This window comes from Phodopus roborovskii, unplaced genomic scaffold (genome assembly GCF_943737965.1).
Source record: "Phodopus roborovskii unplaced genomic scaffold, PHOROB, whole genome shotgun sequence".
Taxonomy (NCBI): Eukaryota; Metazoa; Chordata; class Mammalia; order Rodentia; family Cricetidae; genus Phodopus; species Phodopus roborovskii.
Window position 1 is genome coordinate 28293 of NW_026125480.1, and position 72089 is coordinate 100381.

Below are 72089 nucleotides of genomic sequence, written 5' to 3' on the forward strand. Positions count from 1 at the left end.
TTTGTCAGCAATTGAGGCAAAGGTAGTTTTTTGCCCTAATGGGTAGCTTTTGGCACAAAGAAAACAAGCTCCCTGCGGAGTTTCTTTGACACCCATTACCTTCTGTGAAGTAGATTGGTGCTGCCAGGAGGAGACATGTCTCGATATCAAGAAAAGCCTTAGGTTATTAAACATATTAAATGCTATATTCTCTATGCCGTCGAAGTATTTGAAGACCATCTATCTAAACATATGTTTATCACCTTGAAGACATACCTAATGTGACAGTAAGTTTGACTGTTACAGATGACTATTAATCTGCATTTCTTTTTCCTTTTTTTTTTTTTTTGGTTTTTCAAGACAGGCCTTCTCTGTCTTGCTTTGGAGCCTGGCCTGGAACTAGTTCTGTAGACCAGGCTGGCCTCGAACTCACAGAGATCTGCCTGCCTCTGCCTCCCCAGTACTGGGATTAAAGGTATGTGCCACCAACACCTGGCTAATCTGCATAATTATACATTATATTTTTAAATGAGTTGTATAAACATAATACCCCAAACAAGCATAGAAATATACATACAGTATAACAAAAATAACATTTAATTTGTCACTCGGAGAAAAGCAATCCTGGAGCGGGGAGAAACCCGGAGGACTAGAGAGGCCACATGACCAGGAAAGTTTCCCTAAGGAGAAGGCACAGGCCCAGGTGAAGGCTGTTGTGAAGGCAGTTGCTGAGGAGAAACCACCCGGACAGGAGGAGAGGAGTAGGGAGAAGGAACAGGGCCAGGTTGCCCAGGACCCCGGGAGAAGGAAAAGCTAGGATATCAACAAACCAAATCTAATCAGTATCCTTTTCATTTATCTTACAGTTGCCGAGATATTTATGGCAGAATAATCTGGAAGAAGATTTGCATATCTCTTGTTCGCAAACATGGTTCTCTTGCTATTATAGCAATTACAAATATCTTGGAATTTGAACTAGTTCTTTTTGGTAGCTTGTGAATCAAGCTCAAAAACTACCTCCCAGGGTTCATGTCAGAGGCTACAGCTTAGCAAAAGGAATTTAGAAAGCATCTAATCTAAGAGGTAATAGAGGAACGCATGGTTGCTACTGGAATCATGCATGCTCTTTATTCTTCTACCCTGAGTTACAGAAATCCACAATTTTTATACAGCAATACTTTGGCAATAGAAAGGGTATAAGGATATATTCTTGGGGTCACAAAGCATTTCTTGCAAACAAGTCACAAAAAGTAATAAGTTGTCCACTATCTTTAAGGCTGATGCATTTGTAGTCATAAAAAGTTCCAATTATTTCAAAATGAGAGAGGGGGTCACAGAAATGAGGAGAAACTAAATCAAAGAGGAGTTTAAGGTGGAGGTTTAATCATAGTAGCACAGAAGAGATTTCTAAGAACAACACTGATCACACCCATTGGGCAGTAGGGACAGGTGCAGGCATGACCTGGGGGGCTAGGGTCTGGAGTCCCAGACTGCAGCTCACTCTCTAGCTTCCTGGTTGGAGACAGCATCCAGAGGCATCCTTGGGTTGGGAATCTGTGGCAGTCATCTGTTTCTGGTGTAAGTGATTTCTCCCCCTCAAACATCCATCAGCCTATCATTTTCCAGATTCTTATTTACCATGCTATACCTCACAAATACAGTGAATGTGGTAAATACTATATCCAGGTCTCAGGTGTTGGAAAACATCTGCTAATTCATAGTGGAGGAAAACTTTCCATAGTAATAATGTAGCATATATTGTATCCAGAGCCTCTCTCTTCAGAGGCCACTTAAGGCTCCACACGAGAATGATTATGGTCATGAGAAACTTGTGAAAGCTCTTGAGAGATGATTGAATGTCAGAAAACATCAAGTGTTTATATTCTGGAGAAATGAAACAGTGTTGGAAAATGTTTTATTAGGTTATTTTACTTGTTCAAATTTTTAAAAATCCTAATGAAGACAAAATGGAGAACTCTAAAAATTGTTCTATTTTCCAGCAGTGCATCCCACCAAACAGTGGTGGAGAAATATGGGGTTTAGTGGGGGCTGTCAGGTCACCAGGACATTCTTGAAGGGACTTGGGGGAATCCTTATATCTTCATTTTGGTCCACCGCTATGGGGTGAAGGTCTTCACTAAAACATGTTATTGGTCCATGTTGTGCTAGACCACCAGAAGCCCAAAGCAATGATACCAACTAGGCACAGACTGAAACCATCCCAGACTGACATAAACAAACCTTCCTTCTTCATAACTTGGTTACCTCAGATATTTTGTTACAGTAATGGAAACCTTACTGACACATGTTTTATCTTTTTCACAGATGGTGTGAGAAAGAGCATATGGGACCGTGTAGCTCAGCAGTAGAGAGACTGCTTGCTAACTGTGGTTTGAAAGTGAAACACCTCCCACAAACTCACTTGTTTGGACACTTTATCACCAGCTGGTGGCGCTGTTTGGGAGGCTGTGGAACCTTGGAGCCTCTGTGGAGGTGTGGGTTCCTGGGGCACGCCATTAAGATGTGAAGCAGGGTCCCACTTCCTGCTCACTTCCGCTTCCCAGGTGCAGATCATCCTCTTTCTCCTGCAGCTCGATTAAAAATGGAGAGGCAACAATTTGGGGATGATAGAAATCAGCAAGCTAGTTGAAATGATATATTTAAGAGATTTCTCAACAGAACTTTCGAAATCTACTGCAGCTGGTTCAGGTCAGTGACCGCCCAGCAGCGAAGACAATTCGAGAGACAAACAAGTCGACCGAAAAGAAGATAGAGGCCCAAAGAATCAGCACCCATGCACTGTACTTTTCAACAAACTGCTATCCCACCTGTGTGGTCGGGATAGGGATAAGGGGAGTCCAGCCGCTTTCCCACACACTTGCTGTGTCGAATTAGAGAAGGCATGTGTATAAAAAGTTACAAAATGAAGAAAACAACGCAGTGTAAGGGGTACAAGGTGAAATGCTTTTCATTGTGCACAAGTTTACAGATTTAAAATGACACTGGAAATCAGTGAAGTAGGATAACGACCTAAAGGTGACTAAGCAGAGGGGTTTCAAAACATTGAACACTTGCAATTGAAAACCCCAGAGTCTTTCCAACTTGTTGTCATCTCCAGATTGTTAACAACCAGTATAGAAACCTAACTTCCCAATGCTTGCTAAGGTTGAACATCCCGGACACAGGACAAGTGACAGAAATTATCTTCACTCATTTGAAAACAGGAGTCTGAATTTATTAAAGATTGCACTAATCAGGGGCTTTTTTTTTTTTAAACAAAATCCATTGCTGAGAACACCAAAATATTCTTAAAAAAATGTTTTCCCGTGAATATGACTTTCTTCTTCAATTGAAATCTAAAGAAATTGTGTAGTGATATGGATTTGCTCAGTGTTACACACTACCTTTTCTAAAATCTAAAATTTCTGAGTCTTTCTGGTTTTAGTATCAAAATTCTAATATAATGCTTTGAGCTTAGACACTTTTTCATATTTCCTCAGTAGTTCAAATTGGTTTTCCAGCACACTTTTGGGGATCTCTAAGTGTCTATGAACTTGTATATTTTGTCTTTTTATAGATTATCTCTTTAAATCTTCATAGTTTCACACATGACATAATGCTGAAGACATGTGACTAGCTAAGTCATTTATTGAGTTTTGCTTCATGATGTATATTCTGGGATATCTTCAATATTAGCATTGTTTGAAGGATTTAGCAAAGTAAGTTGAAATTCACTTCTTGGGGCTTGCAGAGCAGGGTGATTATGTACCACAGGACATGAGGACATCACTATGGTCTGTAGTATTTGCCCATGGGTAGCATTTTCGGAGGGTGGTTGGAGTTTGGTTAAAACATGGGGTATTAGTATGAGTTCAGAGCCATGGATGAAACAGCCCAGTTTGCATGACATTTTTCAGTAACAGTTTTGTAGCTGAATTTTCATGTCATTTTTGCACACCTCTATATCACCCCTCCTAAAATGCAAAGAGAGTAGCATTCTCAGGTTCCCAAAGCCTCTACATTTTATTTATATAGAGTTCATTTTGCTTACCTAACTACTATGGCAGTATGCCTGGAGCAGTGAGCACAATCTTCACTACTTTACTTGACTGAAATGCCTTCATTCCAGGTCCTTAATGATGCAATCCCTTTAATATAGTTCCAGGTGTTTATATGTGGGCATATCTGCATGTAGACTAACCCATCTGGAGATGGAAAGAGGAACAGTATCTCAGTTGCTAAGACCACCAGGAATCAGTTTTTCTATGGTCATAGCCAGCCATGTGAAAGGATAGTTTAACACCCATAGGTGTTTCAACTCTCATGATGAGAACAGCTGCTGTAATATCAATTTTCTGTTTACAAATATGGAGGAACAATTAATGGGTTCAACACTCATCTCATGAAACATTTTTCCTGGCAACATACATACATACACACGTGCACACATGCACACACGCATCTGGGAACTGAAAACAGAACCAAGTGTAGCTTGTTAAGCCAGTCAGCTTTATTTGCCTTACAGGACTATAGAGCAAAAGGTACATAAAGATGGTTTCCATCATTAAAATCCATGGCATACACCTAGTGAATGTTATGTACCCAGAGCACCCATAGGCATATCTACAGGTTAAAGAGCATCCAGTCCTGATGAGTTAAGTTGACGAATCCTCTTCTAAGTGGCATGATTTGTCTGAATCTCTTCACTTGAGTGAAACATAATGAATCTTGCTAGTTTCTGGGATGTCTTGAAGCTCTTTAGACCTTCAAGCTCTATGTCCTGCCTTATTTAGCTTCCCTTCAGAGTGGATCAACTGAGTCTCTAGGAAACTGTTACACAATAGCATGTTCCTCAGGTTTCTTCATTATGAAGTATTTGAGGATGAACAAGTAAAAAGTTAATGAAAATTCTCCTACATTGTCACATTTTCAGAATTTGCATTAACATAACCTCGTTTTGCAAGAGTAAACACTATTAAAGGTTTTTACAAGTTTCTCATGTTCAAAATGATTCTCTAGTATGATGCATCAAGTGTAGCTAAGAACAGAGCTTGGATAAAGACTATCCTTATAATTTCCTATGGAAAATTTTAATTCCAGTTATGAATTTTCGGGTGATTTCTTAGACTTGGAAAGCAGGTAAAGACTACTCTGCATACATTATATTTGTAAAGAGTCTCTCATATGAATTCTTTGATGTGTTCTTCAGTTGGCTTTCTGGATGAAAGATTTCTTACATTTACTACATTGGTAAGGCTTTTCTCCTGAATGGATTCTCTGATGAGCTCCAAGATTGCATTTCTCGGTAAACACTATGTCACGTTCACTACATTTATAAAATTTCTCACGGAGCTGTTGGTAAAGGATTTGCTTCATTCACTACATTTGTAAGGTTTCTCTACTGTATGTATTCTCTGATGAGTTCTGAGATAAAATTTTCTCGTAAAGAATTTGTCACATTCACTACATTTGTAAGGTTTCTCTCCTGTATGTATTCTCTGATGAGTTCTGAGATAGAATTTACTCACAAAGGATTTGTCACATTCACTACACTTATAAGGTCTCTCTCCTGTATGAATTCTCTGGTGAGTTGTAAGACTGCTTTTCTGGGTAAAGGATTTGTCACATTCACTACACTTGTAGGGTTTATCTCCTGTATGAATTTTCTGATGTCTTCTAAGATCTGAGGCATGGGTAAAGTATTTGTCACATTCACTACATTTATAAGGTTTCTCTCCAGTATGGATTCTCTGATGAGTTCTAAGATAGAATTTCCTTGTAAAGGATTTGTCACATTCACTACATTTGTAAGGTTTCTCTCCTGTATGACTTTTCTGGTGTCTTCTAAGGTCTGAACTATGACTAAAGGATTTCTCACATTGAATACATTTGTAAGGTTTCTCTCCTGTATGTATTCTCTGATGACTTCTAAGATGAGAGACACAGATAAAGAGATTCTCACATTCACTACATTTGTAAAGTTTCTCTCCTGTATGAATTTTCTGATGTCTTCTAAGATCTGAGGCATGAGTAAAGTATTTGTCACATTCACTACATTTGTAAGGTTTCTCTCCAGTATGCATTCTCTGATGAGTTCTAAGATAGAATTTCCTTGTAAAGGATTTGTCACATTCACTACATTTGTAAGGTTTCAGTCCTGTGTGAATCTTCTGATGTCTTGTAAGAGCTGAACCACGGGTAAAGTATTTGTCACATTCACTACATTTATAAGGTTTGTCTCCTGTATGTATTCTCCTATGACTTCTAAGATGAGAGACACAGATAAAGAGCTTCTCACATTCACTACATTTGTAAAGTTTCTCTCCTGTATGTATTCTCTGATGAATTCTAAGACTGCCTTTCTGGGTAAAGGATTTGTCACATTCACTGCATTTGTAAGGTTTCTCTCCTGTATGTATTCTCCGATGAGTTCTAAGACTTCCTTTCTCAGTAAATGGTTTCTCAAATTCATTACACAGTGTAAAGTTTCTCACCTGTATAGGTTCTACAAGGGTATTCAAGGTGTGTCCTAGTATATTGTTTAAGTTCAAAACGTTTCTCTCCTCCATTTTTCCAATGTTTTGTACGACTTGAGCAGCAGACAAAAGATTTGCCACAATCACTGTATGTGTAAGTATTCTCTACACTGTGGAAGCTGTAATGTCTTTCTAAGTCTGATGCATGAAAAAAGCACTTACCACATTCTGTACATTTGTAGGGTTTCTCCCCACAGTGGATTTTGCAATGTACTTTGAGTTGAGACAAATGCAGAAAGGATTTACCACATTTTGTACATTTACAGGATTTCTCTGTAGTATGAGCTCTCTGATGTCTACTGAGGCTTGAGTAAAACTTGAAGCATTTTCCACATTTCCTGCATTGGTATGGATTCCTTCTACTATTGGTTTGATTCAGCATTAATTTATGTTTAGAGTCAAAAGATTCATCATACTCTATATTATTGTGTCCATTCTTTGTTGTATGGATTCCTTGGTGTTGACTAATGATGGAACAGAAATCAAAAGAGTTTACACATTCTTTGTACATGTAAGGTTCTTCTCCAGTGTTCCAACTTGGATGTCTGTTTATATGTAATAATTCTACACTGCCTTCTCTGTGGTAAGCAAATCTGTCCTTCTTGCAGTTTTCTGCAATGCCATTTCTGTCATATGGTATACTTTGAGCAGATTCATGAATAACTTTGCCAAGGTCATTACACTGAAAAGCTTCTCTTGGACAGTCACATGATTATGGGCAACATGCTTTGTGCCTTGATCCAATATCTTCTCATATTTACCACATGTGCAATGGTTCTCTGGAAAAATAATACAATTATGGAAAACATGGATTAATACACGAGTAAGAGATTCAATAACTAATGTTTTCTGAGGCATGCAAACAAGAGATTTTCAGGAATTAAGCTTTCAGCAAAGGCATTTTCTAATTCACAATCATTAAATGGAAACTCATCAGAACCTCCAATCTGATATATACCAAACCACAGGAACCAAAATAGGCCACTCATTCTTATCTAAACATTGTACCTGGCAGGAGACAGGACAAGTGGGTGATTAAACAATAAACCTTGACAAAGGACCTCTCTAAAAGATCATATGAAGAATGACCCTCTATTTTCTTATGGTTTTCAGAGTCACATTGTGAAGTATTGAAGAGCTAGAAGCTTAATATAACCCAGGGTAAGATAGAACTCAAAATACCCTCTTTAGTATCCAACAATGCTAGGATTAAAATCATGCTGTGGCAGTTGGTACCCTTTGAATTCTCCATGGTGTTTTAAGGCATGAGGAGGTGGAAAGAAATTTTTCACATTGAGACCATATCTCAAAACTTAAATTAATAAAAGAATAACATTCTCACAATCAACAGCTCTTTCTGTACTTATAACATTCTGAATTTTTTTAAAAATAAGAAAATGAGTCTTTAAAATAATAGCAAAATCAAAATATTCCAATTATTATGTGTACTGTTATATAGTCCCATGCCCTGAATGTACAATTTTTAAAATTTTTCCTTCAATACTATTTAAGAGAGGTGGAGATACAACACTGGTCACTCTTCTAGAGAAAACAGAAAAATGTAAAGGAAATATCATCAAGAAGTTATGCTAATAACTAGAATTTCCCTTAGTGCTAGGAGTCTCTAGAAAGTTCAAAGAGTTTATATATACACAAAATAGGAAAAACAAAGGATAAATCAGGGACTATAGAAGAACATTCTTACCCACAAAGACTAGATTGTTGTAATTCTCCAGCATCACATCCATGTACAAAGCTCTCTGAGCACAGTCTAGACATTCCCATTCCTCCTGTGAGAGATCCACAGCCACATCCCTGAATGATAACAGACTCTGTAATGGAAAATTACCTAATTACCATGTGCTACTGCACAAAATGCTTTCCTAGATAAAAGAGATCTAAAGAATTAGCGATAGCTCTGTAATGTAGTTGAGGCAAAGCAATTAATCAAAGACAAAAGTGTTTGAGATGTGGTCCAGAGATGTGTCAGAAGTTAAGCATTGTTGCTCTTACATAAATACATAGAATGAGTTATTACATTACTTATATTTCTAAGGTGTTTCTCCTTCGTGAGTTTTCTGATTTTTTTCTAATACCTGAGCAGCAGATAAAGGATTTGCAATCATCAATACATTTGAAATTTTTATGTCAGGTTTGGATTCCATTAAGTCTTGGAAAGTACTTTAAAATATGGTGTGGTTCCCACCACCCTTAAGGCACTATAAAATAGATATTAACTCCAGTTCTATAAGAGCCAATTCACTCATCCAATCTCTTCAGGCAGGAGACATAAATAGCACACACACATATATAATGACATAAAATTTAATTATAATTTTAAAGATACTTTCTAAAATACCCATAGTCTTATTCTAAAATACTCATAGTCTTAACTTTTTTTAATCTGTATGAAAACAGGGTAATGATATAATTCTCAAAGTCAATAAACTTTTAGGCTATATTAGATACACATTTGGGCATTAGAGACTGAAATGTACTTTTATGTATTGGTATCAAACAGAATCCCAGCATCACATCTCAGATGGTAAAGCTATTGAGCAAAATTATTTTTCCAAATTCTACAATTGTTGACCTTGCTCAAATATTGGACACTAGATAAATCTTGTTTGCCTGTTTGCAGCTGGGTCTCTTCTTATTCTGTTCTAAAATGCTCCCTTCAAATTTTGAGGTCCCAAAACAGTGCTGCAGCCTGTCTAAAACAAATAGGTAGAATCCAGAATTCATGAATGAGTTAAAATCAGTATTTCTTCTTTGAAGAGTAAGCACAGCAACATCAATGCATACATCCAAGATCCCAAATAAGACATAGAATCAAATCTCTTGCTGAAGTTATTTTATAGTATCTTCAAAACCAAGAAGTAAACTGAAAATTCAGATTTAGACAGAATTATTATTGTTTAAATTTTTCTAAGAGTGGACACAAACAATAGAGATTATAATAATTACATAAATCCCAGAGTGTTTCACTACAAAAAGAGACTATGCATAAATAAATGTCATATGTGACAATGCATTAAAATGAAGTAGAAACATTTTTTGTGAATGAAATAATGTATTAAGTTGAGTAATGATTACACTAATCTTTCATTCATTTTGAATATATTATTGCTCATGAGAATGGGTCAGTTAAAAATCTGAATCTTCTAATTTCACCTTAATTCATTTCTTCAGTATTAGAGTTCATTAATCTAACAGTATTTTAGGCTGCACAGATAAATATCACCTATAATTCTTCCATCATTGTTGAAAACTAAAAGATGAAAAGTTATATATGGCCTTTGTCACAAATGTGCACCACAAATGTAAACCTATGGTCTGGAGAACTTGCTGTTCTTCTACACACATGGCAGCTCACTACAATGCCTGACTTCAGTGCCAAGAGTTTGGTGCCAATTATGGGCATCCAGTGGCATAATGCACATGCAGTGTACATAGAACAAAAATATATGAGCCCTCATACATTCATAGAATATTACTGAAAAGAAAGAAATGGAACCATCACTACTTAAGAATTCTCTCCCTACACAAAATCATAGCTTCAGGGAGAGTAAAACCATAGGGTGGAAGTAACATTCTTCTTACAAAAATTAAAAAGACAGTAAAATAATTAAAAGGACATCTACTGATGCTTGAAAATTGATGCCTGATGCACAGCACCAAGTCAATACTACCTAGAAAATTATTAGTAATATATTCCACATGATGGAATTAAAAGAGGCAGTAGTGTTTATGACACTTACGAAAAATAGAGGTGGGGAGAGAGATCAACATCTGTTTATTGAGAACTTATCACTGAGAAATGGCAGAACCTTTACTGAGACAAATAGATTTTGGGTATCAACACGCCAATCATCATTATTTTATATAAAATGCCAAAGAGACAAGGATCCTCACAGACCAATCCATTTTATGGAAGTGAAACATACATTATTCCTTCCATTATGTACGCTCTATGGTGCTGCAATATTTACTATTTGGATTCAAGACAGCAAGTCTCCTCTAATTGTAACCGTACTCTTGCATAAATTTCTCTGTTACGTCAGTGAAAGGGTCAATGTACTTGCATGTCCATTTGCATAAGCCTGTTTCTGGAAACCTGACCATCCTGGAAATAAAATAGATACATGAAACCACCTTTCCTCATGAATATAAAAGGAAGGACAGAAGTCCATTCTATGTAGAAAAAGGCCATCAATATATTTCTTTGAGTGCATTTACAATAGATTCTCTTTCAGAATGGCAGTTATTAATTCCATGAAAATTTATGTCATCACAGTTTGAAATCGAGTGAAAATGTAATGGGCCAAAGCTGTGCTATGCAGATGAATGATCTAAAGACATACTCTTGATTATCACAGAAGAAAAGAAAGGTAAATCATAGAAAATAAAATAAAGACTTTAGATAACATTGCCTGAGGCAGAGAATTAAAGTCTTGAATGGCTTTAATAATAAAACCAATTTTCAAAGAACTATGGACATGACACTGACCTGGGGAGCATTCACCACAGAAGCATTCATTGTTCTTGTTGGTCTTCTCTCAGTTATTCTCACAGAAACAAAGACTGGAATTCTTCTTGAAACTTCACATCAATATGTCAAAAATAAAAAGCTAAAATTAATACAACTCTGTTATGGATAATGTCAAGCCACATAAAAAAAAAACTTAAAACCTAAAATAATACCAGAAAACTTTTCAAAAAAAAAAAAACCAAAAAAAGTTTGTAATAGCGGGAGGATGGGGAAACAACCTGCCTTATGACATTGCAGTTGGAAATACAAATACATGTTGGTCTGCCTATCTGGGCCACACATGCCCAAAATCATACATGAAGTATGAGGGGGATTTATGGAAATAAAATGTGTTTAACCAGGGATGGGACACAGGGTGATTTAAGATAATGGTGAGTGAATAAGCTGATACAAATATTAAATATGAATATTTACTAATTATAAAAATTAAGGTTTACAGAAATAGAACTCAAAGGGTGTTATCAATGCCCAGTTGGAGGCAGAATGCTTTCATTATCTATATAATGACCCAATTACCAAGGATTTATGAAAACTGCTATTTTTTTCCTACTTAAGTAAAACAGAAAACAAACAAAATTGGTTAGGGAAACAAGCAGAAAAGACACATCTAAAATGGAATCTTGAAATGAGTTGGCACTTTGTATACACATGGAATAGAGCATGTTGTAAAACCCACAGTGTTAAAAGATTTATATGACTAATTCTAAATCTCTCTCTCCATGGTGTATACTTCAATGGTACAAATTTACATGAAAGCTGTCATGAGATATTCTGGGCCATGAGGCAATTACAGATGACAGCTGATATTTATAAGGCCAATCCACTGAAATCAACGAATCTGATGGAAGAAATTCATAGGCAAGGCCTATGAAAATATTGCCTACAAATACATACTGTTCCTGCCTATAAATTCACAAGTGCAAAGACAACCATGGTGTCTCCCCAATACCTACACTGTATTGTGTTATCTCATATGATGTGTGGCTCTTGTCTACCTGCATGGAATACTTTGTGACTCTGAGAAAAGAGCATTGTAACCTTTCTAGTGCTAAAGTACTGCTGTTGTACATGTTTAAAAACTGTAGACTTTAAAAACATATGAAAAAGACATGAAAACATGATCAGTGATGTAAATCAGGGAGGAATAGCATCACTCACATGCAAAGTCTAGTAAAATTGTACTTACACAGAAAGTCTTTTCTTACCTACAATAAGAATATTCTGATATTATTCTCAGTGGAATTCTTCAGAAACATTTTGAACCAAACAGTCTTGAAAAACCAATTTCATGTCCTGTTTCTACTTGATCCTCTCTCTCCCTACCCCTTCCGCAATCCCTCCGGCATACTTCCTTTGGTACTCTCCCTTCATCATCCGGGGCTCTGTCTTATGCTTCAACGGTGATTACGACTGACTGAGCATTGTGAGACCCTGCATAGGACAAAAAGAGTCTTCAGAAAGCACCTGAAACTTTTCATGGACCAGAAATAGAATATGCACAACAGCCACTGGTGATGCCAAGCATCCTGAAGGCGCTGCTTGTGGCACTATCAATATCTAATTGGAAGAAGACCTTTCTTTATCATCTATATAACCGACCAATTAGAAAGTCTTTATATGAGCTGTTATTGCCTCTATTTATTTCTTTATTATATGTAGTGTTCTGTCTGCATTTATGTCTGCAAGCCAGAAGAGGGCACCAGATCTCATTACAGATGTGACCCACCATGTGATTGCTGGGAGCCTCTATTTAACTAATTAAAACTAAAGAGAAAATAAACAGTAAATTTTTAAAAAGGAAAAAAAATTAGCAGAATAGAGTCCTATAAAATGGAAACTTGAATTCACTGAAGGAATTAAGACCACTTGAAGACAGAAAACCTTGTATGCCCTTTGAATAAGACATATTATTGTGAAAATTGCAGTGTCAAAAGATGTATGTGGTTAACTCAAAATCCATGACAATCATTCTATCCATGATAAACTTCAAAGATACGGTAAAGAGGGTCCTGCAAACTTACAAGGAAGCAGTAAGACTGTGTGAGTGCACAGCAAGCCCAGGCACACAGAACAGAGCTTGATTACGCCCCACTGTGATTTCTCACAACAGTGCAGACACACACAAACAACAGCACCATGGCAGTGACAGAAGAAAAGACACCCAAAGCTGTAAGAGTAGCAGATACAGTGATATAAATGAGCCTACAAATTATCAGGACACAAAGCAAGAACCCACAAACAAGACTGCATGCAATTAAAAACTTACATGGAAATGACTAATAATTTAAAAAAAAAAAAAAAAGGAAGAAACCGCCTACACAATGAATTCTTCATTGGCAAACTTTTCACAGTACAATACCAAAACATCCAGAATTTATCAAAGATGAAAAAAGAAAAAAAATCACAAACCAAATAATAAGGTAGTCAATAATAAGCAAGTGAAATAAATAGACCATGCTCAAAAGCAGTTGAAATGACCAAAATGTACACACTATATGCTCCACATATTTAGTGATGAGGATTTCACTGTATTCTCTGGGATGTGAGACTCATTTACACACAGCTCACACACATGCAGAGTAGTTTTCCCAGGAACCCTGGAGAGGAGAAAGCCAGACTGCAAGAAAACTATTCCCACCCTCAGAATCCACACTGCTACAGTTCTTCCACAAGGATCTGTACAAAAAAAGTTCTGTGTGCAAGATCCAGGCATTCCCCACTCCTCCGGCAGGAAGTCTACTTAATGTCAAAAAAAAAAAAAAAAAACCCTGAAAAAAATACAACTGTTTGGACAGGTGTGCATGGACAGAGCGCTTTTCTTCAACCACAGAAACATTTTTTTCTGATACAGGTGAGTGGTCATAATTATTCACATGACCTCTGAAATTTTGTTTCATGCTAGCTATAAAATATATTCTCACAGCATGCATACTGCACTTGCCTGGACCTAAGATGTAGCAATCACACAGCATAAGAAGACACATTTATGAAAGCTGTATTTACATCCTAGACTGCAAATTAATAGGCAACAAAAACTTTGCTTAGTAAATGTTATGTTTCCAGCCATAACTGGAGCGCTGATAGAGAATATTTTCTGATTCAATCAAATCTGCACTGGTTCCCCGTGTGGTTACTATCTACAAACCCCTGTGGGAATGCCTGCTCCTCAGGGCGAAAGGGGCAAGTGGTGAAACCGGAGTTAGAAAGCGTGATCTGGAACTGCCATAATAGCAAAGAAATCCTTGTTTGCAAACAGCAGACAATGCAAATGCTCTAGTGGGCTACTTTATGAATTATTTTATGACAGAATTCTGGGAATAGTAAGATGGGTGGGGGAAAAAAATCACGGTACAACTCGGTTCATAAGATCTCAGACTTACTGACAACGCAAAGATATCCACGACAGAATTTTGTCCTTCTGAGCAGCCTGAGCGAGCACAGCCCGGGTCCCCTCCCTCCTGGGTCCCAGCCCCGCAGATCCTCTCACCTGGGAGGTTCCAGGGCCGCCGGGCTGCGGTTCCCGCCACTGCGCTGCTGACTGTGACTTTCCCAGGCCGCCCCGCGCGGAGACTGCGGCTCCGGAGTTTTCAGGTCCCCGAACCCGGCCGGTTCTTCCTTGATGATTCCGGACTCGGGGCTCCCCGAGTCCAACATTGAAAGGAAGAATTTCCTGTCATTTCAGCAAGGTTCCTTGGAGATGGCTTCTTCCGGAGCCGCCCACTGCATTCTGCTTCCGGTGACATGTCCTCTACACCAGCCTACCACGAGCTTCTCTTTTTTCTTTAGTTTCCCAAGTCCCTGCTGCAGATTTGTTGTTGTTGTTGTTGTTTTTCCTACTACACTCCTCTGATTGACAGGTGTCTACAATCCCTCGCCCCTCCCACACAGCTGCAGCTGTCAGGCTGCCCTGGACCCGCTCTGCACAGACTCCACACGCTTGCTGCCAGCCTAGACCAGAGCTGCATCCAGGAGGACGCTGCACCCCGGTATCTGATCCCCCACCCTGGGTTCTGAAATCTTGGGATATTAATTATCCTGTGTCGCGAGCAAGAAGGCAGATGCATGTAGTTAATACAACAAAATTTACTTAATTATGCTGAAGGTCTTCTTCACACTAGGTTCACACTCAAGGCTGCTCTGCTCACCTGTGGGACATCTCTTAGCTGAAGGTCAGGTCCAGTCTCTAACACAAGTCTCTGATTCGAGGGTGGTGGTGGCTCTTGCCTTTAATCCTAGCACTAGGGAGGCAGAGACAGGTGGATCTCTGTGAGTTCGAAGCCATCCCAATATACAGAGCAAGTTCCAGGACAGGCTTTAAAGTTGCAGAGAAACCCTGTCTCAAAAAACCAAACCAAACAAACATAAAAACAGCAAAACACAACAAACACCGTAAGTTGTGAGGCTCAAGGCCCACTTGCAAAATAAATTAAAGCTAAAATAAAAATGGCCTTGGCTCAAAGCACAAACCATATTACTATCCCCAAGTTAAATGATAGTCAATATACTGATCTCAAAAAGCAGAGTCATGTTCAAGATGGTCAAACATGTAACACATGTATCAGGGGTTGAAGATAAGGTAGAGTTGCTGGATGGCTCGTTCAAACAAAATAATGAATTAAAATTAAAATAATGCTCCGTACAAGTAGCACCAGTTAAAGGTAAAAGTGAAATTCCATTTGTATGTTCTACACTTATATGAAAAATTCTAAATTTGAGACACAGTAACTCACTGTGGAGAGCTTTACTGGGAAGCAGGATAATAATTTCCACCACTATGCAAATGAGGGATGCTAAGAAGCCATCTTTATCCTTCCCTTACAGACCCCACCCCGACTATTGCTACTCAAGCATCCAGAATTCCACTAATAGCAAAGTTGACTTGGAGTAAAACGTTTCAGGGACTAAGCATTTTGAAAGGAAATAGGTGTCTCAGGAAGTCAGTGGTGAATCAGCCCATTAACAGCCCAGTGCTGAAGTCAATCTGTGCTGTCAGCTGGTGCTGATGTTGTGGTCATGCTAACTCAGAAACAAGTCTGTCTTCTGGGAAACATACTGAAGGTGCTTTCATGGGAAACACAGAACATTCTATTCAAAACCTCGTTGGTGAATGTAGAAGCTGACCAACATGGAGAAAATGAGCTATGTAAACGGGCACAGCCCTAAAGAAGTCATTTGCACCATGCTTGCTGTGGCTCTAAGAATATTGAGAAAGAGGTGGTGGGAAGGAAATAAAAGAAAGATAGGGAACGGCCATGACATGAGTTCTCCAGACTACTCCTAATCAGTAAACTAGAGCAACTGTACTCACCGGCACTGGGCTCACTCAAGACCAGGCCTAGCCACAATCACTCTAGGAAGTGGAGAGGCTCACCGGGCCCCACCCTTTACCTCTCCACTGTGACTTTAGGAGAACGGACATCACTGTCTCTAGTTGTGTCTTTTGTGATGAAGGTAACAGCTCCAACACGTAGCTCCAAAACCATATCCTCACAGATGGTCCTGGTTAATCTTGGTAGATCAAAAAACCAAAATGAATAGAAATGAACATGAGAGAGTTATGGAATGAGGGAGAGATTGGGGAGAGACTGGGGGAGACAGAGAGAAGGATGGATGTGTATGGGCCGCAAGTGCGGGGAGCAAGGGATCGATCAAGGTGTGCATTAATCAAGGTCTATCATATGAAATGGCAAACAGATAATAATAAAAGTTAAAATTTCTCATTTTGCCTCTCTATCTGCTTTGATATCAGGTAATGTAAACGTCATAAAGAATCTGGAAGTCTTGTCTTCATTTTACATCAAGGAATACTTTAAGTAGTTTCTCTGAAATTCTGACATAATTCTGTGGCAAATCAATCTACTTCTAGGCTTCTTTTTAAAATCAAGGTTCATTTATCCCTGCTTCATTTTTGCTGCAGCTTCTAAATCTCTTGAATTTGTCCATGTTGGTGCAATTTTGGTGTATGGTATGAATTGAGAGATTTCATCATTTCTTTTTAGAATCCCTAATTCAAGTCTTTAGTGTCTTTAGTGTCAATAGGGATCACACATGCTTGTACACTTGTGTCTCCTGATTAAGCCAGGCAGTTAGCTTGTGTATCTCTCAAGTCATGCTGACCAAAAGTCATGTATACACAGCTATCAAAGAGATGAAGACCAACTCTCTTTTAAGATTCGGTCTCTCCCAACAGTCAGAATGGCCTTCACCAGTACTTATAATGAATTCTGACAGGGATGTGAGGAAAGGAACAATGTTGTACACTGCTTGTGGAAAAGGACTCTATACTTTCCCCAAAAACACTAGGAATAGAAACTATCAGACATACTGTACTGTTTAGCCATTTAACCACAGATGTTGTTCTGATTGTTGCCTACAGTTCTCTGTGTACATCCATGCCCATCTGCATAGTCTGAGGAAACCAGACTCCAGAATTTCCCAAGCCACTTCGGAGATTGTAGCTAAGAAATAGATTTGTCCTGATTATAATGAGAACCAGGTTTCTCTGGTGTGTTCTGAGTTTTAAGCTGTGCTGTGATGATCATGACAGGTTAAGAGGCATCCTAGCTCTGCAGGGAGGTGAGCACACAGAAATACAAATACAGAGCTAGGGGTCTGTCCTTAAAACACAGGCTTCTGATCCCACGGGCCCCTTCCAGATGACAGGACTGCTTGTTTTACCTTGTAGTAAGTTCTATTGTTTCTCTTCGTATGGAAAAAGAATGATGTCTCCAGCTAATTGTGCACGTTAGTGATTAACTCCATGCCACATATAATGCATCCTATTTGAGTCAAGGAAAGAAATGAAAGCATTTCTTTCCTTGGAATCATTTAACAAAGAGAAAGTCCAGATTTGAATTCTCTACTTGAAGCTCCCTGTCCATTCTATCCCCTGGTTCTCTGTTTCATGAGTTTGGATCTGTGTCTGCTTGAAGGCTATCTTGTGAATCTGTCCCTGTATGTTTGCTTGCTGTCTGTTTCTTTCTGTGTGTTTGTTTGTCTGTGTACTCTGTATGTGTCTGTCTATCCATAACAAAGTGTTTTTCTCTGTCTGTATTGAATAGCATACAAAGCATCATGTGGGGTAGGTATGAGAAATGCTTAACAGACATTAAACCCCAAGGAACTGGAATTATGGATGGCTACAAGGCAACACATGAGTGCTATGAACTGACTTCCAGTCCTCTGCAAGAGCAGTAAGTGTTCTTTGTTGCTGAGCTGTCTCTCCATCCCTCAGGTAACATTTTCAAAACAGGAGTTTTAAAGTTTTGCATATGACATTGGGAGGAGGGGGGACACGACATTTCACTGATCTTGAATGTATTTACTGGTGAGGCATCCATGTTTCCCTGTTGCTCTCCTCTTGAGATTGTGTCTCAGAAACAATGACTGGACCTCTTCTTGCCTTTTCAAATGAAAGTGTCTTGGTGGTTCTGCATCACTTCAGTCTTGAAGATTTAGTCTTTGTCACTTCAGGTCTTAAGGACTGTGAATGAGGATAGCAGCAATAAAGAAGATGGGTGGCCACAATTATGTAAGGTAACAGACAATCCAACAGAAAAGGAAGAATACTGACCAATGGTAAAAATGCACCATTTGCTACAAGGCTATATTGTTCATTTTACTCAACGGTTTCCAAACACATGACACAATCACTAGGTAGAAAGTAAACAGAAATGCTGGGGAACTTCGACATCTAACACGTAGTTACAGATAATGAAATCATACAGGTGTTGCTGTGTGGAAGACAGCATGAGACAGGGGGAGGGACGGGTCCCCGACGGGGCGGAGACATAGCATGCTAAGAGGGGTGTAGGGGAAAAGGATCTGTGCGGTAGGTGGGACCCTGGAAGCGGGAAACCGGAAACGGGGTGTAGTGGGCGGGGCCAGGAGGAGCTGCTCCAAGGAGCCAGGTTGAAGGGAGCGAAGGGAGGAAAGTGAAACATTCCCTGTTCTTTTCCGGGAGCAGCGCGCTGCAGACCTGGGTGCCGCGGGGACCTGAAAACTCCGGAGCCGCAGTCTCCGCGCGGGGCGGCCTGGGAAAGTCACAGTCAGCAGCGCAGTGGCGGGAACCGCAGCCCGGCGGCCCTGGAACCTCCCAGGTGAGAGGAGCTGCGGGGCTGGGACCCAGGAGGGAGGGGACCGGGCTGTGCTCGCTCAGGCTGCTCAGAAGACACCGTCAGCTCCGGGCCGCCCGTGGCGGTGCCGGAGGCGGCGGCTCAGGTCATCACCTGCAGCCAGGTGCTGTCATTTCCATCACCACAAGCTGGGTGCTTCCCTGCGCCCCAGGCGCAGCCCTTAAAAGTGTTGTCTGTCACAGTTCTCTGTCTTGTTCCTGATTTGCTCCTTTACCTGGAATTTTTCATGAAAGATGATAACACCTGCCAAAAGGTCTTCCTGCCTAGGCAGGTATTGCAGACAAAGGTTAACTTCTAACTATTGCCAGTACGGGACCCTCTGCGTTGTACTGCCTTAAATTTCAACTGTTCTAGTGACTCTCCTCTCTGCCTTGCATTGTTTCAGGAACAGAAAAAAAAAGTATCATGAATATTTCAAAAAAAATTGTTGGTACTACAAATATTATGTTAAGCCAAATTGAATAGACTCAAACAAAAAAACAAAACAAAACACAAATGCTTATATTGCCTGCCAGGTGTAGATCCTAACTCTAATGAAAACCTCTGTGAATGCTAACATAAAATAGTTTTAAAAAAAATTATCTAGACAAGACTAAGAAAGGAGTGTTCATCCACAAACAATAGTTTGTTCTCAGAGCTTATTAATACATAGGCAACCTTGGACACCATTTTGTTCCAAGCCAGATTTCCACCCACAACCAGACAAAGAAATTACTTCTGACTGGAATACTATTGTCACAACAGATGGGAAAGAGAATTCTTGGAAGTCACATACTTACTCTAAAGGTCACAAGAACACCCCACATATGCACAGCTAATCACAAGCCCGGGTGTGTGGCCCAAGATCAGAGGCAAATATTTATGAAAGTGAAGACTTTATAAAATTCTTAAGTGTCTATGAATAATCAATAATTGTAAACAAAACTGTTTTCTGGATTAACAGAGTAACAGTGTATATTTAATCTGTACATACAATAGAAAAAAAAACATCAAAATTTGTAAAGTGAGTAGGTCATATATACCAGTATCTATATTATATTTTAATTCTTGTTATACTTCATATTTAAGGAAAAAACAATATATTATGATCTGTGTTAGAAGCCTTCTGTTTTATTATTATGTCTTCTTATCATCCCTTACAAATGTCAACTTGACAAATGTAACCTCTTAAAAAAAAAAGTGGCACGGAACTTTTTGGATATGTGTTTGCTGATTTATACTATCACTATGTTTACTTCTATTATGTGTAACATTAGCACTGTTTAAATTAAACACAATTTTCTTGGTGGAAAAAAAAAAGTGGTTGTATCATCAGCCACAGGCTTTTGCAGGTATCTTAGGTTAACATCCTAATACCATATAACCAAAAGTTGTAAAACTTAAAATGTAATGTGACATTAAGCCTGATCTCAAGGTTGTAAACGCTTGTTGACCCACACCTGGTGCCTGATTTTACTATAAGAGGAGGCCCAAACCCAGCTCCTGTTGTTACAATTTCAGAAGCCCAAACTGGCTATGGTCCCAGTTAACTGGTAAGCTTTCTGAGCCTTGCAGTGATTTTTTTTCTTTTCCTTTTCTTTTCTTTCTTTCTTTCCTTCCTCTTTCTTTCTTTCTTTCTTTTTTTTTGGAAGAAAGTTCTTTTCTGATTTCATAGACTTTGGTGATCCCCCATTATTTGCATGCCCTTGGACTCAACAATTTACTCCCCATTAATTGTCCGACTGAGACATAATGCAGTCTAGGATGTGAATACAGCATTCAGAAATGTGTCTTCATATGTTCTTATGTTACACTTTGGGCCCAGGCAGGTGCAGTATGGATGCTGTAAGAGTATATCTGGCCAAACCATGTTATAGTTGTCAGATACACTTTAAACAAAATTATAAAGCATTTTTTGAATATTTATGATGACTCACCTGTATCAGAAAAATGTTTCATTAGTAGAAGAAAATTATTCTACCTATGCACACCTGCCCAAACTTGGTTTTGTTTTTTTGTTTTGCTTTGTTGTTGTTAGGGATTGTTGACATTTAGTGACTGCCTGTGGACTTCTTGTGGGAGGAGTGAGGATGCCTAGACCCTGCTCACAGGGCTTTTTGCAGAGATCTCAATTTGTGGAGCTGCAACAGTCTGGATTCTGAGGCTGAGAGTAGTTTCTTGCAGTCTTCCTTGCTTCTGCTCAGGGTTCCTGGGAAAACTGCTCTGCAAGTGTGTGAGCTGTGTGTGAATGAGTCTCACATCTCACACAGTAAAGTGAAATCCTCAGAGAAAGAGACATTTTTTTCTTAATATTTTCTGTTTCCTTCATGTTTGTCCTTTTGGCAGGTGTTAGCATCTGTAGTTTGTGCTCCTTGAAAAGTTCCAGGTGCTTTCTGAAGAATCTCTTTCTCCTATGCAGTCTCACAAGGTCAGTGTGCTCACCTGTGAACCAGAGCACAGAGCCCTGGATGGAGAAGAGAGAAGAGACAGTAGCAAAGGATGCAGGTATGTTAGAGGGATTGAGGAAGGGGTAAAGGGATGGATAAGGGATCAAGTGACAGTAGAAACAGGATCCAAAATTGGTTTTGCCACATTCTACTTCATTCTAAGTGATTCTAGAGAATTCCACTGAGAAAAATCTCAAGATTGCCCTGTTGTTGGTATGTGAAGTCTGTGTGTGTAATTAATACTCAGAGGCAGATATAATTTTGCTTGTCTTTGCATGGAAGTGATGCTTTCCCTCTTCCATTTCCATCTCTCTGTTTCATGCCACTAGTAAGTGTTTTCATTACTATAATTTTAATATGCTGTGTAGTTAGAACCATTTAAGCTTCTCGGTTGTTTTGTACACAGAGTTTTTGGAGCATCTTGTAGTTCCTTGAGGTTCTGTTTTTTGTGAAGTTTATTCACTGTTGCATATGTTTCATAGATAACCCTCCCTATTCTGCTAACACAATCTTTGTCCTCTTGTCTGCTGTGCCCTCTGGGATTTGCATCAGGACTTACGGTTATAGCTGTGTACTCAGCAGTCACACATTCTCTGTGTGTATCCAGTTAGGAGTCCCTGAGCTTTGGAAGGATTTCTCCTGAATTCATTACCACCAGAAATTAGAGTAAGATTCTAATTTCCCATTTCCTCATCTGCATTTTTGACCATTAGATCATTTTTTTGCTGTGTATAATTTTTTTGAGGAGGGTCTCAATATATAGATGTTACTTATTTGTAACACACTATGTAGGCAAGTCTAACAGCAGACTACAGAGATAGACTTATCTCTGTATCCGGAGTCGTGAAGTTAAATTGTGCCCACTAGACTTGGTTTCTGTTTATTTTTCTGATTTTTTAAATTTTTCTTTTATGTGCATGGGTGTTTTGGCATAATGTATATCTTTGCAGCACACATGTCTGGTGCCTGTGGATGTCCCATGAAGACATTAGATCTGTTGGGAAGGAAGTTACAGGTAGTTGTGAGTCAGGATATCGGTGTGGGATTCAAACCCAGGTATTCTGGAAGAGTTGTAACTGTTCTAACCCACTGCACCATCTCTTGATCCACTAATTTGTTTTCTTTGTGTTAGTCATTCTTCCTAGTGTTAAATATCAATTGTGTTCAAGTTTGTAATTCCCTCAAGTTTAAGGAGAGTGAACATGTTTATTAATGTTTGGGGAGGGAAAATCTGGAAGCCTTTTAAGCTACAAACAATGGGATAGAATCCAAATTTTCAACATGCTCTTTATTGATGTATAGAAAACTGGTGATTTTTATGTTTTACTTCTGTATTCTTCAATATTACTAAGGCTTTTGTCAAGTATAAAGTTTTCTGACGGCATCTTCAGGTTATATATGCAATCACACCAACACTGAAAAGGTTGAGTTAAATGTTTTCCTTCCCAACTGTATCTCTTTGCTTCTTTGTCTCTTTCAAATTTTCATAGCTAGTTTTTTTTAATTATTATTATTCTTTTTACTCATGTATACATATTAGTTCTGCATGGATGTCTGTGTATACCACACATGTGCAGTGCCCACAGAGGTCAGAGAGATCATGGAATACCCTGGAAGTAGAGTTACAGACAATTTTATGAGCTGCCATTTGGTTGTTGCTCTATAACCTCGTTCCTCTGGAAGAACACCAGTGCTCCTACCAGTCCTCAGTCCATCGATTCCAACTAGGTCAAAGGTATAATGAATACAATTGGGAAGATTGTGAATCTTCGTCTTGTTATGGTGTCATGTCAGTACTGTACATTTTCTTTGTGGCTTGTAAACCTAGATTGACAAGTAGATTGTGTTGTGTTGAGATTTGTTTTATCTATTCCAACTACTACTCAGGATTTTATGATGAAGATTAGTGGATTGAATTCGGTTCTTACTGAGATTCTGTTCCTTAGGGCTTTTAACACAGAAGGTTTTGCTCTTGTTGTGGCTGGTAGATTAATTTTTATATTTCTCTCCATTGCCAGTGAGGGTTAGTGCTTTCCTGTGTTGTACATGATGGGTTGCTTCCCAGTTTTTTGCTATTCATTTTTTCCTCAAATAAAATGTACTCTCCCGTGTCCTCGTGGATAATTTGTGGTTGATTCTTTCTCTCTGTACTTTTAGTTTTTTTGAGACCAGGTTTCTTTGTGGTTACCTGGCTTTCCTGGAAATACCTGTGTAGACCAGGCTGACCTCGAACTCACAGAGATCTGCCTACTTCTGCCTCTCAAGTGCTGGTTAAAGGAGTGTGTGTGCCACCACTGCCTGGCCTCGACTATTGTTTAAATTTTATCATTGGAAATTTGGAGCTGTTTGTTATTTCAGTATCTTGGAAAGGGGTAGGGAAGTTTCCCCAAATCGTGAGCAGTAAACATAGCATCAGGCCATACAATGACCAGTTTGATCAGGCAGAATGATGATAGTATTAAATGACATCATCTCTCCCAGTGTCACTCTAAAGTACTTGAGCAATAGCAAGGGAAGAAATCATCCAAATGTCTGTTTAATGTCAAGAAAACTATTTGGTATGATATAAATATAATGTCAGTGTAATAAAGTGCTATGTATGTTCTAATACCATGGTCATGAAAATGTATAGTAATAATATTGTAGCATTCACAATGAGTAGCGCCTTCCTGGCCCCCTCCGACCTCCTTCCTCAGGTCACCTCCGCCCATCGCTCCACCCCCCCAATGGGCGTGGTCAGTGCTACAGAAGGACTACCTCACTACATGAGTCCTTAATTTTGATACATGCATTAATATTTGTATGTGTGTACTAATATGCAGTATTTGTATATATACCAGGAGACTCATGTTACACATCCTTACTTTCATTTGGAACTACAAAGTTGATTGCCAGAGAGGAAATCTATAATAGACAGGAACTGAGGGGTGGTACTGTAGTCATATATATTACTAATTGGGAATCTGAGAACTGTCTGGAAGAATACTAAGATATAGTTCTATTCATGTTCAGGAAGATAGGTGATAGGATTTTGAAAGACCTGGCATTATCAGTGATTAGTACCAAGAGCATATCCTGAAATGATTCACCTTATTCCTGAAAACAGTCTCTTTTCCTTGGCAGCCATCAGGTAGTTTCTGCCATGTGTCCTCCTTGATGATTCTGCTTGACATTGTCTAAGATAATGGTTCTTAGCCTGTGAGTCAAGACCTGTTGGGGGAGGTGTCAAACCTCCTTTTCTCATAGGTCACCTAAGACTATTGGAAAACGTATTTCTGATGATCTTATGAACCGAGGGATTACTTCTCTATCCATCTCCAGGCAGGTCTGCACATGCAGATACATTGACATAAGAGGTCGCAGAACTGTTTGAAAGGTTCACAGCTCTAGGAAAGTTGAGAAACACGTACTGTAGAACACAGACATTCCATTTAAAGATATATGGCCTGAATTGTACTATTCTAACTATACATGCATTCACTTGGATTTCAAAGGATAAGTATTCTCACTCAAAAGAGTGCGTGCACCTTAAAACAACAGGTCCACATTGAAAGAAGGAGTAAATTATAAAGATACATTTTACCTAAATGAGCCATATAATACAGCCTTCTTAGATGATGACAAGAATGAGTGTAACTAGTTCTGATGACAAATTCATTGTCACTTTGAGAAAAAAAAATATGATATTTGGCAGATAGATGTGGATGTTCTCCAAGATGACATGACACACATGGTAAATACATGTGGTGTATCTACCAGATAGAATGAAAGGAAATGTGATCAAATGGTCAGATATTGTATTCTAGTGTGATGGCTAAAAAAACTCCAACTTAGGTATCTGTCTTGGTACTCATGATCATTTGTCTGTGACTCAGTCTCTAGAAAATAAATTCCCAGTAACCTTACTCATTGACCTCTCACTCACCCTTAAAATGTGCAGACATGACTGTCTACATGTTATGGTATGACTAACTGCTTTTTTAAAAATTCTGTAACTTGATTACAAAGATACCCAAAGATGGTTTTGAGTTGCCTTAAACATAATCTTGTCAGAACAGGACAGTTTCTGCTTGCTTGCTAGAAATTGAAGGTCTTCATGTGGTTTCCCTCTGCAAAAACCTTCGTGTTGCTGTTTATTTTTACACTGTGTGAATATATGTTGCATTGATTAGTTTACAAGAAGCTGAACAGCCAATAAGTTGGCAGGAGAGGATAGGTAGATTTCCAGGTAGAGAGAGGAACTTGTAATGATTATGAGTAACATTACTTCTCACTTTTTCCCTGAATGCCCTAAAATTTTCTTCATAGAAGTGAATTCATCACAAGTGTTATTCCTAGATCTTTTGGAAACAACCTGAATGGCTTAAATTTATAAATTACATTTCAAATTGTCATTATTAATAAATAGACAAAGTAGTAATTTTGTATTAGTTTTGTACTTTTCAATAGTAGGAGGAGAACTTAGCAAATCTAAGATTTTCCTGTGGTGAATCTAGGAAGTTTTTTGCCTGATCGCGTCATCATTAAAAGGGAATTTGGTGCCTTTGCTATCTGTTCCTCCTTAATTCTTTGCTCTTATTAATTTTTTTTTCTGGCTTGCTCTTAAGCCTCTAGATTTTCTCTGATTGGAGAACACATGCTGCCTTACTCTCCTTTTAGTTTTCCTGCTAATGCTATTCGTTTTTTTTTTTTTCCTGCACTGTACTGCTGGCTTCAATGCAACATACCTTCCTTTTACTGAGTTCAGCTGTGTTTCATTCTTCCTGTTTCCTATAAGAGTTTATCATAAAATCTCTTGAAGTTTGTCTTATGACATCTCTTTTTTATTGGCATTTTCATATCATGGGACTTTTCATGATTTGTTTTTTAAATATTTTTGTGGGCAAAGTTAGGGGTACTAATTTTATTACTTCTAGTTAGAAATGGTAGTTTGCTGATTTTGTGTGTTGAAAATAATCCTGTACTCCCCAGCTCTCCTATTCATCTATTCATTTTGTAAAATGCCTTATTTCCTGGGTTATAAATAAACTTTTCCTCTAATTATGACTGCAGTGTAGCTTGAGTGGATGGTATTTGTCATTTTATAATTTTCCTCATATACCCTTCTTTGTCCATGAATTTTAAGAGTCCATGTTTCTGGGTGTATTGATTAGGTTCATAGTCATTTTCTTCCACCACTGTAAATATTCTCTCCTCTGTAGGAACGTTGACAAGATTTCTGATATCATTTTGGTTTTTTGGGGGGGAGAGGTGGGGTTCTTTTTGTGTGGTTTGGCAGAATTGACTATAAGAGAGTTGTGTTATTTTTAGATTTGTATTATTGACAACATGATGTGAAATTTCAACAAGACCTCCAGTCTTCATTCCTGAAAAAGAAACTCAGAGAACAATAAGAACAATGATTGCTTCTGTGGTAAATGCTCCCCCAGGTCAGTGATATATCCACCTTTCTCTGAAAATTGTTTTTGTTGTTGTTGTTGAAACTATTCAAGACTTTAATTTCCTATCACTGGCAATGTTAGTTTTTGGAAGTGTTTATTTTTGCCTTATTTATTTGTTTTTTCTTTCCTTATATTTCAGGATCATGTCTTTAAACATTTCAACTTATAGCAGAGACTTGACCCATTATATTTTCACTGGATTTTAAACTATGAGGATATGAATTTCCATGGACTTTAGACTTGAAGTTCTAAAATACAAGCTATTGTAAATGACACTCAAGAAATATATTTTTGGCCATTTTTCTACATAGAATGAACTTGTGTCCTTTTATGTTAGCTAGGAAGGAAGGTTTCATGTGCCACATAGTTGCATTTCTGGAATGGTGAATGGTCAGTTTTCCAGAAACAGGCTTATGAACATGAATATGCTAATACATGGACCTTTTCACTGACATCACTGAGCAATTTATAGAAAAGTAGAAAAGACTTTACTGTCTTGAACCCTAATAGTAAACATTTTAGCACCCTAGAGAACACAGATGATGGAAGTAATATGTGGCTTCCTCTTGCCAGAAAGTTGATGTGTCTGTGGGGAGATGAAGGTAGCAGTGTTCTGGTTTCTCTTTTTGCCAGATTATGTCACACAGTGATGAGGGGTGTGTTTACCCCTAAAATGTACTTGTCTCAGAAGAGATTCTGCTCAAAGTTCAGTGGGTAATTCTCTTTAGAAAATTCGTATTTTCTCTTTATCTTTTGTTTCATTTTTCCTGAAGAGGCATAAGCACTGCTGTCTTCACATTTGTATGGCATTATGTGGAATATATTAGTAGGAATTTTCTAGAGACTACTGATTTGGTGTTGCACATATCTGTTTTGAAGTATGAATGCATGCCCCTCTTACTTTACTCTCTTTTGAAGAAAGAAGGCTGTCCAGCCTATGTGTTTCCTCTCTCTGAAGGTTTATATTATACAGGGTGAAATTCTGAAGAGTTGTGTCAATGTTGCTATTTCTTTCTTTACAGTAATATTTTATTTAAGTATTTGAGGATTTGTCTGCATATTTTTATGTATACTGGATGAGATGCCCCTGGATCCCTGAGATCAGCACCAAATCCTTGGCACTAAATTCAGGCACTGTGATTAGTTTCTATGTGTTTAGAGAGAATTAAATTAGATTTCTCTTCAGGAATAGCAAGTGCTTTTTATCTCTGAGCCATGACTTCAGGCTTTGGATTTACATTTCTGGTGTACACTTGTAATAGCTTATAAATTGTGTATTCTACTTTTTGAATAATGAAGGAGTAATCATAAATGGTACTTATCTATGCTAAAAATCCTGTTAAATGAATTAGCTCAAATACTGAAGAAAAGAATAAAGTTGATATTAAATTTTCATGTGATTCAGTCACATAAGCAATAATATATTCAAAATTAATGAAGAGTCACCAAGCAGTGGTGGCACACACCATTGATCCCAGCACGCGGGAGGCAGAGGCAGGCATAGCTCTATGAGTTCGAGGCCAGCCTGGTCTTCAAAACAGTTCCAGAATAGTCTCCAAAACCTACAGAGAAACGCTGTCTCGAAAAACCAAATTAAAAAAAAAAAATTAATGAAGAGTAAGAATATTTTTCTTCCTATTGAATACATTTATTTTGAAACAATATGTTTTTACTTTACCTGAATGAATTGTCACATATGCCATGTATTTACATGTATATTTCTAATTATTGTATAGTGAAACACAGTATGGAATTCTTGAAATTGTTATCATCAGTGTTTGTGTCAACTTTTAGAAAAATTCAAATAATATTGATGTTGTATAATTCTTCCTTTTCTATTCATGGTTGTAAATATTTCTCAAAAAATATCTTCACAAACTTGATTCTATGTGTTGATTGGAACATTGGATGTATACAGTGATTTTACACTCCTTATTCTCAAGGGAAAAAAATGATGTAAATCATCCATGAATTCTGCATTCCATATTCTATCTCTTTAAGAAAGGGAGCAGCATTGTACCTAGACCTCAGGATCTCAACTGAGCATTTTAGAATAGAGTCAGATAAACCCAGGTTCAGAAAGGATTAATCTAGTCCTTAACATTGACGTTATATAATTTCACTGCATACTTTTGCTCATTTTAACTTTACCTTCTGAGATGTGAGACTGGGATTCTGTTTGATATCAACACACACTTCATAAAGGTAAATTCTTACATCTAGATCTCAAATGTGTATGTTATTTTCCCTAAAATTTTGCTGATTAAAAGGATATTATGTCATTCTGTTTACACGGAGATGAAAAATACAATAAAGACTATGAATATTTTAGAAAGCATCTTTTATTAAACTTAAACTGTAATATTATATATGTGTATATATATATATATATATATATATATATCTTCATATATTTCTCTGAAAGTGTATGTGTGTGTCTCTTACAAATAAGGTTCCTCAGAGAGCATTGGTTCTCAAGGATCTGCAAGTAAATTCTGTGTTGTAGTGCCATGAATGTGCTGGGAATGAATCAAACTACTTAATGTTTTAAGAACATTAAGACATTACAGCCTGCAAACTAGAGGCAATATTTTTTTAAAGATTTTGTTTATTATGTATACAGTTATCTGCATGCATACTTGCACACCAGAAGAGGCCACCAGATCTCATTATAGATGGTTGTGAACCACCATATGGCTGCTGGGAATTGAACTCAGGTCCTCTGGAAGAGCAGCCAGTGCTCTTAACTTCTGAGCCATCTCTCCAGCCAATTTTTTTTTAATATAGTGATTGTGACAATTCTTTTTTTTCTGTTACTCAGTTCTTAGAAAACATCAGAAAATTCGGAGGAGAGAGACGCAATGAATGTAAACAATGTACTGTCTTCCTATACATTGTCTCTTGAAAGAGTAGCAATATAGCACTTCTATAAACTTGTGTCTTTAAAAATTGCCATGCCTCATCTATATCATAAACATCTCTCTGGTTCATTAGGTGTCTTTTATCCAAGAAATCATTTTGTGAAGCAGTGTATGATAATTAGGTAATTTTCCATTACAGGGTCTGTTATCATTCAGAGATGTGGCTGTAGACCTCTCACAGGAGGAATGGGAATGTCTAGACTGTGCTCAGAGAGCTTTATACATGGATGTGATGCAGGAGAATTACAGCAATCTCCTTTTTGTGGGTAAGTATTCTCTTCTTGTAGAATTCCTGATTTATCTTTCCTTTTCCCTACTTTTTGTATCTGTAAACCCTCTAAAACTAGAAAATCTCGGAAGTGAGGGAAATATTGATTATCAATATAACTTTTTAATGGTGCTTCATTTACATTTTCTGTGTTCTCTAGAAGAGTATTAAATGGTATATTCTCTGTGACCTATCGAGCCCTCCTATGTAATATACAAAGAAAATCTCAAAGGCTAAAGATTACTGAATAGTCAGAGCAAGGTAATATATTACAGTACTCAAAACAATTAAAATATTTTAATTTTGCTACTGGTTTAAAATCTTCACCTATTTGCGATTATAAACCATGTAAAAGGTTTTAGAGAAAGATGCTGTTTGTGAGAATGTTGTTTTTGTTTATTTTTGAGATGTGGTTGCTATGTTTAGTACTGGCACAACATGATTTTAATATTTGCCCTTTAGAAGCTGAAGAAGGAGGGCATGGTGTGTTTCCTGCTGACCTGGGTTTTTAATTCCTAACTGACCAAAGCTGTACTGTGTGACTCTTTCTCAAAAACATAACAAGTAGAGAAACATTCTTCATATGATCATTCACAGATCTTATTTCTCTAAGTTCTTACTGCTCAAACACCCACTTGTCTTACAAGCTGCAAGGTACAGTGTTTAGATAAGAATGAGAAGGTTATGTATGAAGGTGACCTAGGTCCTCTACATATGTGTGACAGTTGTTTAGTTGGGTCTATTTTGGAGACTCCTAACAGATCAGGGAATTGCTTAACTCTTTTTCTTGCTAGTGAGAAACTATTGCTCATAGTGGGTTCTGTTGCCCAGCCTTAATACAAAGGGAGGGACTTAGTCCTACCTCAGCTTAATATACGGTGTTTTGTTGACACCCACGGGAGGCCAGCTGTTAAGAGCAGTTTTTCTACCAACCTGGTCCCAAAGCCACACCAGCCCCAAATAACACACACAGACACTGTATTAGATATTAAGCTGTTGGCCAGTTACTAATGTTTCTTATTGGCTAGCTCTGTCTTAAATATTAACCCATTTCTATCAATCTAAGTATTTCTACCTGGTCTCATCTTACCAGAGAGAGGGCCCAGACCTCTGTTCTCTCCAGTCTCTCCATGTTGACTCCCCCCCTACTACTTCCTTGAATCCTCCTTGTCTCCTAGTCCCGCCTATCTTGCTGTCCTATTGGCCAACAGTGCTTTATTCATTAATCAATACAGGAAACATATTTACTGAATGACATCTCCCATCAACCTGCCCCTTTCAGAACAGAAACAGATGAGGAGTTGATGGGGAGACAGAGGGAGGCCAGGCCAAGAAACAGAAAGAGAGGAGGGAAGGGAAACTGCAGTCAGGATGTTAAATAAATGGAAAAAAAATTAATAAAAGAAAAAAAAAAAAAAAAGGAGCAGGCTATTAATTGGGCCCTGTGCTTTGATATAGATTGGTCTGGAGATTCTTAGGAGCATCCATATAATGATTTAAAATAGAAAAGTCCTCTATTAAGAGCTCTGTTCTTTAAAGTTACTAGTTTATATATCATAGAAAACATAAGAAAACACCAGGTTTGAACCTGTTACTCATGCATTAATTGCTATTATCATAATTGTACTATATTTTTTCAGAGAACTATCGCATATATGGTAAATGTGAGAAGTTCTTGCATCAAGGCACAAAGCATTTTATCCATGATCATGAAAATATCCAAGAGAAGACTTATAAATGTAATGAGATTTTCAAAGTGACTCATGAATCCTGCCATTGTACACCTTATGACACAAGTGATACTGCAGAAAATTACAACAAGTACAGATTTGGTATCCACAGAAATGCCTGTGTTGAAAACTTAAACCTCAACAGACACAAAAGTGGGAAGGCTGGAGAAGAACTTTGCAAATGTACAGACCAAGTAAACTTTTTAAATTTGATTACCATCATTAGCCAAAATAAAAAAAACTCACACAGGAAAGGAAGACCACAAAAATGTAGAGTATGATAAATCTTTTCAGTCTAATACAGAAATCACACTGAAACAAACTGAATGCGGGAAGAAACCACACCAATGCTGGAAATGTGGAAAATTCTTCAAGAGTCATTCAAGCCTCATTGGGCATCAGAGAGCCCATCGTAGAGACAAGTCCTATAAATGTACAAAATGCAGTAATTCCTTTCTCCATTTTTCACAACTCAAAGTACATTACAAAATCTATTGTAGAGAAAATCCCTACAAATGTACAGAATGTGGTAAATGCTTTTATAACACATCAGACTTTGAAAGACATTTCAGCATCCACAGTGGAAAGAAACCTTACAAATGTAGTGAATGTGATAAATCCTTTCTTAGTGCCTCATATCTTAGAATACATCAGAGAATCCACACAGGAGAGACTTACAAATGTAGTGAATGTGATAAATCCTTTACCACAAGAGACCATCTTCGAAATCATCAGAGAATCCACACAGGAGAGAAACCTTACAAATGTAGCACATGTGACAAAGCCTTTACCACAAAAGACCATCTTCAAAGTCATCAGAGAATCCATACAGGTGAGAAACCTTTCAAATGTAGTGAATGTGGAAAATGCTTTATAACAAAAGACCATCTTAGAACTCATCAGAGAATCCACACAGGAGAGAAACCTTATAAATGTAGTCAGTGTGACAAATGCTTTACAAGTGCCTCAAATCTTAGAACTCATCTGAAAAGACATACAGGTGAGAAGCCTTATAAATGTAGTGAATGTGACAAATCCTTTAAAAGTAGTTCAAATCTTAGAACTCATCAGAGAATCCATACGGGTGAGAAACCTTACAAATGTAGTCAATGTGACAAATCCTTTACTGAGAAAGGGACATTTAGAAATCATCAGAGAATCCATACAGGAGAGAAACCTTACAAATGTAGTCAGTGTGACAAGTCCTTTACTGAGAAAGGGACATTTAGAAATCATCAGAGAATCCATACAGGAGAGAAACCTTACAAATGTAGTGAATGTGACAAATGCTTTACCAAGAAAGTGACCTTTAGAACTCATCAGAGAATACATACAGGAGAGAAACCGTATAAATGTAGCAAATGTGAAAAATCTTTTACAGGGAGAGGCAATCTTCGAACTCATCAGAGAATCCACACAGGCGAGAAACCTTACAAATGTAGTGAATGTGACAAATCCTTTAACACAAAAGACAATCTTAGAACTCATCAAAGAATTCACACAGGCGAGAAACCTTACAAATGTAGTGAATGCGACAAATCCTTTACCTGGGATTCATCTCTTAGGATACATCAGAGAATCCATACAGGAGAAAAATCTTATAAATGTAGTGAATGTGACAAATCCTTTACCACAAAAGGCAATCTTAGAACTCATCAGAGATTACATACACTAGAGAAACTTTAGAAATGTAGTAAATGTGAAAAATTCTTTTCTGTAGGTTCAACTCTTAGAATATGTTCTGGGATATTTGATCACACTATGAAACCTGAGTTTTAATAATATCAACATTGATCAGGGAGCAGAACCCAAACTTAATTGACAGGAATTAGCCCTAGAGAGTATGAAGGGGTATGGAAGATTGCTAGATTCACAGGAAGTAGTAGGAAGTGACTTGGAGTTTTGCAGTCTTCTGGTTTGAGATGGGTTAGAAAGACATTCTTGCTGGGTCTCTGGCATAAAGGGAAGGTCATTTGGTTGCTTCTTGGCCTCTCTGATCTAGCAGGTTTTCACCCTAACACCTGACTACTAAGTCTTTATTGGTAAATAGAACAATAGACAAATAGTTTAAAACTACATATGGTGGCTGTGGCACTGCCAGTGACAACAGAACCAGAAATTCCACCAAGCTTCCCCCCAAGCAACTGTATTTAATACAGGGCCATGGGCTCACAGCGGTGCAACTTCTAAGCAGACAGAAGAACATGAACACATACTAAAGAGAAACTTTAATGACTGAGAAATCCTTCACTATGTGCTCCTTTCTTAGAACATATTAAGGAATTCATTCAGGAGAAAACCCTTACAAGTGTGGTTATCTTAGTTCAAGTTTTATTTCTCTGAAGAGACACCATGATCATGGCAATCCTTTTAAAGGAAGGCATTTAATTGGAGCTTGCTTACAGTCTCAGAGTTAGTCCATTATCCTAGTGATGGGAAACATAGTGACATGTAGGCAGGCATGGTGCTAGAGAAAAAGTGAGATGTGTACATCTTCATCCTCAGGCAGCAGGAACTGAACTTTGTAGTAGGTATGGCTGGAGCATATGTGAGACCTCATAGCCGGTGACATATTTCTTCCAACACAAGCCACTGCTATTCAAACAAGGCCATACCTCCTAATATTGCCACTTCTTATGAGCCAAGCATTCAAACATTAGTCCATGGGGGCCATAGCTGTTTAAACCACCATAGTAGTCAATATGAAATACCTTTTGTCTACAAAATCACCATGAGAGCACATCAAAGTATTCATATGCGAGAAAAAAAACTTAAAAATGTAATGTACATGGAAACGTGTTTACCAGTCTCTCAGGTCTAAGAAAACATCAGAAAATTCATACTGGCAGAAAAGTTTCAATGGGAAAACATTTGGCATGCGCTTAAACCAATCTTTTCTTAGCTACACTTGAGACTCCACACTAGACACTCATTATGAACATGACAAACTTGTGAAAGCCTATATGATACTTTCAAATCTTAGAAAATATCAAGAGCTAATGCAGAGGGAAACTGAAAATCTAGGACAATTTTCATTGACTTTGTATGTGTTCAACCTCAAATGAAGACAAAATGCAGAAACAAGAAGTATACACTGCTATGTAACAGTTTCCTGGAGACTGGAATGATTCTTTCTGAAGGGAAGTTCCTTAAGGCACCACTCAAAAGAGCTTCAAACACTCCCTGAAACTACCAGGATTCAGTGTTCTTGACTCAAATGAAGAAACTGACAACTCATGCACCTTAGAAGAGAATTTTAGCCAAGATAGAATGCTCTTTAGATATACCTACAAGTGTGCTGTGTGCTCCAAGTATGCAGTATTCATAAGCTGTATCACATGTTGGTTTCGAGTTTCATAATAGCAGCTGGGTTTGAGTCCACTATGCTCCAGTAACTGCTTCCTCATATTTCTGTAAGCTATCCCAGTGAAGCACAATGATTCAAAAAGTTGAACTTTATTCTATTTAATTTTTCCAGATAGGGTGAGTAGATACATATGTGTCCCTTAAACATTTTCTGAACCCTCTAATTGTTCCTTCAAACTTGTAAACAAGAAATTGACAACAGACTAGCAGTTCTCAACCTGTGGGCCATGTTTCCTTTGGGATTAAAAGACTCTTTCATATGAATTGTCTAAGATATAGGAAAATATATTTTCAATGCTCTTAGGAACTGAGATACCATGCATCTATTGTCTGTAGGTAGGTCTGCCCAAATGCAGATACACCCACAAAGGAATGCATGAAACTGTGTTAAAGGCTTACAGCATGAGGAAAGTTCGAGCCACTGTATTAGAGAAAAGTTTTTATTTGAGCCTTCAAAAATAAGGAAGATTTTTTTTTTTTTACTCAATACTGCAGTGTTACATTCATAGTAATACTTTTAAGTTATAAAGGGTCCTGACATAGAATATAGGGAGTTGGAAGTCTCAGATAGAAGGCTACTTTCTCCCATGCATTCAAGTAAAAGTGAAAGGTCTGCAAAATACAAATGAAAATACAGCTACTAAATTGTCAGTGACAGATATCATCCAAACTGAGTTGTCTTTCTGAATCATCTGAACTCATGCTAATATCTTATGATTCAGCTGAACTCCAATGACTTTCAGAACAATGCAACCCGTGAACATGTACTACAGACTATTGTGGTAACCTTGTGTCATGCTATCCCTTGTGAACCCTACACTACAAGCCCCAAGGAATGAATTGAATTTCAAGTCCTTTTTTTTAAAGACTTCTGACTTTCTGACCAGATTCTTTCTGATGTCAGCCAGTATCCAGCCACATACATGCTACAAAGCACTGGCACACATAAGCTAATATACATGATCTAATAAATAAAAAATTTTGTTTTAAAAACAAAAAATGTGCAATTTGGATTTGCCAGATTGTTTCTTTAGAAATGAGTCTGGAATATTCTATTGTAAATGTCAAGATTATCCTATTATATGTTACAACTTATGTGAAAAATGCTACTAAGAGAAAATGCAATTATAAAATAAAATTATTAATTTTACTGTGCATTAGTCCTATGTCTTCATGAAACTTCAAAGAATTCATTACTTTTTATTTTAGGATACTGTATAATTAGGAATATTTCCACCTTAATTTTGTTTCCTAATCTAGTTTTTGATTGTTTCTGTAGTTCCTTTAGATTCTTTTTCTTTCTTTGTTTTCCATTTCCTAATATACCTCCAACAGGACTTTGATTAAAACTTGCTCACTATCTCTACACAGTAATAAAATTTGTCTATGTTTTTGTGCCATTGTTACTCCTGTTGTCTGTCTTCACATTTTTCAATAGTTTCCTTTGCAGTAATTGCAATAGATTTTGAATCCTGATTTGATCTTCTAAAGGTTAGCTTCCTCATTTTCATATCTTTTTCACTTTGTTCATTTTGAATAAATGGCCCATTGTTGAGGCAAATTGTTTACAATTATCAATGAAGCTCTTACTAATTGTGTTTCCTTCCTTCGTTGTTCCCTTCCTTCCCCCCTTTCTTATTTCTTTCTTCCTTTATTTTTATTTATTTATCTATTTCGAAACAGGATTTCTCTGTAGCTTTGGAGGCTGTGCTGGAACTCAGTACACCAAGCTGGCCTCAAAATCACAGAAATTCTCCTGTCACTATCTCCTGAGTGCTGGGATTAAAGCAGTACACCACCAATGCCTAACTGTTTTAGTGAGAATCTACTAGCTATTTCTCAATGTTCACGTCATACATGTCTTTTTTGTTTTCTGTAGTTGTTTATGTGCATTTTTGTCAGTGAGTAATTATTTGTTATTGCAAGAATGTACCATTATTAGTCATTTCATACAGAAGAATATGTGTGATATAGTTGAATTTTACATGAAGTTTGTGCTTCTTTGGTTTTGGAAGAAGCTGCACACTGACTTGGAAGGTGAGTACAGTAAGTTGAATATCCCCAAATACTGTATGTCTTGGTCCTGCAGGATTTGGTATTTTTGAGTATAGTTAGTGTGGGCAGTGAGTAGACAGATGGAATCTTAGTACCCCTTTGTTGAAAGTTTAGTTCATGACTAATGGTGTGTAACATGGATTTTCCCGAAAGGGGACTGTAGGATGAATCAGTGGGAAACACAGGATAAGTGCTGACTGTAATTTGAGTGCTGCTCACTAACCACATGTAACAGGAGCCCTGAATGGCAGCCACAGTGGGTCAGCAGCTCTAGTTTCATCCTGTTTCTTGTGAAAAAGGATGTCAAGGTAGTTATAGAGTAAAAGTATTAGCATACTTATTAAACAGGCGGAAGAATTGCTCATCAGTTGTAAAAGGGGTGAATGAGTGAGGTGCAGCTTCAGGTAAACTCTTAGAGAAAGGAGAGAAGTATGGCCCTGTAATGCTGTTCATGATCCTGCCTCAATTAAGAGTTTCTATAGAGATGATGCAGAAAGAAGTTGCAGAAATGAAAGCATCCTTTCATGATAACTGACTTTGACTAGAGTTACCTACCTTCACTGGGGTGGGAGGTTACTGGTTAACTCTCGAAAGACTCCAACTCTCATAATGTGATGCCCCTCCACTGTCTACTACAGTCTCCCAATAGACATTTAGGGAAGGGCTTAATATGGACCCCTCTGTCAGCCATGTGGAAGTGTTCATGGTTTCAGTTCGATGAGAGATTTGGTAGATGGCCAGAGAGGGATGTAGTCAGGTGCAAAAGTGGTTTTTGGTCATTCTTACCCATTCTTTAGCTCTGGTTCTTCCATTTTTCCACTGTTGCTTCCTGCATATTCCTTTGATCTGTACCAGCAAGTAATTCTCCCTTGATTGGCTTCTGAGAAGGAAGATCCAGAGGATCAGTATAAAGAAGATAGACAAATTAGAATCTAAAAATATTGCACAAACTATGTCTTATGCAAGCAAGACTATTAAGGAGTGCAGTAGTAGAAACTCAACTGGAATCTACAAAAGTGGCCTACTGAAGATTCCTAGTAATGGGGAAACCTCCAACCTATAATATATCCTGCCTGTAAGATGTGCTGGGCCAATGCTGGTGCATTTTTCACATAAATTGTAACATATAGTAGGATAATCTTGACATTTACAGTAGAATATTCCAGACTCATTTCTAGAGAAACAATCTGGCAAATTGCACATTTTTGTTTATTATTAGATCATGTATATTAGCTTATGTGTGCCAGTGACAACTTTCCTCAGGGTTACAAGAAGATGGGGCCCAACCAGAACCAGGATGAGCAGAATTTGAGAAAGGCACACGATATCTGTGAGATGACTCTGCCTACTGTGGCTTCACGATGCAAGGACTGGGTGTTACTAGAAGTGGTGCACACTGTCTGAGAGCACACAGTTGCTTAGGAGCACAAAGATAAATTTGGAAAGGTAGATTCTGATCCTCCATACCCTGCTATGGGTATCTCCCACCCAGCATAGACAGCAATGTGTCCACTGATAATATGAATTGGAAGCCATCCTGGATTTTTCTATTTTTCTTTTCATATGTATGTGTGGGCATCGTGTTCATTAATCTGTGTATATAGGTTTAACTTTGTACAGGTGTATGTTTGGAGGGCACATGTACATCTGTGTCAATGTGGGTAGAAAGACAAAGATGTTCTTTCTTATTCATTCTTCCACATAGGGTCCGTCTTAGTTACTTTTCAATTGCAAGACAAGACACCATGATCAAAGCATCTATAACAGAATGTATTTCATTTAGGGATTCAGGCTTCCCAGAGGATTAGAGTCCATGATCATCAGGGCAAGCAGCATGGCAGCAGGCAGGTGGGCACAGACCCAGAGCAGTCACTAGAAGCTTATCTTTGACCCATAAACACAGGGCAGATAGAGAGAGAGAGAGAGAGAGAGAGAGAGAGAGAGAGAGAGAGAGAGAGAGAGAGAGATGCAAGCCATTGAAACCCCAAAGCCCACCCTCAGTGACATACCTTATTCAATAAGGCCATATCTACTATCCTTCCAAAACTGTTCATTCTACTGAGGACCAAACATTCAAATACAATATCCTATGTGGGCATCCTTATTCAAATGAGTGAGTATTCAGTCCTAAATCCACCTCACAGCTTGCTGATGTAGGTAGTCCTGCAATTCAGTTTGCTCTGGGATCCTCTTTCTCTGGATTTGCAGACTTAATTACATGCAGCCTACCATGAGTTTCTCATTCCAGATCTCCTTAAGCTCCTTAAGCATGGTGCTGTCTCTCCAGGGTGACTTTCTGATTTCTGGAAGGAGTGAGAGGCCAGCCTGGAAGGAAAAGAAAGAGAGAATGGGAATAAGTAGGTCCACCTGTCTGGAATTCCTTGTCCCTTCTCTTGTTCCACTTGCCTTAATAATTCACCCCATCCCCTTCATTTTTTATTTTTATGTGCATTTTGCTTGTCCATGTGTTTTTGTACCACATGCATGCCTGGTGTATCTGGAGAGACAGCAATAGTGGAGGTCTGTGAGGGAAGGATAAAGATGGCATTTTTAATGTCATTTCATTTGTATAGTGATGCAAATGATTATCCAGCTTTCCAGTAATGTTCTCTAGAGTGAGTTATCTCAAAAAAAAAAAAAAAAAAACTGAGACTATTTGAAATAAGTGTGGAACATATAGATGGAAGTTCACTTTTACTTTTAACTGGTGCTACTGGCATGGAACATTTTTTTTATTTTTTTATTTGAATTTACCATTTTCTTTGTCTGAACTGTCCACCTCCTCTACCTTGTCTTCAGCCCCTGATATTCTGTCTCCTACCTGATCGATCATTTTGAATTATTATTAGGCTCATTGCATGTTTGCGTTCTTATTTCCTTCAGTTTGGATTCCCCCCCCCCCGTGTTTCTAACTACTTATTGAATTCAATTTTCATATCTTACCCTAGTTTCACATCCTTGAGGCATTTGCTAGTGTTTTCTTGCCCGTGGATCATTTTGCTCCTATCTTCTTTGAGTTGATTCCCGTGCTTTACACGTTTGACCAGCTTGAACATGACTCTGGTTCAGTTCTGTGTATTGGGTATCTTTTCACTTTCTCTCCCTAGGGATCACAGATAGGCTCGTGATATGAATCGACTGCTTTTTAATCTTAGTTTCAATTTTTGTTGGGAATTGGACTTACATCAGAATTTTGAGTGTTTCTTGTCTTTTGCCGAGTGCTTTTAACCCAGGAGGCAGGTATCCCAAGATGAGAAGTTAAGCTGGATAACTTGTGTCTTTAGGGTTCAGAGCTCACTGTGGGGTCAGATCCGGGGTGCAGCGTCCTCCTGGATGCAGCTCTGGTCTAGGCTGGCAGCAAGCGTGTGTGGAGTCTGTGCAGGCAGAGCGGGTCCAGTGCAGCCTGACAGCTGCAGCTGTGCTGAAGGGACCGGTCTCAGTGGGGCGGGGACACCTGCCAGCTCACTGGAGTTTAGGAGACTTACAGGCAAACACACAAACAAAAATCAGCGGGGTGTGTTAGTATTCAGGCATCTGTACTGCCTGTCCTTGGGGTTCTGACAGGATAGGCCCTCAGTTGCAGCCACTAGGGGCACCTCCTGTGCATATTCACTGTTTCCTTTTAAAAGGGCCCTGAGCACCTCCCATCCCTGTCTTTCCTCTCCTCTCTTTCTCTCTATCCCTCCTTCCTCCTCTTTCCAATCCTGCTGTTCCTGTGTCCAGAAGCTGTCTCCCCCTTCCTTTCCTCCTTTTACCATCCCTTTTAATAATAATAAATAATAATAATAATAATAATAAAACAACCCTCTGTTTGAACCCCGTCGCAGAGCGTCTTTCTATAGTGCTCTGCCTTTCTTAAAGTACAGGAGTGTGGACCTGGTAAACTAAGAAAAAAAAAAAGCCTTTGGTAGGCGGGTTTAAAGGAGACGTAACCGGAAGCTGCGGGTAGTGGGCGGGGCCTGGAGGAGCCGCTCCAGGAACCAGGCTGACGGGACCGGAAGTTCCTCCATTCCCTGTTGGCCTCCGGGGGGGCCACGATTCGGGACCCGGGTGCGGAGGACACGGCGGGTGCCGCGGGGACCTGAAAACTCCGGAGCCGCAGTCTCCGCGCGGGGCGGCCTGGGAAAGTCACAGTCAGCAGCGCAGTGGCTGGAACCGCAGCCCGGCGGCCCTGGAACCTCCCAGGTGAGAGGAGCTGCGGGGCTGGGACCCAGGAGGGAGGGGACCGGGCTGTGCTCGCTCAGGCTGCTCAGAAGACACCGGCAGCTCCAGGCCGCCCGTGGCGGTGCCGGAGGCGGCGGCTCAGGTCATCACCTGCAGCCAGGTGCGGTCGTTTCCGTCCCCACAAGCTGGGCGTCAGGCGCAGCCCTTAAGTGCTCGTCTGTCAGGGTTCTCTGTCTTGCTCCTGGTTTGCTCTTACCCGTTCTCCGTCTCCGTCTCTCATCATCCCACTCTGAGATGTCATTTAGATTTTTTTTGCTCATCCTCCTCCCCTAATAAACCTCTCAACCCACACCCGTCGCACATGGCGTGTTCTCTTAGCAGCCAGGGCCTGGCCGCCAGAGGTACCCAGTTTTCCACCGCTTTATCCGTAACAGACAGACATAGCTTTAAAAAAAAAGTCTGTCGTTTATATTTTTCCATTGTCGGTAAGTTCTAGATACCATTGAGTGTGTCTTACTGTGATTTTTTTTTTTTTGCCAGACTATTCTGTCATAAAATGGTTCTTAAAATAATCTAGTAGAGCATTTGCATGGTCTGTTTTTTGCAAACCCGGTTGGTTGCCATTGTGACAATTCCAAAGCTCCTTGAATTTAAATTCATCCCTGCTTTCTAACTATCTGGTTTTACTACTTTCTCATTCAAGAAAATGGTCATTGTCTCCCAAGAGTAGGGGTCCCCAGATCACATGAGGAATCAGTACAGATATGTTTAAACAAAAAATACATTTTGTGGAGTCCCACACATACGGTTGTAAACATTTAGCAAACCTTTTACTCACCATTAATTTCCGATGTGGAGTATGTGCCTTCATATACTGTATTCTTAAGTTACATCTCTGTCTAAGCAAGACCAACATGGCTGCTGTGTCAGGCCACTTAGTCATAGGTTGAATCAAATTTTTAGGAAGCATCATTTGCATAGTTATGAGCACTCACCTGTATCAGGAAAATGTCTCTTCGGTTGAAGAAAAGCGCTCTACCAATTACACACATGGCCAAACTGTCGTTTTTTATTTGAGGATTTGTTGACGTTCATGCTGTTGAGGTCTTGTGGGAGTGGGAATGCCTTGACCTTGCTCACAGGGCTTTTTGTAGAGATCTATCAAAGTACACCAGTCTGGATTCTGAGGGTGTGAACAGTTTCCTTTTGGTCTCCCTAGTTCCTGCTCAGGGTTCCTGGGAGAACTGCTCTGCATATTGTGTGAGCTGTGTGTGAATGAGTCTCACATCTTACAGAGTGAAGTGAAATCCCCAGAGAGACATTTTTCTTGACATTTCCTCTCTCCTTCATGTTTATCTTTTGAGCTGGTGTTAGCGTCTTTCATTTTTGTTCTGTAAAAATGTCTAGGTGCTTTCTGAAGACTCTCTTTGTCCTATGCAGGTCTCACATTGCTCAGCCAGTCCTCCTCACCTGTGAAGCAGAACCAAGAGCCCTGGATGGTGAAGAGCAGACAGTAACAAAAGATCCAGGTATGTATGCTACAGGGATATGAGGAAGGGGTGAAGGGATGCAGAAAGGTTCAAGTGACAGTAGAAACAGGACTTGAAATTGGTTGTCACATTCTATTTCATAAGAAGTGATTACAGAGAATTCCACTGAGAATAATCCCTTTATTATTCTTTCGAAGGTGATTGAAATCTGTGTATATAATTATTAATAATCAGAAACAGATTTTTTTTTTTTTGGCTTTTCATGGGAAGGATGCTGTCCATCTCTCATTCCCATCAATAGTTGTGGTTTTACACCAATATTAAGTGGTTCCATTACTATAATTTTAATAATGTACTTAGAACCATTGAAGCCTCTTGGTTTGTTCTGCATGCAGAGAGTTTTTTGGAGCATCTTTTAGTTCCTTCAGGTTCTGTGTCTTTTAGGGTGACTATCTCTATTTTCTAAAATAATGCCAGCAGGAGTTTGATAAGATTTACTTAATAGGTCTGGCAAGTATTGAACTCCATCCACATTGCTTCTCTTTGGTATCTTGTGGTCTGTCTTCATCACTCAACAGCTGAGCCTGCTGCATCTTTCATATATTTTGAAATTGCATTTGACCTTTCATGATTTTTGAAGTCATCGTGGTTTCTCACAATTTTATAAATTTGGGGAAGATTTTTCTCTATGTAAAAGAATGTCTGTAAGATCTTGGTACAAATTACTTAGCCTCTTTCTAGAACATAAACATCCTGTTACATTTCTTTATGTGTCTGAATGAGAATGTGCTGTCAGTGAGTCCGTATTCACATTTTTTGGGGTGGGGTTCTGTTTTCTATCTACCGATGTCAACATTCAAGGTTCTCGAAGAAGAGACATTTAAACAATGATCTTTACTAGGTTTGAATACTTACTATATTTTTAAGACAGGGCGACAGTGTAGCATGTTTGAGAAGACTGGGCATCTTCAGTTGTGTGGATGATTCCCTGAAGCCTGCTAGTCATTATTGGTTTCCTGTGCTTGCTGGTCATGGTCATCTGTTTTAAAGGTAGACACTGAAGCTTCCCTGAATCACTGTCTATCTGCTTCCTGCAATTTTGTTGTTGTATGATTTATGTATGTAGTTGGTAACAGTTTTATAAACTACATTCATGTTGATCGCATAGCTTTCGGGAAATGTGCCATTTGTTCGTTTTGTTATTGGTGGTCTTCATATTTATCAATTCGGCTTTTCCTGTTACCTCCCATAATTATGGCCAACCCTCTTCACAGAAAATCTTTTAAAAAGCTCCTTCAGTTCCTTCATTCTTAGCCCATTGTAGCCTTGCAATTGAAGCAAACACTTTTATAGAAAGTATATATTTTGATTTTAGGGTGTCTTCTTTTCTTTTGAAGCTGTATCTTGTTTTTATGTTTGGTTTGGGTCATATTAAATATATGCATTTCAAGAAATCATTGAAGAAAAATAGAAACTCGTACTCTTTAGTTAATATTTTTCTTATATTTTCCTTTTTCTTAGTTTGGTTCTAATTCATTGATAGCTTGCAGTGTATTTCATTTCTTTATATACTTGAGTAGTACCTTCTCTAGGTTTTCTTTTTTTTGTTTGTTTGTTTGGTTGGTTGGTTCTTCATTAAACTGTACACTGTCTTACTTGGTGGCTGCAGTGATGTAGATTCACACTGAGTCTGTCTCTGTGTTCTTCTTGCTGTATTGTCTTCAGTGTTTCTAATTGTTTAGGACTTTGAGTGTAGACACTGACTGGACAGAGAGATCTCAGTCTACATTAGATGAACATTTTCTTCATGACTACATGTGTGTAGCATGTGCTGTTTATATTTAGGCTTTTGTGCATTGTCATTTTGGGGGGTTTATTTCTTGATTATAATACTTGTTTTGAGTTTTTTAGCTTTTTGTTAAAATCTGGTTCTTTTATATATTGTACTTTTATATAGTAGCTAATAAATTTTTCCATTCTGTAGGCTATTTTTTTCATACTTTCAGATATTACCATTTCTATGCAATTTTTTCAGTTGTACACAGTCAAATTTCACTAATTCATTGCTTTTTACCTATTTTCATTTGTCTATATTTACCTTTCTGTACAAGACTGGTTGATAGTGTGTAACTTAAATTTTTGGAGTATTGGTGAAATTCAGTTGGTCACACACAGCAGGTAAGGTTGCTCTGGATCTGCTGCTCTTACTACTTTAGGTGTTAATTTTTCTGCCACTACCATGGTTGTTTTTATGGGTCTACAGTGTCTGCTGAAATCACAGCCGGGATAACTCAAGCTTTGCTCTGTGGGTCTGGACTTTCTCTGCACTGTTAGGGTCTTTGTAATTTCATAATTTGTAAATAATATAAATTTGTAGAAGTTTCTTTTCTGTACCTGTGAAGATAATCATAGGTAGTTTGATTTTCGTGGTGTTAATCATATATATCTTTTAGTACTGTCATTTTCACAATAATGTATTCCATTCCACTTCAAGTCTGTTTTTCCCATCTTCCAGTGTCATCCTCCATTTATTTAATGAATTTTAGTTTCGTGTGTGTGTGTGTGTGTGTGTGTTTTCCAAGGTTGGGTTTCCCTGTGTAGCCCTGGCTGACCTGGAACTAGCGTTATATACCAGGCTAGCCCCAAAGTCACAAAGATCCACCTGCCTGTGCCTCCCAGGTGCTGGGATTACAGGTGGGAGCCACTACTACTTATTTTTACTTATTTTTATGCTTGTAAGCCCTCAGCCACATTGTTATGGACAGTTATCTTTTACAATCAGCACCTACTGATGCCAAAACTTCTCAGTGTGTCTTTGTCATCCCATTTCAGTGTCACTGTTTTTCATGAGTTGACATTCACCCTGGTACTCTACGGAAGTACCCTCAGTATTCCATGAATTCTGTCTCACTGTTCACAGATTTAAGTCTCCACTGTACGTTGATTTAAGTCTCCACAATAGCTAATTAAGGAACAATAAACAAAGTCCTGGAGAGGTGGCTCAACAGATAAGAGCACTTGTTACTCTTGCAATTTCCAGGTTTAGTCCCCTGTCCATGCATGGTGACTCACCTCAGGTTCCAACGGCTCTAGTGTCCTCTTATGACCACTACGGGCACTTCATACATGAAGTGAACAGATCTACCCACAGGAAAAAAACCCATGCACACAAAGTTAAAATACTGAAGTCTTAAGAAAGAGAAACAGTAAATGAAGTAGAGATGTTACATAAGGATTCAGGACCGGAAAGAACATGGAGGTGTTGCTGCTAGTGTGAGAGTGAAGTGTGGAGTGTAGATATGTGATTTCAAATGGCCAAACTGAAGAAATTAATGTTCGGTCAGTGATACATATTAGTTTTATTGTTTTGGGAATTTCAATCATGTATGTATCATGTGTTTGATCATAATCACCCCCAGTCCCTCAGGTCTAATTAACCACTCCCATAATACTTCATCACATCTCATATTCATGTTCTTTGGAATGTACTGAATCCATGCCAGCTTAGCTCTATGCACAAGAGCCAGACCTCTGAGGAAATCTGCTTCTGCCTCTTCCAAGGCCAGTAGTTGCCTATAATATCCCAGGTAGTGGTGTGATGATCTTTTTCACTTTTCTGGTTTGATCTGGCTTATTCCTGTGAAGGTTTATTGCATGTAGATACAGCTTCCATGGAACTAGTTGTGTAATGACGTGACAAATATGGAAACCAAATCAGCTGTGCCTGTGCTCTGATTTCATCACACCTGAGTACCATGGGAACATGAACAAACATCTTATATCACAGCAACTGGGTTCCATTGGCAGCCTGGGGGAAAGTCACCATTCAGCTTTGGGATCTAGTAGGCATCCAGGTAATCCTGGAATTTAGCAGATTAGAGGAGATTCAGAGGTATGAAACAAGCTGGAACAGAACCAAAAGTATGATCAGCTTTCTACTGCTGCTCATCAGGATATGCAGTCTGATAGTTTGCTGTAGATATTTTAATCCTTTAGGTAAATTTTAGATCGTATGAATGTGTCCTTATTTTTGCAATCATCTTAACATTGCCAGGATAAGAGAATTTGCATTATGTTGTCTGCAGACGTGGTTCTCTTTGCTATTTTGGCAAATACAAAGCTCTTGGAATTTAAATTCAACCATGCTTTCTGACTTCCCATTTGCCTAGTCAAGAAAGTGACCTTTCCCACAGCATCCTTTAGATGTTAGTCACATAAAGAGCCACTTCAGATTTCATTGCATCAGGAAATATATTTTAGCAAGCTTTACAGTTATAGTTATAAACATTAACTGTTTTCTCCAATTAATTTTCCATCTGGGGTTTATGCAGGCTAGGATGTAAATACAGCATCCAGAAATGTGTTTTTACATATGTGGTGCTCAATATTATACCCTTGAGTCAGGAAAAGTGTAGTATGCATACAAACTGTGAGAAGATATCAGGCTACACTTTTTTACAATTATAATATACTCTATAGGTTAGTATCTGTTTAATCTTATCACTGAAATGTATGAGAAAAATTGACTTCAATTGTCTTTTGTCTCCCTTTTCTGTGGAAAGCACTCTTTGCATAACACGTGACCAAATTGGCCTGGTGTTTGGTTTTTGCTTTCTCACACAACTGTGAAGTCTGGCTTAGCTTCCACTCTAAATATATCCTTCTATGCTGTCCTATCTGTAGGAATGTTGACAAGATTTCTGGTATCATGTTGGTTTTTGGGGTCTTTTTATGTGCTTTGGCATTGCTCATAACAAAATTGTATTACTTCTTCTAGCTTTGTATTTTTTGAGACCTCAATGTGAACTTTCAACAAGAATTCCAGTCTTTTTTCCAGACACAGAAACACAGAGAATAAGAAGAATGAATGCTCCTCTGGCTTCCCAGGTCAGTATCATGTTTATATTTCTTTGAAATTTATTTTTATTATTGAAATCATTTAAGACTAATTCTCTACCTCTAGTGATGTTATCTAAAGTGTTTAATTTATCTTCTCTTTCATTTCTGATAATCAAAAGTAGATCTTTCACATACATAGCACAGCCTTTCCTGTTATATTTTCATTCCATGTTTTACTTCAAGGACATAAATTTTCAGACTTAAGACCTGTATTTTTTTTAAAAGACTATTGCAAATGGTACTCAAAGAAATATATTGAAGGCCAATATCTACATCAGATGAACTTGTGTCCCTTTATATTAGTGCAGAAGGCTGTTCTCATGTATTATGTAAATTTCATTTCTGGTTTCCAGAACAAGGTCCAATAATGTGGTTATGAAAATACATGGAGTTTTTCAATGACACCACTGAGCAATTTGTGAAAAAGTAGAATTAGAAGAGATTCACTGTCTTGGATCTCAATAATAAATGTAACAGCATTCTAGAGAATACAGTTGATGGAAGGAAGCATTGGCTTGCTGTTTCCATAAAATTGATGTGTCAGTGAGCACTTGCAAATTGTAGTATAATAGTCTCTCCCTTTGACATTTAATATTACACAGTGATTCTGGGTGTGTTCCCACACCTAATCTTTTCATCAGAAAAGTCCTGGTCATATCATTCTTAATGCTCAGTTGTAAGTTGTCAATAGACTGATTATTTTCTGATTCTCTTTTGCTTTATTTTTCATAAGGGCATAAGCACCAATGTTTCCAGCTTTGTATTGTATCATGTGGAATATACTAGTAAGATTTTCTGAAGAGGATTGAATTGGTGCTGTGCGTAAGCATCAATTTTGAAGCATAAAGAATTGCCCACATAATCACTTTATTCTTCTTTTCTTTTGGAGGTATAAGGCTCCCTCCACCCTATTTTGTTTTGTTTTGTTTGTTTGTTTGGGTTTTTTTTTCTCTCTCTCTGAGGCTACATATTACTTAGGGAGAGATTCTGAAGAGTTGTAGAGATGGACAGATTTTTATTTGTTTCTTTTTTTTCCTAATCAGACTATACCACATTTAGTACCAAAATAGGTGCAATTCTAAAAATCAGCCCATATAATTTTACATGTATCATGATCACAATCATGAAAAATTATAGAGAATAAAAGAAGTGTGGCTGTGTGAAACTCTGCTCTTTTTCTCTTCTGTCAATGCTTCTGTGTTGTCCTCTATTTCTCTTTTTGCAATAACATATTGTTTAAGGGTATGAGTGTTCTTCTGCATGATTTTATGCACACTGCATGATGGATTATGCCCCTGCATCCTTGAGCTTGGTACCAAAACCTTTTTGGTGCCACTTTTAATCCTAACACTTGGGAGGCAGAGGCAGGTGGATTTCAGTGGGTTTGAGGCCAGCCACATCTACAAAGTGAGTTCCAGGACAGACTCCAAAGCTGCACAGAGAAACCCTGTCTCAACCTTCACCCCCCCCCCTCCAAGAAAAAAGTATTTGAGTGTATGTGTTGTTTGCAATGTTGGATGTACACACGGATGTTCCACTCCTTACTGTTTAAAGCAGAAACTCAGATTCTGAATTCTGCATTCCATGTTCTATACCTTTGTTTTAGAAAGGGTGCAGTACTGCATCTAGGACTCAGGATCTCAACTGAACATGTTAGAATACAGTATGGTGTGGCCCAGGTGCAGATAGGACCGATGCAGTGTCTGTCATTGAGCAAGGTTGACAGTTGTAGAATTTGGGAAGTACAGTTCAGTTTTGCTCATCATAACTTGAACATCTTTTATTGACCCAGGGATTCTATTTGATATTAATATATACTTTGTAAAGGCAAGTTCCTGGATGCAGACCTCATAATTGTGTTATGTTCCCCAAAAGTTTGCTGACTGTGAGACTTGTCATTTTTTTTTATAGTGACAGAAAATACTATATAAACAATGACTACTTTGAGAACCATCTATTATTATAACTATCAGTTTTACAGTTTTATTTTATTTATGTGGGTATTTTTTGCATGAACATGTGGATGTGTGCTACATATGCCTCCTCTGTAGAGTTCAGAAATGAACATGGGATCCCATGGAATTGGGGTTAAATTCTATTGTGTAGTGCCACAAGGGTGCTGGGAACCAAATTACATTTTAAATGACTATAAGAGTCATTACAGAATCCAAACAGCAGAGCTCATTTTCAAATGTAGTAATTGTGGCAAATCTCTTTTCTGCTGCTCAGATCTTAGGAAACTTCAGAAAATTCATGAAAGCAGGAGACCTTAGTAATGGAAGAATGGAAGCCAGGCAGTGGTGGCCCATGTCTTTAATACAAAAACTCAGGAGGTGAACTCTGTGAGTTTGAGGCCAGCCTGGTCTACAGAGTGAAATCCAGGATAGCCAAAACTACACAGGGGAACCCTGTTTTGAGAAACAAAAACAAACAAAAAGAATGCACGCATTGCCAGTCTATACCTTGTCTATGAAAGAATAGCAGTGAATAACATCTCACACAGTTCTGTAGACCTATTGAAAAACTTAGTCTTTGAACAAATGCCATTCCTCATCTGTGTCACAGAAGTGTCTCTAGTTCTTTAACCTCTTTTACCTAGGAATGCATTTTGTCCAGCAGCACATGGTATATAACTTTTCCATTGCAGAATCTGGTAACATTCAGGGATGTGGCTGTGGACCTCTCACAGGAGGAGTGGGAATGTCTAGACTGTGCTCAGAGGGCTTTGTACATGGATGTGATGTTGGAGAATTACAACAATCTAGTCTTTGTAGGTAAGAATGCCCTTCTCTAGAATTCCTGATTTGTCTTCTTTATTTACCTCTTTTGTATATATGGAGTCTATCTAGACACTCCCAGAAAATAACAGAAATTCTGGTTATTAAGTCTTTCACTGTGCCTACTTCACATTATTCCCTAGAGGTGTGAGCAATGCTATATTCTGTGTAATCTCCCCAGTGTTCCTATCTACTTTTAAAGAAACATCAAAATCAAAAAAAAATTAAATATTCAGAGCACGGAAATATAGTGCATTACACATAATAATTGGAATATTTTGATTTTACACTGATTAAACTATTCACCTGTTTCTGATTTTTCAAGTTTAGGAGGTTTTAAATAAAAAAGAGCTGTTGGTAGAGAGCATTTTGTTGGTTGGTTGGTTTATTTTCTTAGTTTTTGAGATATATTCTCTTTATATAAGCCTGAGACTGTATGATTTTAATCCTAGCAGTAGTGATGCTGAAGCAAGAGAATATGTTAAGTTCCATTACAACTTGGGTTACATAATGAGTTCTTAGCTGACCAAACCTACCCAGTGTGGCTGTGTCTCAAACCATTTACAAGAAGATAGATGAACTTTGTTCATGTGATTCTCCAGGTAGCTCCTCTAATTATTGCATGATCATCTGTTTGGGATATCTTTTGCAAGGTACAAAGTATAGGTAGAAATGAGAAGGCTACTTTCGGTCCTTGTGGTTTGATAAAAGATCAGAGTTCGGGTTCTTCTGAGCATCCTTTAGTGATGTAAATCAGAAAAGACCTGGGATGAGAGTTCTAACCCCAAGAATTGCTGGTTTATATTTCTTAGAAAACTTAGGCAAATCAGTTATTAAATCTCTTACTCATGCATTAATCCTTGTTTTCTCTCATTGTGCTAATTTTCCAGGGAATCGTTGCATATGTTATAATTATGAGAAAGTCTTGGATCAAAGCTCAACGCATAGTGTCCAGCAGCATGCATTTACCCAAGTGAAGCCTTATAAATGTAATGCGCCTTGTAAAATAACTCATGAATGCTCCCAATATACATATAATACTAGAGATAGTCCAGAAGTCTGCAACGAGTACGTATTTGATAACCACAGAGATGCTTCTGTTGAATCATTAAACAGACATAAAAATAGAAACATTGGAGAAGACTCTTGCAAAGGTAAGGGCTGTATAAACTGTTTAAATATGTGCTCCATAATTAGTCGGAATCAAAGAGTCTACACAGTAAGGAAAAAACCCCAAAATACAGAGCATGATAAATCTTTTGACTCTAAACATGAATTCACGCTGAAAAGACCCAATAATGGGAAAAACCTCACCAAAGCTGGAAATGTGGGAAAAGCTTCAAGACAGACTCAAGTCTTAGGAGACATCAGAGAGTTCATACCAGACAGAAACACTTTAAATGTACAAAATGTAGTAAATCTTTTCTGCGTTTATCACAAGTCAAAGTACATTGCAAGTTCCATTGTGGAGAAAAACCCTACAAATGTACGGAGTGTCCTAAGTGGTTTTATCATACGTCAGAATTTAAAAGGCATTGCAAAGTGCATTCTGGAGAGAATATTTACCAATATAGTGAAAGTGACAAATCTCTTATCACAAAGGACCACCTTAATACTCACGAGAGACTTCATACAGTAGAGAAACCTTATAAATGTAATGAATGCAACAAATCCTTTACACAGAGAAGCAGTCTTAGAACTCATGCGAGGATTCATATAGGAGAGAAACCTTACAAATGTAGTGAATGTGAGAAATGCTTTACCCAAAGAGGCCATCTTACAAATCACCAGAGAGTTCATACAGGAGAGAAACCTTACAAATGTAGTGAATGTGACAAATCCTTTACCAAGAAAGACCATCTTAGAATTCACTACAGAATTCATACAGGAGAGAAACCATATAAATGTAATGAATGTGACAAATCCTTTACTCAGAAAAGCAGTCTCATAACTCATCAGAGACTTCATATAGGAGAGAAACCTTACAAATGTAGTGAATGTGACACATGTTTTACCCAGACAGGCCATCTTAGAATTCATCAGAGAATTCATACAGGAGTGAAACCTTACAAATGTAGTGAATGTGACAGATCCTTTACTACAAAAGACCATCTTAGAACTCATGAGAGACTTCATACAGGAGAGAAACCTTATACATGTAGTGAATGTTACAAATCCTTTATCAGTTGCTCAAATCTTAGAAAACATCAGAAAATTCATAAGGAGAGAAACCCTACAAATGTACTGAAGGTGAAAAATCCTTTATCGGCTCCTCATCTCTTAGAAGACATTAGAGTATTCATACAGGAGAGAAAAATTACAAATATAGTAAGTGCAAGAAATCTTTGCTCACAAAGTCACCCTGAGAACACATCAAAGAGTTTGTGTAGGAGAGAACCTTTACAATGTAATGTATGAAAAAAAACCTTTTCTGTGTCTCAGGTCTACAAAAACCTCTGAAAATTCATACATGGGAGAAACGTTTCCATAGGAAATATTGTGACATATACTTCATTCATACTTTGCCTTAGCAATACTTCAGGCTTCATGCTACAGAAAAATTGTGAACATGAGAAAGTTGTAAAAGTTTTTAAGTAATGGTCAAATCTTAGGATACATTAAGAGTGTATACTGAAAGAGATTCTGAAAATGTAACAATGTAGGACAATTTTCATTAATAATTTATCCTTGTGCAACTCCAAATACTTTATAATGAAGACAAAATGCAGAAATCTGAAGGTTGAGCTGTTATATACCAGTTTCCTGGAGACCGAGTTGGTCTGTCTTGGATGAGAGCTAGACTAAGGCTAGAAATGTACACCTCAAAATAACTCCAGGGAACCCCAGAAACTAACAGGATTCAGTGTGCTTAATTCAAATGAAGAAACTCAGACAGATCATATTACTTGAAAAGCATTTGGCAAAATGATCCACCAAAATAGGATGCTCTTTAACTTGTAGATGTGCCCACTGGCATGCAGTGTGCTCCACATGTCCTGTATTATCCCACTTACTGATTTGGAGCTCTATGATTACAACTTGTCCTTGAGTCCCCTCTGCTCCAGTAAGCCACTACTTCACCATATTTCTCTATGTAACCCTAAAATAAAAAATCATTGGTTCTACAAGTTTGGCTTGGTTGTCTTTTCAGTTTCTTGTTGGGGTGAGTACATAGACATATATGTTGCATCTCCCCAGGAAAAGTGTCTTGTTAAATATGTGCTGAAGAAACGGTCTCTCAAAACTTTCTGTATAACAAACAGAAAATAGATATCAGAGAGAAAGTATTTCAGTCACTGAAGTAGGTAAGCCTGGGTCAGTGAGAGACATCATCTGAACTGGGCTGTGTCCCTATATGGCTCTGAATTCCACGTTTCAACCAAGCTCCAATGACCCTCAGAACAAGGCTACCCATGGCCTAATAAGAGGCACCACTGTGGTGATCTGTCCTGCTGTACCTTACAATTGCATTCCATATGACCCAGAAAATAAATTGAATTTTATTTTGTGTTAAGTCATTTAAACAATCCTAATTTTGTAGACTTCCATTAAAATTCATCATGAAACATAATAAGTCATTACAAAGGACCTATTTTCAGCTTAATGTCATGGGTCAGTCTATTTGTAAAATAATGAACATATGTGAAATAGACACAATGTCCATGCTCATGTTACCTTAGACATCTCCCCAAATATGCTGAAATATTATTCTGAAGTACTGAGAAATACTGAAAAATATTTAGCCCAATTCCAAAACATTATATTGATACTATGAGCAAACCATACTGATAAATAATTTTTTCAGAGATTTTAGTACAAGAAGAAAGTTATATTCAGCTCAGGAGAAAGTGTGGTTTGGGAACATTTTGGTGTTCTCAGCATTGGAATTTGTTGACTCATGAGTTTATGGTTAGTACAATCTTAGGTAAATTCTGGCTGTGGTTTCTAATAGTCATAATTTGTATCAGTTGCTGCTGCATCTGGCCCATTGAACCTGAAACAGGAGACAGTGGAAAACTAGATTTCAGGATTGTCCCCTAAGAATATGCAGATTGCAATTAGATGCATAGACTTTGGGAATTCCAATTCAGGGGTTCAATGATGAGGCCCCTTTGATTGAAAACCTTGAGATTATCCTAATGCACAGATTACTCGTTATTGTAGCAAATTCAGATTTGTAAAATTGTGTGCAATTAAAAGACATCTCACCTTTTACCCGTCATAGTATTTTCTTCATTTAGTGACCTTCCATACACACTGATCTTGTCAATGGTGGAAAGCATGTGGCAAATATGTATACATGTCCAAGTTAGCCTGAGACCTGGATCTGTGTGGAAATTAGCACGGACATGATGGCAAATATAAATGCCAGCGGGGCAGGCACAATTTCCTTATCAGAGGAGATATGGAAAATAAAACAAGGGCTCTGTTGGACTGGAAAATTCAGCAGCATTTGTGCAAATTCCTGGTAAAAACCATATTACAGGAGCCCGATTGGTATTTCAGATGGATGTCTGGGGGCTAAATTTTCAGGAACCAAACAGGTAATAAGATATTATGAAGCTATTCTAACTGCTTAGCTATATAGTTATATTGAAAATGACTAATTACCCCCATGAAGGCATTTGTCAACTTTCCATCCTCCAGCTCAGAATCTTTTGCCGCCTGATTTTTTTCCCCATGTTTTGAATGTGTTATGTGATACTGTTATTATAGGCTGTGCAGTTAGCAGTTACTTGATGTCTATATTGGACTAGTTAAGAGTCTCTGAAATAGTTTTGCACATTGTGACAAAGTTTCTCTGACCTTGAATGAAAGCAGCTCTCTTCTCAGTGAAGAGAACCATGTAAAGACAGTTTGAATATTAGACTTTAAACAAAATGCCAGGCATATTTCCCTCCTAGGGCCTAGGACTTTATCCAGGTTTCAAATGGCATGCCTGTGTTTCCTTATGTGGAGCCAGCAAGCTGCAAATCCAACCAGAAAGCCTGTTAGACACAAAATCGTCTTGGCACTGTTATAGCAGTATACAGACCTTGCCGGGAAGATTTGTATTGTAGTATGCAGTATCCGCATCTGATATAGCCATTGATGATTCTTGTGTTTCAGCAACCTGCAGACTCTTCCATAAAGCAGAAACCCTGTAGCACTGTCCATCTTGTTTCGGTCACTTTTCTGAGGGTCCTGCAGTCCAGACAGAGCAGTGTCTTGCCTGAAATGGCTATAGCCTTGCCATATTGGCACTAAACTCCATAACTAGTTTCCTCGATGTCTATCTTCCTTTGTGACACAGGTGGTGTTGCCAGGAGCAATTGTGCCTCATTGTCAAGAAAAACCCTAAACCATTTTAAATGCCTTATTCTGTAGGTCTTTGAAAGGTTTGAAGAATGCCTATCCATTTGAAATATATCTCTGTATATCTAGCAAACCTAACTAACTTAACTATAAGTTTTGACTATCATAGGTAACTATCCTAAATTATACATTGCATTTTTAAATGGGCTATATAAACACAATTCTTAAACAATAGGAGAAATTTGTAACAATAAATGAAAAACCATTCCAAAACAAAGCATTCATTTCTATACCATAATCCCCTTTTTCCTTTAAAAAAGATTGGTTATGATCATTAACCATTTATAACTGACCCCATTTAAATGAAAACAAACATTTATAGACAGTATTTGGGAATTTGGGTGTAGTTCTTTCCAAACTGCTTCCTGCTGGTTGGGGACGCTGTAATACTGTGGGAATCCTAAGAATCCTAAGAAATTCTGGCTGTAGTATGCAAGGCTGCTTTGTACCAGCTGTTTTAATGTTGGATCAATGGGACACTGTTTCAGTGAGTCTTGCTTGATCAAACCATGTTAGCATGGAAGGAATCTACAGCTTTTCATTTTCTGTGGAAATAAAAATAGAAATTCTTTTCCCCAGTATCCTGTCCTTAGACTTACATTTTGAAGTCAAAGCATTTTTAAAATATATAAATTGGATTAATTCAGCAGCATCGGTAACCAAGTGTGTTTTAGCAGTTTTTGTTCCTTCCTTAGCAAGTGAGCAATTCAAAGACAACACAAGAGCATACAGTATCCAGACTCTCTGTGTATTTCCCATCATATGTGGCTTTTTTTATTACTCTATTTCTTTTACTTCTGTTTCTCCATTTTATTTATTTATTTATTTATTTATTTATTTATTTAGAGACAGGTTTTCTCTGTGTAACTTTGGCTGCCCTTGAACTTACTGTGTACACAAGGCTGGCCTTGAAATCACAGAGATCTGCTTGCCTCTGCCTCCTGACTGTTGGAATTGCAGGCATGTGCCATCACATACAACTACTCATTATTTCTTCCTTTCTTTTCTTTCTTTCCTAAACCACTTTATCCTGTTTCTTTTTCTCTCCCAAGCCTATGTGTATTTTTAAAAAATCTTTAAACTTTTGGAAGTTTTTCTTTATCTGAATCTGTCTTTACTGTAAATCTTTCTTTTTCCGACCATGACTCTTTTATCTGCTAAACAACAACATTGATAAAAATGAAAGCCACAGCTGTTTTAGCTGCTGTCTATCCAAGATGGTGGGGGTACATTTACTGCCAGCACTGAGAGCTGTGCTCACCACCTTGGTCTATGCTCCCATCAAGCAGCTGGCTTGGAAATGTGGTCACTGCCGCTGCCAGCAGTAGTACACACCATCAAAATGCCCAAGATAACTGCATGTTCGTTGCTTCTGTGAAATTGCTTGCTTGCTTTACTTGCAACTACCAATCAGGATGTAGTTTTGCTTTTAAGAGCTTCTTGTAAAATGCATTCCAGACTGACATGTGAGAAATGTTTCTCTTGAGAGAGCCATAGGCTAGCTTAACACAGACTCTCAATTTGGACTTTGCTCAAGCTGAGTGGTCTTTGGGTATCTACCACACAATATTATTATTATTATTAATTATTAATTATTATTTTAAAAGTCTAACAACTAAAAAGTAAAGAATCAGGAGAAGCTCCACTTTGAAAGAAACAACATGGGTAAATTACCCATAGCTGCATTTAGAGAGTGGTCATCCTTACAAGAGTCAGCTGAGAAACTGATCACATACCTGGTACAGCTTTAGGCTATTTCCCAAACCTCAGAGTTCCCCTGAATTAGGAAGATTCAGGACTCAGAGACTGTTTCCCATCATGGGCTGCTGACTTGCCCATACACCTCAGAACTCCAGTTGCTTCTGGGAGCTTTCATGTCCCCAGAAAACCCCATTTAATGTCCCCCTCCAGCTCCATCGTAGCACCAAGGGACTCCTTTAGAACCCCTAGGAAATTGCAGGTTTTTGGCTCTGGGTAGGTCCTAGGCTTGTTTCCCTGATATCACTCTGGGGCCCATGAATTCCCCCTTGTTCAGGTCACCTGTCTGTGGGTTTCTACAGCCTGGTCTTTATCCCTTTGGTCATCACTTCTCCCTCTCTGCAACTGGATTCCAAGAGTTCGGCTCAGTGTTTAGCTGTGGGTGTCTGCTCCTGTTTCCATCAGCTACTGGAAGAAAGCTCTAGGATGGCAGATAAGGTAGTTATCAATCTCATTATCAGAGAAGGGCATATAAGATAGCATCTCCACTATTGCTCAGATTATTAGTTTGTGTCATCCTTGTAGGTGTCTGCACTTTTCCCTAGTGCCAAATTTCTCCAGACCTATAATGGCTCTCTCTATTATGGATTTCTTTTCTTGCTCTCCTCTATTCCACCCCTGACTCAATCTTCCTGCTCCCTCATGTTCTCCTCTTTCCTTCTCTTCTTCCCTTTCCTCCTAACTCCCTCTCCACTCACTGCCCCCCCACACCCAATATTGTCAGGAGACCTTGTGTCTTTCTACTTCTGTGTGGAACATGTATGTCTCTCTTAGGGTCCTCCTTGTTTCCTAGCTTCTCTGGTTGTGTGGATCGTAGGCTGGTGATCCTTTGCTCTATGTCTAAAATCCACGTATGAGTGAGTACATACCATGTTTCTCTTTTTGTGACTGGGTTACCTCACTCAGGATGGTTTCTTTAAGTTCCATCAATTTGCCTGTGAATTTCAAGGTTCCATTGGCTTTTTTCCCACTCAGTAGTATTCCACTGTGTAAATGTATCACATTTTCTTCATCTATTCTTCAGTTGAGGGGCATTCAGTTTGTTTTCAGATTCTGGCTATTACACATAATGCTGCTATGAACATAGTCTTTGTTGCATAGATGTGGATCTTTTGGGTGTATGCCTAAGAGTAGAATTGCTGTATCCTGTGGTAGACTCATGCCCATTTTCCTGAGGAACTGCCATACTGATCTCCAAAATGGCTGTACAAGTTTGCACTCCCACCAGCATTGGAGGAGTATTCCCTTCTCTATTGAATGCAAACTTTTAGCTTTTAATCTAAAACTTAAAAATGTAACATGGAACACTAGTATCTTTTTTTAGATTTCCCTGATGATTTAATCTCTCAACTACCTTCTTATCCCTTCAGAAGTTCATGGGACATTCAGAGCATACAGAAGGACATCCCCCCTTCAGTATGTGATTCATTGTATAATGAGAATCAGATCTATAATCATATTTTCTTCCGGTACCTACTTTCCCCATTACCATCACTAGTGAGGATTCGTACTATGCAACACATGTGCATTTTATTGGTGACATTCACAAGGTCCTTTTTTGTCATACTGGTTCTGGAACTGATGCCCTGTCGTGGTCTGTGTCTGTATTGTCTTCTGATATTTTCATGTTGTTTTTCTGTTGTTGCTTTGCACTGTCATTTGCACAGCTCACATAACTCAATATCATACATGAGGTTGTTCTGTACTCTCAAGGTATTTGTACTGCCTTAGCTTTCTCCTCTTTCTTCTTATTAATAATTTAGTGTATTGTTCTTCATAGCTTAACACCTTATTCTTCTGTTTTCATACTTTCTCAACTCTTTCATTCTCTTTGCTTAGATTTGAATCATATCTATGGATATTTTTCTTTATGCTTGGGTGGAAAACTGTCACTAAGTCTCTGTTATGTGGTTTCTTATGAATCCCTGAAGTGACTTTTACATATTACATACATAATTTCTTGAACAGAGGCTGAGATCAGCACCAGGTTATGGTGTGAAAATAGTCATGTAAAAACAGTTTGATCTCTTATACAGGTAGCTTAATATCCTGAGAGTATTTTCTCTTAAGACCTGCCACCATCCCAGTCATAGGCTTTTAGCCACTTTTCCAAAGTTTTGCCAATATTTCTTTCTGTGTCACTGACCAAAAATTCGAACAGGATCCATTTCATTACTTAGAAAACTGTCTTCCCACTATGACACTACTTTAGGAGTCCAAGGGAAGCAACAACCAAGCTGTGACTCATTACACGCCTTTTATTTGTAGTGTCGACACAGACAGGATCACCTTGAGCTCTGTTAAACAGAGTGTTTTATAGTCATATATTTCTCTGCATGCCTCTAAATGTCCCTCACCTCCCCACAACACAGAGAGTCGCAGATTCTAATTGGCTCTTTTAAGTTTGTTCAATAGAACCTGTGAATTTTTTTTCATATTCAGTATGTAAGTGACAAAATACATTAAAAGTCATGTGTTTTACTGAGTATCATTGAGAGGATGTTGGTTACAAAGAAGATACAATGGTGCTGACCGGCCTATTGCTGATCGATTCTGGTGGCTCTCATGGCCCTGTATTCTAACAGTGTAGAGACATACTGTGTGCATGGCAAGTTGATGTGTCACAGAGTGTTCACAACTGAGTGTGGTCATTGACAAATACACACAATATCTTAGAACTTTGAATGCTGTCAATAAGGTCTCTAAGATATTTTTTACACACTATGATATTCCCAGTGGTCTGCCCTTTGCTCACTCTTACCCTGTTGATATATGTAAATCACCAACTGATTTAGAAGATGGGTTTTATGGCTTATTTCAAAGATTATCAGAACACAGCTTTCTCAAACAATATTTGCAATTGTGGACATTCAGTTTTATCTAACAGGTTGGGATAAGTTACTGTCTTACCTCCATTAATGCTTTTAAAATCAACATTTTTTCCTTGTGAGAGACAAACTGACAAACTTTCCTGCATTTACTTGCAAAGAGTGGATACCCATATCTCTGTTCTGAGGTGCCCATGCTCCTTCTACTTTTTCACATTGGATATAATGTTAGATATAGGATTGTGGCTTCTAGCATACTTTGTACTGAAGTATCTTCTTCCTACTCCCTGACTCTAAAATCTTTCACAATGACCAAATATGAAAATTTACCATAGATCTTTTATGACTACATTAAAATCATCACATTTCTTCTCTCAAATCTAAAATTTGCTGTATTATATGGATAAATTTGTACCTGTTAAATAGTTTCATTTTTTATTAACTCATCATTATAGGGAAATATATATGGTAATTCACTTATCATTTCTGCAAACTCCAATTGGATTTTTCTATATGAACTAGCTTACATCCCTGCAGGAATTAAAACAAGCCTCTTTGTGCAATTTTCTTAAAGGATTTTGTGACCATTTTTTTTTCTGTTGTTTTTTGTTTGTCTCCCTCTCCCTTTCCTTCTCCCTCTCCCTCCCCCTTTCTCTTTAGTGGAAGGCTTATTATATAGCTGTTTGCTCATCAGAAACACAAACACAGAAGGTTACAAGCAAATAAGTTAAACATTTCTCTGGATGCTTAGCGTTGAGAATAAACTGTCTCCAGCAGACCATGCTCCACTAGGTTTGGAGTTTGGTTTGTTCTGATTTGATTTGATGTGTTTGAGTGCTAAGGCAGCTTGTATGTTTGTGCAATAAGTATGTCTGATGAAAGTAATAATGAAAATGATCCCATGCTTGGCTAGTTTCCAGTATTTGGAACCGGAAGCGAGGTGTAGTGGGCTGAGCCAAGAGGAGACTGTCCAAGGAACCAGACTGAAGGAACCGGAAATTCCGCCATTTCCTATTGTACTCGGAGAGCCTCCTGGTCCAGAACTGGGTGAGGAAAGCCAGGACCTGAAAATTCCCAGGATTTGCAGTTTCCACGAGGGGCGGCCTGGGAAAGTCACAGTCAGCAGCCCTGGAACCTCCCAGGTCAGAGGAGCTGTGGGGCTGGGACCCAGGAGGGAGGGGAGCAGGGCTGTGCTAGCTGAGGCTGCTCAGAAGGACACTGTCAGCTCCAGGCCCGCCTGTGGTGGTGTAGGAGGTGGCAGTTCAGGTCATCACCTGTGGAGAGGTGTGGTCATTCCTGTCACCACAAGCTGGGTGCTTGCTTCCCTGTGAACCAGGCACATCCCTTAAAAGTGTTGTCTGTCACAATTCCTGGTTTGCTCTCTGACCAGATCTCTTTCTTGGGGTCTCCATCTCTCCTGACCCCACTCTGAGGCGGCCTTTTGCTCTTTTGCTCATCCTCTTCCCACAGTTAACCTCTCACCCTAAATCCACTGCAGATGACATGTTCACCTAGTGGTCCACCTTGCCAGCTGCCAGAGGTATGCAGCTTTGTACAGCTTTTTCCTTACAGACATAGCTTTCAATATTCTGTTGTTGATAACTTTCCATTGATGGTAACTTTGAGTTACCCTGAAGTGGGTACTGCTCTGTGTTTCTTCTCCCCCCACCCATCTTATGGTTGCCAGACTATTCTGCCATTAAAATAAATCTTAAAACAATCTAGTAGAGCATTTGCATTGTCTGTTGTTTGCAAACAGCATTCTCTTTGCTATGGTGGCAATTCCAGAGCTCCTGCAATTTAAATTCCTCCATGCTTCTAAAACCCCTGTTTTACCGCTTGCCTCTTCAAGACAGTGTCTTTTGTCCCCGAGACTAGGCATGCTGTGACATCTTTGTAGATAATAATCCTACAAGGAATCAGTGCGGATATGATAAAACAAAATATAGTTCATGGAGTACCACACATATGGTTGTAAGCATTAATCAAACATTTTACATCCCATTAATTTTCCATCAGAGACATTTGCAGTCTAAGTTGTAAATACAGCATTCAGAAATGTGTCTTCATATGCTGTATTCTTATGTTACATCTTACATCCAGGCAAGCCCAATGTGCATGTTGTTTGAATTTATCATGCCACACAATTTTTAAAGTTAGCAAACTCACTTTAGATGAAAACAAAATTGTGAAGCATCTTTTGAATATTTATATCCAACAGTGGAAAGGCTACTATCAATACCCTTTACTGATAAAAAGATTGATGACTAACTTATCCACCATTATAGAGCCCTTTCTAGTAGCTGATGGAAACAGAAGCAGACACCCACAGCTAAACACTGAGCCGAACTGGAATCCAGATGCAGAGAGGGAGGACAAGACCAGGCTACAGAAACCCTCAGAGACAGCTGACCTGAACAAGGGGGAGCTACTGGTCCCCCAGCCTGATAGCTGGGAAACCAGCATTGGACAGATGTAGACCCCCTGAACATGGGTCTCAGCTAGAAGGCCTGAGCAGTCTAAAGGACCTCAGACAGTGGAACCAGGATGTATCCCTGGTGCACAAAAGGACTTTGGAAGCACATTCCCCATGGAGGATACTCCTTGACCTAGAGACAGGAGAGAAGGTCTAGTCCTTACTCCAAATGACTTGACAGATTTAGATAATCCCTCCTGAAAGGCATTACCCTACATGTGGAGTGGGGGGGATGGGAGAGGAGGGTGCTGGGGGGGACAGGGGAGGATGGGAGAGAGGAAAGAGGGAGGAACAGAGGGAGTGAGGGAACTGGGATCGATATGTTAAAAAAAAAAACATGTAGAAATCCTTAATAGAAATGGGTTAATAATTAAGAGCTAGCCAATAAAAAGCCCTAGTTGTTGGCCAACCGGTTTATAATTAATAAAGTTTTTGTGTATTCATTTAGGGCTGATGCAGTAGTGGGACCAGACTGGCAGGAAGAGTGTAACAATGTCTGTCACTGACAGTTTTATAGCTCTATAGTCTTTTGTCCTTTTCTAGGCTTCTCTGTTACTCCTTTAATTCAAGAAAGAAAGCAGCTTTCTATTTGAGCTTTCAAAGTATCTACATTCTGTATGTGTGGTAACTTGATAACTTAATCAAGCACTGCCATGAATCTAAGCCTGGAGCAATCGAGTACAAACAATCTTTTCCTTTTTATAGACTCAAATGCCATTTCTCTAACATAGTGATTCCAACTTTCCTAGTGTTGCAACCCACATAGAGACAACAGGCATAGTATCTCAGTTCCTAAAACCATTGACAATGGCAACCACCATGAAAAGGGTCTTTAAATCACAAAGGGCTCACAAGCCCCAGTTTGAGAACTGCGACTCTATTATCAAGTCTCTGTTTACAGTAGGTTTGGAGGAAAAATCCATGGGTTCAGCACATGTCTAATGAGACATTTCCTGGGAAGGTGCAAAATGCATGTGCATCTACTCAATTGAAATGGAAACTGAAAGCAGTATCAAGTCCAATGTTTTCTGTCAATGAGCTTTATTGGAATTAAGTACAGGAATATGGAGAAGCAGTCGTTTACCAGAGCATAAGGGACTCAAACACAGTTGCTATCATGAAATTAAAAACCAGCACGTAATATAGCTTATGAATTATGCACACATGGAGCATACTACATATCTGTAGGCATATTTCCAAGTTAAAGAGCACACTATTTTGATGGGTAAAATCCACCTTTTCAGGTGCATAACTTGTCTGAGTTTCTACATTTGAGAACACTGAATCATTTCAGTTTCAGGATTTCTTCAAAATCTTGTGCTTAATCAGCTTCCTTTCAGATTATATCATTCCAATGTCCAGGTAACTATAACACAACAGCATATACTTCAAGTTCCTCTGCTTTGTAATCATTATGAAGTATTTGAGTTTGAACAACTAAAAAGTATTAATGAAAACTGTCCTCCATTTTTATATATTCAAATTTGTTTGCATAACAAACTCTAAATGTTTTTCTATGATTTTTAACATAACCTATAGGCTTTCACAAGTTTTTCATGTTCATGATTTTCTAGTGTGGAATCATAGTGTAGCTAAGAACAGAGCTTAGTTAAAACATGACATTTTTTTTTCCATGAAAACTTTTCTGCTGGTATGAATTTTCAGATCTTTTCTTAGAACTGAGAGGCAGGTAAAGACTTTTCCTTATACATTTGTAAGTTTTCTCTTCAATATAAATACTCAGGGCAATGTTTTTTTAGATTAAAGGTTTCTCATACTATCAATTATGGTCTTTGAATAGATATTGTCCCTGTGGATTCACATTTAAATACTTCACCAATCAGGAATGTGGCTCTATGTGGAAGTGTGTCGCCAGGGAGGCAGGGACTGATGTCTGTAACATGCTCAAGCCATATTTAGTATACAGGTCACTTTCTCCTTCCTAAGGATCAGCTCCTTCTCTAGTAGCATGTCTTTCTGCATGTCACTATGTTTCCCATAATGAAGATAAGGGACTAAATTTCTGAAACTGTAAACCAACAGCAATTAAGTGTTTTCCTTTAAAAGAGTTGCCATGGTTATGGTGTATTTTCAGAGCAATACAACCCAAACTAAGATAACGACCACTGTAAGGGTTTTCTTTTGAATGAGTTCTATAATGTACTCTTAAAAAATGAGCAAAAATTAAAGGATTTCTCACATTTGCTACATTTGTAAGATTTCTCTTCTGTATGCATTTCCTGATGTGTCCATATCATTTTCCTATAAGTTTAGAGAATGCACCTGACTGTGGCTCCACAACCATGCAATCAGCACCCTTTTGCTCAAGTGGAACACTGGTGGGAATTCTAGTCTTCCTGCACTCACTCTGCCATAGTCACCATATGTAGTTTTTAACTAAGTGTCTACTGTTTTACTTACTGGCACAGACTCAGGAGTTAGATCTGGGGGTGAAAACCTGCAAGATCAGCAAGCAAGACACAACCTGTTGACCTTTTTCTTTGGCTACAGATCCAGAAAGAGAGTGTCCCTACAACCACCTCAACCCAAAAAGAGTGAAAGACTCTTAAGTTATTACCTACTCCTTCCTGTGTTTCTATCTGTCTCTATATCATGTGGCTATTTCCTATCAAGTACTTCTAGACTCCAACCCTGATCCAAGTTTGATATTATTAACACTCAGGTTTCAGAGTCTAATCAAATATCCTGCAACATATTCTGAGAAAGGTTTTGTCACATTCAATGCTTTCTAAAGTTTCTCAAATGTATACATTCCAAGCTTTTCTTTTTGTGTAAAGGATCTCTAGCACTCACCACATTATGTAAGGTTTATCACCTATATGACTTTTCATATGTCTTCTAAGACAACCGAAAAGTTTGCCACATTCTCTACATTAGTAAGTCTTTCTTCTTGTGTGAATAAGCTGATGTTTTGTAAGAGACCCTTTCTGGGTAAAGGATTTATCACATTCACTACATCTGTAAGGTTTCTCACCTGTATGTGTACTCTGATGATTTCTAAGATGGCATTTCTGGGCAAAAGATCTGTCACATTCAGTACATTTGTAAGGTTTCTCTCCTGTATGTACTCTCTGATGCTTTATAAGATGGCATTTCTGGGCAAAAGATTTGTCACATTCAGTACATTTGTAAGGTTTCTCTCCTGTATGATTTGTCTGATGAATTCTGAGATTGCATTTATGGGCAAAAGATTTGTCACATTCAATACACTTGTAAGGTTTCTCTCCTGTGTGGACTCTGTAATGTTTTCTAAGATTGCATTTTATGTTAAAGGATTTATCACATTCACTACATTTGTAAGGTTTCTCTCCTGTATGTATTATCTGATGTCTTTTGAGAAGAGAGCTTGTGATAAAGCGTTTGTCACATTCATTACATTTATGAGGTTTTTCTCCTGTATGTCTTCTCTGATGGATTCTTAGAGATGAGGAACGAAAAAAGGATTTGTTACATTCATTACATTTGTAACGTTTCTGTCCAGTGTGTATTCTGTAATGTCTTCTAAAGTTTGATTTATGAGCAAAACATTTACCACATTCTGTACATGAGTAGACTGTTTCTCTAGCATGGATTTTGTAATGTACCTTGAGTTGTAAAGAATGCAGAAATGATTTACTACATTTTGTACATTTATAAGGTTTCTGTCTAATATGGGTTCTCTGATGCCTAATGAGGCTGGAGTGAGTCTTGAAGCATGTTCCACATTTCCTGCATTGGTGTGGTTTCCTCCCACTATAAGTTTCTTTCAGTGTCATTTCTCTTTCACAGACAAAAGATTTATCAGACTCTGCATTTTTGTGTTCTTCCACGCCTGTGTGATCATTTTTGTGTTCTTCCACGCCTGTGTGATATCGTTCATTTTGGCTAATGACAGAAAACAAATTTAAACAGGTCACATAGTCTTCACATTTGCGAGGTTCTTCTCCAGCATTCCCATTTTTGTGTCTGTTGAGATTTAAGGTTACGACAGAAGCATCTCTGTGTTTTCCAAATCTGTACTTACTGTAATTTTCTACAGGATCACTTGTGTCATCAGGTGTATGAAGGCAGGATTCAAGAACCACTTTGACAAGCTCACTACATTTGTAAGTTTCCTCTTGGATACTTGCATGATCATGGATAAAATGCTCTGTCTCCTCATGCAAGACCTTCTCACCCTTAAGACATATGTGATGGTTCTCTGAAAAATGAGTACAATTGTGATTAATAGCAATGAATGCATGAGTAACAGATTCAATACCTGATGTCTTCTTAGGTTTCTATGACATATAAACTAGTAACTTTTAGGGACAGAACTCCTAACAGATGAAGTTTCTGTTTCACATTCACTAAATGGATGCTCATGAGAAATTCTAATCTGAGCTAGGCATTGGTGGCTCATGCCTTTAATCCCAGCACTCAGGAGACAAGGCAAGTAGACCTCAGTGAGTTTGACATCAGCCTGTCGGCCTGGTCTACAACAGCTAGTTCAAGGACAACATCCAAACCCACAGAGAAACCCTGCCTCAAAAAAAGACCCCCCCAAAAAGACCAAAATAATCTGTTATCTGATATATATCAAACCACAGGACCAATAGTAGTGTACTCATACTTTTTCATTTATTTGGTAACCCGACTGTAGGTTCCCTTCCCTCCTCTCTTCAAGTTTCCTTTCCCTGCCTCCCCATTGTGCTCCCTTCGATTCTTCCTCTGTTAGTGTTCTAAAAGAGGCAGGTCTCCCATGAGTGTCAACAAAGCATGGCATATCAAGTTGAGGTATATCTAAGCTCCTTCCTTTGTATTTAGGCTTGGGAAGAAACCAACACTGAGAAATAGTTCCCCAATAGCAAACCAAAGCATTAGGGAAAGGCTTTGACCCCATTGCTAGGAGTCCCACAAACAGAACAAACTAAATGTCTGTGATACATATGTAGAGAACCTAGGTCATTCCTGTGAAGAGCCATCTCATTCTTATGTAAACACTGTCTATGATAAGACTCATATGTGTTGGGGAAGGAAAGAACTTGAGAAAGAAGCACTGTGAAGGATCATATGGCAATATTTCCACATTTCTTATGTTTTAGAGACACTCTCATAACTTGCAACTCATAATCCAGAATAGCAGGGAATTCAGCATGTATTCTTTCACCCTCCAAAGTGTAAATATTAAAATCATGTTGTGCCAGTACTAAAACACAACAATCTTATTTTAAAAATAAACAAACCAACATTCTCATAATTAACATCCCTTTGTCTAAAACCTTTTGCACTGTCCATAATAAGAAATAGCTGAAGAGTTACATCCAGTAACAGAAGGGACATATTCTAATTATGATAAGTACTATAATATACTTCCATGTCCGCACTATTCAATATTCTTTGATCTTTGATATGTTATTTGTATATTAGATAGGCGGGCTAAAGAGATCACGGTGAATATAGCATTTGCTACTCTTCCAGATAACACAGAAAATATAAATGAAGCACCATTAAAAAGTTGTGCTGGTAAGCAAAATGTCCCTCATCTCTGGGATTTTCTAGATTCAGAGAGTTTACAGATACACAAAGTAGGGAAATAAAAAAGATGAGTATGGAATTCTATGAAGGGAATTCTTACCCACAAAAAGTAGATTGTTGTAATTCTCCAACATCACATCCATGTACAAAGCTCTCTGAGTATAGTCTAGACATTCCCATTCTTCTTGTGAGAGGTCCACAACCACATCCCTGAGTGACAACACACCCTGCAATGGAAAATTAATTATTGAGCATTCATTGCTTCTCAAAATGATTTCTTGAGTAAGGAGATCTAATGAATTAGAGAGACGATTTTGATATAGATGAGGGATGGAAAGTTTTAACTGACAAGAGTTTTCTATAAGTGCTGCATTGCTATTCCCTCAATGACAATGTATGGGAAGACATAGTACACTGCTTACATCCATTGGGTCTCTCTCCTCCAGGAATTATCTATTGGTTTCTAAGACCCAAGTAGCATAAAAGATTTGCTACAATTCCTAAATCTGAAAAATTTGTCTCCAGGTGGCAGTGTATAATGCCTTAAAATCCTTGAAATTGAAGTTTTATTCCCAGCACACAAATGGCACTACAAAACAGAATTTAATCTCAGATCCATGAGATCCAATGCTACAACTTACAGGCAGGAGACATGCCTAGTACAGACACTTTCTGGCAAACACATAGAAACACATCAAACAAAAGCACAATTTAATTTTAATAAAAGATACTTTCTAAATATTCAGTCTACTGTACTTTTTATCTCTGTGAAAACAAGATGACATTAGAGTCTTGCAGTCAGCAGACTTTTATGGAATATAAATAACATCCACATTTGAGTTCTAGATGCAGGAATGTACCGTTATAAAGTATGTCCTGACATCAAGCAGAATCTCATTGTCCCGTCTCAGATGGTATAGTTATTATGAGCAAATGTATGCTTTGAAATTGTATAGCTGTGGACCCTTCTTAAATATGGACACCAATGGTGTCTGAAGTTAGGTTCAATTGACTCTATTCCAAGATGTTCAGTTCAGATCCTGAGGCATAGGTACAGTGCTGAACCCTGCCTAGAACAAAGAGGTAGAATATGGAATGCAGAATCCATGGTTGAATTAGATTCAGTTTCTCTTTGAGAATAAGGAGTGTAAAATCATTTCATATACCATATGCTCCAAACAACATACAGAATAAAAAACTTTGTGAAGCTAGTTCATGAGGAATAGTTACCATGAAGTAAATAGAAAAGGAGAGTTAGACAACATGTTATTTGAATTTCCGTAAAAGTTGACACAAACAATCCTGAAAATAACTATTCCATAAATTCCATTATGGGGTAATTAAGGCTATATATGTAAATACAAGCATATGTGGCAATGTATTCAGGTAAAGAAAAAAATTATTTTTTGTTATCACATAAATGTATTTAATAGAATGAGAGACATTGTAACTCTTCTAACAGGACTATAGATAACTATCATTTACAATTACTCATTTATTTTTCAAAAAACTAGAATATGCTGTGTTAAATAATTACACAAGTGTACATCAATCTCAAGATATGTCTCAGAAGTAAAAGTCACTTGCTATTCCTCCAGAGATACCTAGTGATGGGAGATGTCATTCTGTAAATATGTTTCTATTATTGGTTAATGGACAAAGCACTGTTGGCCAATAGGAAAGAAAGATAGGTGGGACTAGGAGACTAGGAGGAGAGAGGAAGTAGTAGAGAGGAGAGTCAAGATGGAGGATAGAGAGAAGAACGCCAGCCCCTCTCTCCAGTAAGATAAGACGACGTGGAAGTACTTAGGTTAATAGAAATGGGTTAATATTTAAGACAGAGCTAGCCGATAAGAAACTAGTAACTGGCCAACAGAATTATATCTAATGCAATGTCTTTGTGTGTTACTTGGGGCTGTCGTGGCAGTGGGACCAGACCGCCAGGAAAACCTACCCATAACAACCTAGTTTAATTCTCTCTAAACACATGGCAATAACTAGAATGTTTGACTGCAGTGCCAAGGGTTTGGTGCAGACTTCAGGGAACCAGGGGCATAATACATTCGTACAATGTCCGTAAATATATGCAGACAAACCCTTATATCCTGAAATATGACACAACTATTCAAAATTTCTCCGATGTAAGAAAACCCTTCAGTGAGAGTTAAAACATAAGCTAGAGAGGGCCTTCTTTCTCCAAAAGAAAAGATAAATAAACAGGGGAATGCATTTATGATTGAAAATTTAAAGGCTTATGTGTAGCACCAAGTCAGTAATCCCAAGAAAATTCTTACTAATATATTCCACAAAATGCCATACAAATGTGGAGACACCAATGCTCTTGTCCCTTCTGAAAAATGAGACAAAAGATAAAGAAAAAATAAGAATTTCCTAAAGAGAGCTACTCACTGAGCTTTGAACACAATCTCTTCTAAGACTCATACATTTCCAGTGTCAACAAACCCCTCATCACTGTGTGACATAATATAGCAAAAAGAGAAACCAGAATAGGGCCATCTCCTCACAAACACGTCAACTTTTTAGCAACAGTAGCCACATATTACTTCTATCATCTGGGCTCTCTAGGATGCTAAATTATTTATCATTAGGTTTAAATACAGTGAGTCTTTTATAATTCTACTTTTCTATAGCTTGCACAGTGATGTCAGTGTAAAGTTCTATGTGTTGGCATATCCATGTTCATAAGCCTATTTCTGGAAAACTGAGCACTCCAGAAATGGAACTATGTGGCACATGAGTCTGTCCTTCCTCTCTATTATAAAGAACACAGATCCATTCTATATAGAAAATGGACATCAATATAGTCCTTCAGTGTTATTTACAATAGCTTGTGATTTAGAACTTCAAGTCTAACGTCCATGGAAATTCATAACTTCATAGTATTAAATCAAGCAAAAATATAATGGAGAGTGTCTCTGCTATATAGTTGAAAGGTTAAAGTTATAATCTTGAATACAAGAGAAAATAGATGAATAATGCAAAATTAAACACTTTCAATAACATTGCCAGTGATTAAGATTAAAAATGTAAGTGGTTTCAATAATAAAAGCAATTTTCAGAGAAATGTGGACATGTCACTAACCTGGGGAGCATTTACTACAGAAGCATTCATTGTTCTTGTTGCTCTTCTCTGAGTTTCAGGAAAAATAAACAAATAAAGCTAGAATTCTTGTTGAAATTTTTATCTTGTTGTCGAAGATAGAAATCTGAAAATAATAAAAACTCTGTTATGGTCAATTCCATACCATATAAAAAGAGCCCCCCCCAAGAACAATTGTTGAAAACTGGCATTTGCTGACACCACATACTAAGGATGGGTAGAATATGCATGCCTAGCATGGCAACATCATGGCTATGTCAAGGATTCAGTATGCATGTGTATGTAGGCTTGCTCC

General features: G+C 38.2%; 3 protein-coding genes and 1 pseudogene across 3 annotated transcripts; 2 read left to right on the forward strand and 2 right to left on the reverse strand.

Annotated features, from left to right (window-relative positions):
* Positions 1-4492: 4492 nt before the first annotated feature.
* LOC127215577 (zinc finger protein 501-like) lies at positions 4493-16550 on the reverse strand. The gene is made up of 3 exons (XM_051175981.1): positions 16456-16550; positions 14555-14737; positions 4493-6243 (listed from the first exon to the last, which is right to left on the reverse strand). Exons 1-3 carry the CDS (start codon positions 16548-16550, stop codon positions 5352-5354), a joined length of 1170 nt encoding a protein of 389 aa, XP_051031938.1. The 3' UTR covers positions 4493-5351.
* Positions 16551-30103: 13553 nt separating this feature from the next.
* LOC127215571 (gastrula zinc finger protein XlCGF26.1-like) lies at positions 30104-34005 on the forward strand. Its single transcript, XM_051175976.1, is given in 3 exon segments — positions 30104-30256; positions 31899-32212; positions 32214-34005. Coding segments are annotated over 3 exon segments (1818 nt in total). The 5' UTR covers positions 30104-30213; the 3' UTR covers positions 33675-34005.
* Positions 34006-41458: 7453 nt separating this feature from the next.
* Positions 41459-53867, forward strand: LOC127215572 (zinc finger protein 25-like; annotated as a pseudogene).
* Positions 53868-65594: 11727 nt separating this feature from the next.
* Positions 65595-71827, reverse strand: LOC127215578 (zinc finger protein 54-like). The gene is made up of 4 exons (XM_051175982.1): positions 71777-71827; positions 68774-68900; positions 66911-67357; positions 65595-65614 (listed from the first exon to the last, which is right to left on the reverse strand). Exons 1-4 carry the CDS (start codon positions 71804-71806, stop codon positions 65595-65597), a joined length of 624 nt encoding a protein of 207 aa, XP_051031939.1. The 5' UTR covers positions 71807-71827.
* Between the last annotated feature and the right edge of the window lie 262 nt (positions 71828-72089).

What these genes read in the sequence shown, in the direction of transcription:
- LOC127215578 (XM_051175982.1), bottom strand. Translation starts at nt 71,806, where the DNA reads ATGAATGCTTCTGTAGTAAATGCTCCCCAG. An exon ending in CAACAATCTACTTTTTGTGG is followed by an intron (nt 67,358 to 68,773) that starts GTAAGAATTCCC and finishes CTCATTTTTCAG; the next exon opens with AGAACCATCACATATGTCTT. An exon ending in GACACTGAAAGAAACTTATA is followed by an intron (nt 65,615 to 66,910) that starts GTGGGAGGAAAC and finishes CTGATCTTGCAG; the next exon opens with GTTTTCACCCCCAGATCTAA.
- LOC127215577 (XM_051175981.1), bottom strand. Translation starts at nt 16,550, where the DNA reads ATGGTTTTGGAGCTACGTGTTGGAGCTGTTACCTTCATCACAAAAGAC. An exon ending in CCTAAAGTCACAGTGGAGAG is followed by an intron (nt 14,738 to 16,455) that starts GTAAAGGGTGGG and finishes CTGAAATGACAG; the next exon opens with GAAATTCTTCCTTTCAATGT. An exon ending in GCGGCCCTGGAACCTCCCAG is followed by an intron (nt 6,244 to 14,554) that starts GTGAGAGGATCT and finishes CTCTCATCTTAG; the next exon opens with AAGTCATAGGAGAATACATA.